Source organism: Folsomia candida, unplaced genomic scaffold (assembly GCF_002217175.1).
Source record: "Folsomia candida strain VU population unplaced genomic scaffold, ASM221717v1 Fcan01_Sc015, whole genome shotgun sequence".
In the NCBI taxonomy this organism is placed as follows: Eukaryota; Metazoa; Arthropoda; class Collembola; order Entomobryomorpha; family Isotomidae; genus Folsomia; species Folsomia candida.
The window spans coordinates 4218926-4291014 of NW_019091207.1; the positions used below are offsets into that span (position 1 = coordinate 4218926).

The 72089-nt window shown below is 32.7% G+C and overlaps 2 protein-coding genes and 2 long non-coding RNA genes across 9 annotated transcripts; 3 read left to right on the plus strand and 1 right to left on the minus strand.

Moving 5' to 3' along the window:
- The first annotated feature begins 1150 nt into the window (after positions 1–1150).
- On the plus strand, positions 1151–53000 carry LOC118437721. The gene is made up of 7 exons (XM_035857027.1): positions 1151–1558; positions 1636–2217; positions 46207–46715; positions 47222–47290; positions 47361–47751; positions 51371–51701; positions 52077–53000. The coding sequence occupies exons 2-7, from the start codon at positions 1814–1816 to the stop codon at positions 52488–52490; spliced, it is 2118 nt and encodes a 705-aa protein (XP_035712920.1). The 5' UTR covers positions 1151–1558; positions 1636–1813; the 3' UTR covers positions 52491–53000.
- A 3830-nt stretch (positions 53001–56830) lies between these two features.
- Positions 56831–59487, plus strand: LOC118437686. The gene is made up of 3 exons (XR_004836282.1): positions 56831–57266; positions 58147–58200; positions 58293–59487. It is a non-coding gene; the product is annotated as an uncharacterized LOC118437686 (long non-coding RNA).
- A 262-nt stretch (positions 59488–59749) lies between these two features.
- On the plus strand, positions 59750–62219 carry LOC118437729. Of its 3 annotated transcripts, none has more exons than XR_004836309.1 (3): positions 59750–60836; positions 60920–61154; positions 61380–62219. It is a non-coding gene; the product is annotated as an uncharacterized LOC118437729 (long non-coding RNA). The 3 variants fall into 3 exon arrangements; XR_004836311.1 differs by having other exon boundaries at positions 60175–61154; positions 61380–61629; positions 61724–62219; XR_004836308.1 differs by having other exon boundaries at positions 59811–61154.
- A 1891-nt stretch (positions 62220–64110) lies between these two features.
- LOC110856208 lies at positions 64111–69201 on the minus strand. 4 transcript variants are annotated; one of them, XR_004836270.1, is made up of 4 exons: positions 68495–68790; positions 65866–68418; positions 65156–65297; positions 64111–64984 (listed from the first exon to the last, which is right to left on the minus strand). XR_004836270.1 is itself a non-coding variant. In XM_022104674.2 (4 exons), exons 1-4 carry the CDS (start codon positions 68993–68995, stop codon positions 64669–64671), a joined length of 582 nt encoding a protein of 193 aa, XP_021960366.2. In that variant the 5' UTR covers positions 68996–69201; the 3' UTR covers positions 64111–64668. The 4 variants fall into 4 exon arrangements, 1 of the variants encoding a protein (XP_021960366.2); XM_022104674.2 differs by lacking the exons at positions 65866–68418; positions 68495–68790 and adding exons at positions 68803–68910; positions 68980–69201; XR_004836269.1 differs by having other exon boundaries at positions 65924–68790.
- Between the last annotated feature and the right edge of the window lie 2888 nt (positions 69202–72089).

Genomic DNA, 72089 nt, shown 5'->3' on the forward strand with positions numbered 1-72089 from the left:
CTAAACTTAACCATTTTACAAAGTTGCCAATGATTGTTTTTTTATGTGAGACTTAGACCCCACATTAAAAAATTTGCAAATTACAATAGTCGCAACAACTAATTAGGTAAAATGAAAATAGCATCCACATTTGAAGCTATTTAGCCTTAAACTTTCTACATTAAATTTCTGCGTCGCAATTCCACGCTATTTATACAACCGTATCGTACCCATTAACATCGAAATGCAATTAATAGTCACAGGTGGGCTGGTTGGGTCAACCCCGATCGCCTTCTTACCCCTGACCGAGAGCTTGACTGAAAGACCCCCCACACAGAAATGCGGGGGGTGATCCATCACTGTCAACTTATTTTTCGTTTCCAGCCGTATTTAATGCAGACAAAAATGCATGCAATCAACAGATCAATTTTGGCAATTACATACGTACGTACATCGTTTTTCGACTATATTTACTCAAAATAAGTTGGTAATAACATTGTCCCCGCGTGTAGTCAATGTGCGACTGGTGACTTGCGTTAACCAAACGGCGATAAAAATTTCAAAAAGACTTCTTGTCTCTTCTCAATCTTTGACATATTTCCGATTAAATAAAAATAGACTGTAAAACCTGGCGCAATTACGATATCGCTTTATTCGGCCACAAAGTTGAGCATAATTATCATAAAATTCGATCACTGTACTAATTAAATTTCTAATTGATTGACAGTAATGTTCTCAAAACCAGATAGCCCGGAGACCTTCCTTATTAACACTCAAAATAAGGTAGTAATGAATCATTACCATGCGGAAACACTATGTGTCTCTACCACGTCGGTTACGATTTGTCGTAGAAATAGTAATAATAAGTTCAGGGAAATTCAAATTCATTACCAAGTATTAAGGAAGTGAATACCATTATGTAATAAATTTGAATTCCCCTGAACTTATTATTACCATTTCTACGACAAATCGTAACCGACGTGGTAGAGACACATAGTGTTTCCGCATGGTAATGATTCATTACTACGTTATTTTGAGTGAAGTGAATTAAATTCGTGGAAAAAACAGTATCGAAAATTTTTACACGATACAAATTAGTTAGCGAAAGGTCCACACTGTTTCATTCGTGATAATAAAACACTCCAATATATGCAAATTGTACCAAGTTTACAAAAAAAATATTGTCTACACGTTTGTCACATTACAGATATTATGCACCCCAACAAACTAGACACACGCTCACCGAATTATTTATTTATGCCCCCTCGGTTTAACGAGAACCCACAAATATTTAAGGTACCATTCATTCCCCCGACATTCAGTCAATTACGGGCCACCACTTACTTAAACCTTACGATTATAATAAAAGATAAGCCACTAAACAAATTCCATTCTTATGAAAAACAGAACGTGCGCCGACACGCGATTTGGTTTTTACAGTTTTCACTTTAAGGCTTACATCGCACGAGAGACGTCATCTAAAAATAGCGGAATTTTGATCCTCAGTTTACTCTTTCTGTTCCGAGCCGCGACCCTTCAGTCCCCCGAGGAAAAAGTGTGCTGATCAAATTTTTAACAGGTTTGTACCCTTAAACACAAATCGAGAAACGATACGCGATTTTGTACTTTAAACTTTTACCAATTTTCTCTTCGAAGGTGGTCGTGGTCGTGGTCGTCTTTGGTCGTCCCTCCGCAACCCTTAAGTCCAACGAGGAAGAAGTGTTCCGATCAAATTTTTGATCGATTTTTACCCGTAAAAACTATCCGACAAGTGATTTACTTCTTCAACTTTCTCTATTTTACACTTCGAAACTTGTCATACGTTGTTACCGAGATGTCGTCTAAAAAGGGTGGAATTCTGGTGGTCGGATTACTCATGGTCGTCCTCGTCCCCTCCGCGACCCTTCAGTCCCCCGGGGAAAAAAGTGTGTTGACCAAGTTCTTAACCGATTTGTACTCTAGATCGTCAAAAACTCGGAATTGTGAGCTGTTTTTTGTGCGACAGGGTGAAAGTGATTTTGATCTTGGTAACGACGAACTGATCGGTGGCGTAGTCCGTGGCGTGGGGGTGGTCGCGTATTACAACGCGATCTTAGAGACACATACGATTGGAAATTCATCAGAAAAAGTGAAGTTTTCCGTACCAAATCCAATCTACAATTTGCGTGCCGCAGTGTGCAAAGCGGTCATCGTGACGGTCCAGGAGGTGCGGGAGGAGTGGCTAACGAAAGTTAAAGAGTAAGAAAAATTTGCAAATTTTGGCATGCAAAATTTAATATTTCATCCACATTTTCATTCACAATGAGGCAATGGAGGGCTTGGTAACTTGGTAAATTCTGTGAATTTCCTAAGTTTCACAAAATTTTCTAAATATTTCTAAGGGAAATTAGCTTACACATTTTTTTAGACTTTCTCAGATCAAGGGCGTCTTTTACTTTGTAAAAGTTTGGAAAATTATTTTACAAAATTTATCAGTTTCACAAAGTACATAGACGTCATTGGTAAAAAATCGTGGCGAAAATTGATTCAATCTAACTTACTTTTGCGATCGGAAATTCGCAAAGTTATAAATACGACGTGTAACTCTTCATTTACAAAAAATATTTTATTATCCAATGTATACGAAAGGAAGTATGTATAAATACGGGAAAAGGATAGAAAGATTTTTTTTACTAAAAAATATCAAATTTATGATAGTGAGGCAATTCACGTAGTCCTTAGTAACTTTGCAAATCACGTAGTTCACTTACTCCTTTGTAACTTCTTAAATTCCGTAAACTGACCTAGTTTTACAAAAATTTTGTAAAAATATGTGATATTTTTATTCAATGTGAACAAAAAGGAGTATAATCTGGAGGAAAAATAGAAAGAACTTTTATTAAATATCTTCAACTTTATGACCCAATCCTTAGTAACTTTGTAAAATCCGTAAATTCCTTAAACTTACAAATTTTTACAAAATGGTAAGTATTTCTGAGGAAAATTAGCTTCCAAATTTCTGTAAACTTGTTCAGACCAAGGGCGTCTTTTTATTTTGTAAAAATTTGTAACATCATTTTACAAAACTTAGGGAAGTTACCAATGCGTGAATTGTATGATTATTTTTTTATGCGAGAATTAGACGCCATATTTAAAAATTGACAAATTAAATTTGCTACTTAGATAATCATTTTTTATGTGAGAATTAGACGCCATATTTAAAAATGGAGAAATTAAATTTGCTAGTTGGATAATCATTTTTTATGCGAGAATTAGACGCCATATTTAAAAATTGACAAATTGACAAATTAAATTTGCTAATTAGATAACCATTTTTTGTGAGAGAATTAGACGCCATATTTAAAAATTGACAAATTGACAAATCAAATTTGCTAATTAGATAACCATTTTTTGTGAGAGAATTAGACGCCATATTTAAAAATTGACAAATTGACAAATCAAATTTGCTAATTAGATAACCATTTTTTGTGAGAGAATTAGACGCCATATTTATAAATTGACAAATTGACAAATCAAATTTGCTAATTAGATAACCATTTTTTGTGAGAGAATTAGACGCCATATTTATAAATTGACAAATTGACAAATCAAATTTGCTAATTAGATAACCATTTTTTATGCGAGAATTAAACGCCATATTTAAAAATTGACAAATTAAATTTGCTAGTTGGATAATCATTTTTTATGCGAGAATTAGACGCCATATTTAAAAATTGAGAAATTGACAAATCAAATTTGCTAATTAGATAACCATTTTTTATGAGAGGATTAGACGCCATATTTAAAAATTGACAAATTGACAAATTAAATTTGCTAATTAGGTAACCATTTTTTATGCGAGAATTAGACGCCATATTTAAAAATTGACAAATTGACAAATTAAATTTGCTAATTAGGTAACCATTTTTTATGCGAGAATTAGACGCCATATTTAAAAATTGACAAATCAAATTTGCTAGTTAGATAACCACGAACTGGTCTTAGATTTTACCAAGGACTTTGTGAACTGCCTCAATATTTTGCGAGGGATACGTGAGTCACGTCACGTTATACGTTACGTGACAATCAAATTGTATTAATTAGTAAATCTTTCCTTCTCTCTTGATTGGCGTGCTACACCCTTTTAAAAAATTGGTTTACATGCAAGCTCTTACAAAACGAGGGGACGATAACCAATCTGTGTAAATTTTGGATGGATTTTTTAAACTGAGTTTCCTTCAAGTAATTTTTGTAAATTTACGGTAAAGCTAAAAACTTTATAAATCTGCTGATTGATGCAAAAACTGTAGGTGCATAAAATTGTAAAAAGTATTTTTATTTAATTTGAGTGATTCATGTACTCTTCATTCGCACACAGTTGAACTTTTACAGAAATTGAGAAATCTGAGACACTACACCACTGCCAGTCTCAATTTGCCTAAAATTGTGATGACAGGGGACTTTGAGACTGACAGTGGCGTAGTTTCTCAGATTTCTGAATTTCTTTTTAAAAGAGAAATATTCACACATATTTAAACTTTTAAATTAAAAGTTTAAATATGTGTGAATATCTGTAGAGAGTATCATTTATGATTTATGTATGTCCATCTGTGTAAATTTTGGATGTATTTTTAAAACTCATTTTCCATTCAAGTAATTTTGGCAAATTTGCAAACTTTACAAACATCATAGATCGTTAATTTATGCAAAAAATATGAGTGTAACAAATTATACAGCAACATCTTTATCTACCTCGAAACTCGAATGGTTTACAACGATGGTTGGCAAAGGTGAAAAAAATAAGGAAAAAATTATGAAAACTTTTTATGTTTAAAATTCAATACAATTTTTAATTAAACATTTGAACTTTCAAATCTCTAGTTAATCTTTGGGATCTGTAAGTTGCTAATTTTTTTAGATCTGACGTCGAATTCTGGCATAAAAAATAATGAGGCAATGCACGCAGTCCTTGGTAATAAAATCTCTGCGGTTTGTAAAACAGTTTTACAAACTTGTACAAAATAATAATTATGGAGTAAGTTTAAAACAATTTTTTGTAAATTTTTCTTTGAAATATTACACGATTTTTAAACACGGATGCTTTTTCCATTTATCTAAATAGTCTTTGGGACATGAAATTTACCACTTTTTAAATGTGGCGTTTAATTCTCATAAATATCATATTGGATATTTTTTTTAATTTCAAAAAAAGATAAAGAGGAAACAATTTAGAGTTCTTATTTTGGTAATTTTTGCTATTTCTAGTGTGCGGAAGTGTTATTTTTTTTAGATTAACGAAATTTGTGTCTTGCGCACACACGTGCATAAAAAAATATAAACATATTAAACATAAACGTATTAACAATTTTTTGAATACAAACGTGCTCAGCTTTAGTAATATTTCGAAGTCTAAAGCAACATATAATGTAAAGCGAGATGCAAAATTTACAACGCAGGTTAGAAAACGATCACCCTACCCGCTTGTAATTTTTTATTCGTCTCTTTTTTATGCAATATCTTTCGGGTGAAAACTCAGAATTTCCAAACTATGGTTTTCATCCTGGAAACTAATGTTTTTTTTGGCGAAAATTCGAAGAAACTACACTAAATGCTCCAATTATACATTTGCATTCTTCCTAACGGGTTATCAATCCGACAAATATTTCATAAATGAAGACAAATTTAAACATTTTTTCCAAATTAATTGTACTTCGCGATTGGAATACTTTCAAGTCTAAAATGAAATGTATGTGTTCTAGAGTTATTTATTGATTAATAAGATGTATCTTTTTGCACCACAAAATGCAGAATTTGGCTGCATTTGACATAATAAATAGCTTACAAATTAGATTCAGACTATTTCAGACTTTCACACCATTTTATGAAACTATATAAATTTCTGGATGCTAAAAACTTTATACAAATAGGCGTCCTGTTCGAAGAACACGAAGTTTTGAAAATATGGAAATTTCACAACCTGAATTATTATAACTAATTGAGTTTGTTATAAATTAGAAATTTCATATTTTTTATTCATGTTGTAAACCAATTATAGTTTTTTTTAGAATGAGGAAATTCACGCAGGTCTTTGTCACTTTGTAAAATCCGAAAACTTCTAAACTTTAACAAATCTTTCTGAACGAAATTAACCTGCAAATTTTTGTAACTTGCTCAGATCAAGGGTGTGTTTTCATATGTAAAAGCTTTGAAAATTACATAATTCACAAAATTTACAGATTTCATAAGTTCTGGATGTAATTGACAATCTCGTATATTTCACCTAAATTGCTTTTTCCATCGGAAATTCACGAAGTTACAAATATGGCGTGTAACTCTCCCATTGAAAAAAATATATTTCTTTCCAATGTGTACAAAAAGAAGTATGGAGAAAAGAATCGAAAGATTTTTTTCTTAAATATCTTCAAATTTATGACAGTGAGGTAATTCGCGTAGTCCTTCGTAACTTTGTAAAATCCGTAAACTTAGAAATTTGTATAAAATTTAAAAAAATATATAAATAAAAAATATTTCTGACGTAAATTATCATACATTTTTTTTAAACTTGGTCAATCAAGGGCGTCTTTTTAATTGGTAAAACTACGTATTTCACGAAATTTACAGATTTTACGAGTTACCAAGGACTGCATGAACTGCCACAATATTTTGCGAGGGATACGTGAGTCAGGTAACGTGACAAACAAATTCGTATAAATTAGTTAATCCGTCCTTCCCCCTTAATTGGCGAGCTACACGCTTTTAAAAAATTGGTTTACATGCAAGCTCTTACAAAACGAGGAGACGATAATCAATCTGTGTAAATCTTGGATGGGTTTTTAAACTGATTTTCCTTCAAATAATTTTTGTAAATTTAAAAATTTTGCAAATGTCATGGATCATTAAGTTATACAACAAAATATGGATGTAACAAATTGTACAGCAACATCTTTATCTACCTCGAAACTCGAATGGTTTACAACGATGGTTGGCAAGGGTGAAAAAAAACAAGGAAAAAATTATGAAAACTTTTTAGGTAAAAAATTCAATAATTTTTTCAATTAATCTTTGGAACTTTCATATCTGTATTTAGTCTTTGTGATCAGCAACTTGCGAATTTGTAAATCTGGTGTCTAATTCTGGCATAAAAATAATGAGGCAATGCACACAGTCCTTGGTAACTTTGTAAAATTTTCGATTCGTGAAATAGATAATTTTACAAACTTGGACAAGATACACTCTAAATAAATTTGATTAAAATTTACTCAATTTTGAGTAAAATTGCCACCAAAGCAACTATTGAGTAAACTTTACCCTGGCAAAGGTAAAATTTACTCAAGGTTGAAAGATTTTTGCTCAACTTTGAGTAAATTTTACCTTTGTCAGGGTAAATTTTACTCAATAGTTGCTTTGGTGGCAATTTTACTCAACTTTATTTACAGTGTAAAAATGATGGAATAAGTTTAATCAATTTTTTGTAAATTTTTCTTTGAAATAGTAGACGATTTCTAAGAAAATACAGGGTTGTTTATTCCACTTATCTAAATAGCTTTTGGTCTTCCGACCTGGAATTTGCCACTTTTTAAATGTGGCGTTTAAATCTAAAACCATAATAGAAGATTTTAGTTTCATTGCAAGAGCAGATAAAGAAGGACAAATTTTCAGTTTTTACTTTGACAATTTAGTAATATTTCGAAGTCTGAAGCAACAAATAATTTATGCGAGATGCAAAATTTGCAACGAAGGTTGGAGAAAGATCACATTACCCGATTGTAATTTTTTATTCGTCTCTTTTTTATGCAATATATTTCGGATGAAAAATCAGAATTTGCGTACCATGGTTTCCATCCTGGAAACTACTGGTTTTTAGGTGAAAATTCGAAAACAAACACTAAATGCTCAAATTATACATTTGCATATCTTCCCAAATGGTTTTCAGTCGGACAAATATTTCACAAACAGAGAGAACTTGCCAAATAAACTACATATCTACAATGCTCTACATTTATGCCAAATTAATTTATATTTCACGATTGGAATACTTTGAAGTCTAAAATGAAATGTATGTGTGTAAGAGTTTATTATGAATTAACCAGATCTTTATTTTTCAACTAAAAAATTCAAATTTTGGATGCATTTTAAATAATTTTAGCTTTCACTTCGGCGAGACAAAACTTAAAACCTTTAAATAGATCGAGTACAAGATTTAGTAATTTAGATTGTTTTCTAAAAACAAAATCAACTAAAAAACCGGATTTTGTGGTGTGATTTTATCATATTTTGACTTTAATTGAACTTTGCATTTTGCAATATATTTTGTCACCGTTTTTTTTACAATTTTTGCAAATTTAAAAACGAAACTCGAATGGATAATATTGGGCGTACTCACGACAACGTCGTATTTCGCATCGCAAGTCATTTAGCAATTTTTCGAAGCTAAAAATTCATGTCATGAGTGCAGGGTTGTTAAAGATACAGTACTTTGATAAGTACTTATCAAATTACTGTATCTTTAACAACCCTGTCATGAGTGGATTCGCGAATTATGACTTGACAAGTCTCGCTAATTTACTAATAAAAACGCCGTTTTTGATGTTATTTCCATGGGTTTTCGTAATTTTTCTCCGGAATGACATGCCCATTTTTTGGCTAAATTTGAAAAAAACACTGGTTTTCCAGCAATTTTTTTGCGAAATTTAGTAAATTTCACAAACCTTCGCAGGTTATGTTGATATGCCCAATTTTCGACAAAGGTGAGATATGCGAGAATTGACGTGATTGAGGGATAAATACTACTTTTTTTAATTAAATTTATGACCGAGGCTATTCACGTAGTCCTTGGTAACTCTGTAAATCCCTTAGTTCACGTAGTCCATTGTAATTTCTTGAATTCCGCAAACTTGCAAATTTTTACAAAATTTTACAAACATTTCCAAAGAAAATTAGACTCCCAATTTTTGTAAACTTGATCAGATCAAGGGAGTCTTTTATTCTATAAAGGTCTGCAGAATTAAATATGTTACAAAACTTGCTGATTTTACGAGTTACCATTGCGTGAACTGCCTCAATATTAAAAAGAAATTATTGTTATAAATTACAAAATTTGGACCAAATTAAATTCAGACCTTTACGCCATTTTATGAAATTATATGAATTTCTGGATTCTAAAAACTATAAACTTTAGATTTCTTGTTCATTGTTCACAAAATACGAAGTTTTGAAAATAGGGGATTCTGGGTTCCTCTAACAAAAATGTTGATAAATTTGACTTCATAGTGTTTAGTCTGATGTGCCCTTAACCTTTGCACCGAATTTTGTCTTTCTGCTACCAATTTCAGAAAGCAGTGCGAGTCACCCTGTCGGGTCCCTTTGTAAAAAAAGATTAAAATCGTCTTCATATTTAATATCTTATCTGAAGCATGTACCCTTGGTTCATGCAAATTTCTGTCTTCTATAATCTAGTTAAAAAACTAGTGGGGGTGAACCAGGGCGCATAAACTTTTTGTTGTCCGTGCTTTCTCCTAACCTACTGGGTTATACTGAGTGTAAAACAAAGGAAAAACAGATTAAGAAATTTTCATACCAATAATTATAATACCTAACTACATATTACATCAATTCAATTTTTGATTGAAATATTTGAGTTGAGCGTGAATACGAAATAAAATTAACTCTTAGCGTGTAAATACCGTAAGTTGTACATGCACTGCGTGGGGTCAATATAGTATGGGGTCAATATGGTCAGGGGTCAATATGGTCTGGGGTCAACCTGTCGCGGGGTCAATATGACCGGGAAAATCTGTCGGGGGTCAATCTGACGGGGTCAATTTTCGATTTCGGGACCGATTTTCACAACCTGAAATGTTATAACTTCAGTTTGTTATAAATTGGAAATTTCATGTTTTTACTCAGGTTGTTAACAAATTATAATTCTTTTTTACAATGAGGAATTTCACGGAGGTCTTTGTCACTTTGTAAAATACGTAAACTTCTAAACTTTAACAAATATTTCTGAACGAAATTAGCTTACAAGTTTTGTAAACTTGCTCAGATCAAGGGCGTCTTTTCATTTGTAAAAAAGCTTGGAAAATTATTTTGCAAAGTTTGCGGATTTCGCAAGCTATAGATGTCATTCATTCGCAAAGAAGACATTATCTAAAGAAGATTTTACAATTGCGCCTGGAATTTCACAAAGCTATAAATACGGCGTGTAACTCACGCATTGCAAAAATATGTGATATTTACAAAGAGAAATTTAAAAATGTAGAAAAGGATATTAGGAACAATTTTTAAATCAAATATCAAATTTATGATAGTAAGGAAATTCACGTAGTCCTTAGTAACTTTGTAAAATCCGTAAATTCCGTAAACTTACAAACTTTTATAAAATTTTACAAATACACATTTCAAATAAAAACTAGGTTTACAAATTTTTGTAAACTTGCTCAGATCAATGGCGTCTTTTTAATTGGCAAAACTTGGCAAAACTTGCGGATTTCACGAGTTACAAAGGACTACGTGAACTGCCTCAATATTTTGCGAGGGATACGCGAGTCACGTAACGCCATACGAATTTCATTGTCACATAGCGTGACAATCAAATTCGTATTAATTAGTTATCTTTCCTCCCCTCTTGATTAGCGTGCTACATGTCTTTTAAAAAATTGCTTTACATGCAAACTCTTGCAAAACGAGGAGACGATAATCAATCTGTGTTAATTTTGAATGGGTTTTTTCCTAACTGATTTTCCTTCAAGTAATTTTTGTAAATTTAAAAAGTTTGCACCTTATCGCTAATTGATTCAAAAAATGTAGGTGGACAAAATTGTACGAAATATTTTTATTTAGTTTGAGTGGTTTATGTACGATAGGAGTGGTTGGAAAAGGTAAAAAAAGCACGAAAAAGTTAGGAAATATTTATTTAGAAAATTTAATAAACTTTTAAACATGATGGAACTTGTAAGTCATCTACACATTTAATCTGTACGAACTGTAATTTACTAATTGTTAACTCTGATGTCTAATTCTCACAAAAATTCTTACAAAAATTTACAATTTATGCAGGTCTTGCAAAATCCGTAAAATTCGTAACAACATTTTACAAACTTTTCCAAAATAAGTAGACGCCTTTGATCTGAGTAAGTTTATAAAAATGTGTATGAAAATTTTCCTTTGAAATTTTAGTTAGACCATATTTAAACCAAGATTATTATTAAACGTATACGTTTAATAAAGTTGAGTAAAATTGCCACCAAAGCAACTATTGAGTAAAATTTACCCTGACAAAGGTAAAATTTATTCAAGGTTGAGCAAAAATCTTTGAACCTTGAGTAAATTTAACCTTTCTCAGGGTAAATTTTACTCAATAGTTGCTTTGGTGGCAATTTTACTCAAAATTGAGTAAATTTTAATCAAATTTATTTAGAGTGTATCTAATTAGTTTTTGCAATCTGCAATTTATCAAGTTTTAAATATGGCGTCTAATTCTTGTAGAAATGATATTGGATACTCGTATTTTCATTTTGTTACTAGAAAAGATAAAGGAAGAACAATTTTGAGTTTTTAATTTGGGAAATTTGTAACTATTATATAGCTCTGCGAAATTCAAGATTTGGCAATCATTTGTACAAATAAATAAATATTTCTTTTATTAGTGTTGGCAAATATAAAAAAAATGAATACAAATATATATGCTAAACTTGAGTAATTTTTGAAATCTGAAGGAATATATGATTTTATGCGAAAAGTTTTTTTATATGTGTCAATAATTATTGAATTGTCTCTTTTTTTATGCAATATCTTTCGGATGAAAATTCGTAATTTCTAAACTATGTTCCCATCCTAAAAACTAACGGTTTTTTTGCCAAAATTCGAAAAAAACAAGCTAAATACTCCAATTATATATTTGCATATCTTCCCAAATTTGTTATTTCCAACTGGTTCTCAACCCGACAAATTTTTCACAAACTGACATTTGTAACTCCTACATTTTTGCCAAATTACTTGTATTTCACGTTTGGAATACTTTCATCTCTAGAATTAAATGTATGTGTTGTATAGTTAATTTTGAATGAAGAAGATGTTTCGTATTGCAGCAAAAAATTCAGAATTTGGGTGCATTTCACATAATAAATAGCTAATAGCCATAATAATACAATATATTTGTAAATAGCTTTTCAAATTAAATTCAGATTCAGACCTTCACGCCATTTTATGAACCAATATAAATTTCTGGATGATAAAAACTTATAGGTTAAAGGAATATTCAGTTTTAAAAATATGGCACTTTCAAAACCTGAATTATTATAACTAATTGAGTTTCTTATAAATTGTAAATTTCATATTTTTTTTTACTCAGGTTGTAAACAAATTATGGTTCATTTTTACAATGAGGAAATTCACTTTGGTGGTCTGTGTCACTTTGTAAAATCCGTAAATTTCTAAACTTTATCAAAGCCTTTAGCCTACAAATTCTTGTAAACTTGCTCAGATCAAGGGCGTCTTTTAAGTTTCAAAAGCTTGAAAAATTACCCAATTCACAAAATTTACAGATTTCACAAGTTATAGATGGCATTGGCAATCATCTATATCTATATTTCATCTAAATTGCTTTTGCAACCGGAAATTCATTAAGTTATAAGTATGGCGTGTAACTCTCCCATTGAAAAATATATTTCTTTCCATCGTGTACAAAAAGAAAAGACTAGAAAGATTTTTTATTAAATAAATATCTTATTTATGACAATATGGTAATTCGCGTAATCCTTCGTAACTTTGTAAAATCCATAAACTTACGAACTTTAAAAAATTTATTTCTGACGTAAATTAGTAAATTAAACTTGGTTAATCAAGGATGTCTTTTTAATTGGTAAAACTATTTCACAAAATTTACGGATTTTATGAGTTAACCAAGGATAGCGTGAACTGGCACAATATTTTGCGAGGGATACGTGAGTCTCTTAACGTGACAAACAAATTCGTATAAATTAGTGAATCTTTCCTTCCCTCTTGATTGGCGAGCTACACGCTTTTAAAAAATTGGTTTACGTGCAATCTCTTACAAAACGAAGAGACAATAAACCGTTACAACGCATGTAACCAAGGGGTGAAAGGAGTGTCATACGTCAATGTGAATATCAAATTGTTCGAAAATTTGTTAAGATTGACACTTCTGACGTGTTTTCGACTTTTGTGTCTTATTTGTGTTAAATTTAACAGTTGATAACCCTTATGTGACCTTTATATGACCTCTGAGGTCAAAATGGAGGTCACCATTGAATTCGGGGTTAAATTTCAGTTGAAATTGAAATAGATATGTCCTATGACCTTTACATGACCTCTGAGGTCAAAATGGAGGTCACCATTGAATTTGACATTGAAAAATAGTTAAAAATGACGTGTCACATGTCACAACTGACAAGTGACACTTTTTCGTCACTTTTCGTCACCGTTACGATGTCATCGTCACAGGTGACGTCCAAACACAAAATGACATAAATTTTCAAATTCCTCGTTGAAAAATAGTTAAAAATGATGTGTCGCATGCCAAAATTGACACGTGACACTTTTTCGTCACTTTTCGTCACTGTGACGACGTCATCGTCACAGGTGACGTCCAAACACAAAATGACATGAATTTTCAAATTCCTCGTTGAAAAATAGTTAAAAATGATGTGTCGCATGTCAAAACTGACACATGACACTTTTTCGTCACTTTTCGTCACTGTGACGACGTCATCGTCACAGGTGACGATGTCACAGTGTCCATCTTCGAACTCGTCCTGTCCCTTGACGTTAGGAGTTAAACGTTCAAAATTTCAAGTCTCTATGTCTTTTCGTTCAAAAGTTATCGGAGCTACGGACAGACAGACGGACGGACAGACGGACATAACGATCTTATAAAGGGCTTTCACCCCTTAATAATCGATCTGGATGGATTTTTCAAACGGATTTTCCTTTCCTTACTTAAAGTAATTTTTATAAATTTACGGTTAATTAAAAAGTTTACAAACCTGATAGATCGCAAAAAATGTAGGTGTATAAAAGTGTACAAAATATTTTTAGTTAATTTGAGGGGATTTATTTATTTTCCATTCGCACACAGTTGAAATTTTACAGAAATTGAGAAATCTGAGAAACTACGGAACTGCCAGTCTCAATTTCGCTTAAATTGTGATGACGGGGGACTTTGAGTCCGGCAGTGGCGTAGTTTATCAGATTTCTGAATTTCTGTAAAACTTCAACTGTGAGTGAATGCAGAGTATGTATCATCTATGATTTATGTGTGTCGATCTGTGTAAATTTTGGATGCATTTTTAAAACTCCTTCAAGTAATTTTTGCAAATTTGCAAAGTTTACAAATATCATAGATTGTTAATTTATGTAAAAATACGGGTTTAACAAGTTGAACAGCAGCATTTTTATCTAACTTACGACGAGAGGGGTGGTTTGCAAAGACGAACGAAAACAAGAGAAAAAAATAGAAAACCTTTTACGTAGAAAATTCGGCACAACTTTTAATTAAAGATCGAAAATTTCAAATCTGTAATTAGTTTTGCGATCTGTGATTTCTAATTTTTAAATCTGGCGTCTAATTCTGGCATAAAATATTAATCAGGAAATGAACGCAGTTCTTGGTAACTTTGTAAAATCCGTGCGATTTGTAGAACAATTTTACAAACTTGTACAAAATAAAAATGATAGAGTAAGTTTAAAACAATTTTTTTGTAAATTTTTCTTTGAAATATTCCACGATTTCTAAAAAAACGTTTCTTTCATCTATCTAAATAGTTTTTGATTTTGCGACCTATAATGTGCCACTTTTTAAATGTGGCGTTTAATTCTAGTAAATAATTTATATTGCATATTTTTTTCATTTCAAAAAACATAAAGATGGAACAAATTTTATTTTGGTAATTTTTCAATTTTTAGTTTGCGGAATTTGTGTTATTTTTTTAGTAACGAAATTTATGTCTTGCACATGAATAAAAAATGAATAAAAAAATATGAACACATGAATAAAAAAATATAAACTCACAATTCAGAAATTTTTATTAAAATAATTGAATGCAAATGCGCTCAACTTTAGTAATATTTCGAAGCCTGGAAGCAACATATAATTTAAAGCGAGGTGCAAAATTTGAAACGCAGGTTGCAAAAAGATTTCATTACCCACTTGTAATTTTTTATTCGTCTGTTTTAATGCAATTTTTTATTCGGATGAAAACTCAGAATTTACAAATTGTTTTCCATCCTGGAAACTAATGGTTTTTTGGCGAAAATTCGAAAAAACACGCTAAATGCTCCAATTATACATTTGCATAGCTTCCCAAATTTTGTTTCCAACTGGTTTCAGTCCGACAAATATTTCACAAGCAGACAAGTTGCCAAATGCAATATAATGCTCCACATTTTTGCCAAATTAATTGTATTTCACGATTGGAATAGTTTCAAGTCTAAAATGAAATATATGTTTTTAAGAGTTAATTAGAATTATGAAGATGTTTCTTTTTTGCACCACAAAATGCAAAATTTTGTTACATTTTAATCAAATGAAATTATAACGCTTTCTGATTGATCGAGTAATTAATTATATAAGATTTAGTAATTTAGACTGCTGTATAAAAAACTATACAATAACAGAACGGATTTTGTAGTGTGATTTTATCACATTTTTCAGATTACAAGATTTTGATTGAACTTTGAAAAAAAAAATTGTAACCGATTTTTTCCTATTGCATAACATCTTGAAAACTCGAATTTAGAAACTCGGATAATATTGAGCGTATTGTACAGAGACATCGTCTAATTTCGGATCGCAAATCATTCAGCAACTTTGCGAAGCTCAAAAACTGTGTGATGAGTTGTGATTGAATTCGCAAAATATGCATGACAAATCTTGCAAATTTATTGATAAAAACGTCTTTTGATGTTATTTCCACGAATTTTTGTAATTTCCCTACGAATTTCCCTACGAGTTTGCGAAATAGCATGCCCATTTTCTAGATATATTTGCAAAAAAAAGAATAGTTTTCCAGCAAATTTTTACGAAAACTCGTAAATTTCACAAACCTTTGCAGGTTATGTTACTATGTCCAATTTGCGAGATATGCGAAGATCGACTTGAATATGCTCACATTTAGAATTTGTCAAAACTAGATTTCTGTGTTGCACTTCCAAGTCGTTTCGTAACTTTTTGACAATAAGAAATAATAAGCACTGACTGCGTAGATACGGACATCGAAAAATATGGGTTCAAAAAACACTGTTTCGGGTGGAAGCAAGTAACCACTTACAAGAAATGACGGAAAGAAAGTGTTTTTCATCTATTTTCAAACTAGATAAAAAATAACTAATATTTTGAATTAGTTATTAAAAAAATAAGTTATTAAAATAACTAATATTTTACTAAACTTGTTGAGGGTATTCATTATTTCTTCGTATCCTTAGTATTCTTCGTATCGTAAAACAACTTACGACGCTTACGATATTTTGTAAGCGTCGTAAGATTTTGTCATCGAAAAACGCGTTACTACGCTTACGATTTTTACGAAAGCTGACCCCTTGTTTTATCTTCGTAAACTATTTTACGATACTACGGATACGAAGAAATAACGAATATAGAAGGTATTCGTTATTTCTTCGTATCCGTAGTATCGTAAAATAGTTTACGAAGATAAAACAAGGGGTCAGCTTTCGTAAAAATCGTAAGCGTAGTAACGCGTTTTTCGATGAGAAAATCTTACGACGCTTACAAAATCTCGTAAGCGTCGTAAGTTGTTTTACGATACGAAGAATACTAAGGATACGAAGAAATAATGAATACCCTCATAATTATTATTTTTCTGAGGTGAGGAAAGTAACCAAGGGCTACCCTCACGACAGAAAAGCGCATGGTTACGGCGAAGCCTTGGTATGCTTTCAAGACAGGGTCCTAAAACTTCTGTCAACGCTACAGGTCGAACGGTTGAATTTAGTGAAAAATTCTTTAAACAAAAAAATCAGACAATTACGAAATCTAGTGTCTTTTCATCTTTCTCGTTACAAAAGTCTAATGTTGCAAAAGTTTTAGGACCTTTGAAACTTTAAAATGAACCGGAAATTCAATTTTGCCATACAATGATCATGCCAGTAGCTGATTTTAGTGTCCGGGCACTGATTGCGCATCATTTAAGATACGTTCGAGAAAAATCGGTTGAAAAATGAGTATAGTTCCGAACAGATCAGATAATCCTGTATCTGATCTGATATCTGATCTGATCTGGAAAATTTCAGATATGCAAAATCCTTATCTGATCTGATCTGAAATTTTCAGATCAGATAAATGTCATATCTGATCTGAACATTCAGATATCTGATTTATCTGTTCAGATATCAGATATCTGAAATAAAATTGTCAATATTGCAAACACGACTAAAAACATTTCGGGTTAAATTATTAATTTGCTTCTTTTTATTTTCACACATTGATAAAGGAATAGTAAAGCGGTTACTTCTAAAGAATATTATTATTTGAGGTCGAAATATCATAAAATAATTTTACATTAAATTACCCAAACATCAAAATAATTATATCCTCTAGCAAATCACGACTGTTGCTAATCTGAAGTAAAACCATCCGAATTCTGTGGTTAATTGCCTCGAGGATTTTAAGATAACCCGATCACCTCAGTCTAACTCTAGAATTTTTGTGATTATTTCAGTTGTATTATTCGAAAATTTTATTCGAACTCGGGATATTTAAATCAACGGAAACACCAAGAATTTGGTCTATTTGCAAGTTTATTATAGCTGCACGGTATTAACAAACGTTATAAACGCAGTTTTTCTGTTAAAACTTGCGGTTTTGACTCGATTGAATCAGAAAATTTCCAGAAACCAGATATCCGAACAGATATCAGATATCTGAAAAAAATTCAGATCAGATATCTGATTTTACGACTGACTATCTGATCTGATCTGTCATCTGATTTTTTAATCAGATCAGATATTTTTGGTATCTGATCTGGCAATTATCTGATCTGATCTGATATCTGATCTGAATTATCTGATCTGTTCGGAACTATAAAAATGAGAAAGTTTTGATGGTGGTATCTTCAGCCATTTACGCTGCTTAAAAGAGTTTTCATAACTGCACCTATTGCACAGAATATAGATTCTACCAGAAGAATCGATCTTATGTATTCGAGTGACGCTTATGGAAGAACGGGGAGAGCCAACCAAATAACTCGGTGTACATTTGGCCCACCTGGGGGATGGCACCTCCGCATCATCATCATCACCACATCTCCTCGCATCAAAAAATGAGGATGAAAGCACATAGGTGGCGGTGGCACCCCCATTTGTGCACCAGAACACACCATTCTGAGCCGCGTCTCCACAAATTTGAAGCTCTACGAGGGTGCGTTCTGGTGCACAAATCGGGGTGCCACCGCCACCTATGTGCTTTCATCATCATTTTTTGATGCCAGGAGATGTGGTGATGATGATGATGCGGAGGTGCCATCCCCCAGGTGGGCCAAATGTACACCGAGTTATTTGGTTGGCTCTCCCCGTTCCTCCATAAGCGTCACTCGAATACATAAGATCGATTCTTCTGGTAGAATCTATATTCTGTGCACCTATTGGTGGCCAGAAAAAAATTCCCACCCAAAAACCAGTAAATAAAACTACATTTAAAAAACAGCAGAGGAAGGCCGAGTGTACTGTACAACCCCTTTTCGCCTCGATGTCACCGAATTTCGCATAAAAAATTGGAACCTTATATTTTGGTGAAAGGATCAATATAACGTAGCTATTATTAATTTATATGCAACCACACCCCCTTCAAAAATTGCGGAAGAAAATTGGGAAAAGTGAGAAAATAAATGTACACTCGGTACAAAAAGATTTAGACCCCAAGTTGCATTTGACATTTGACTTCCCCCTTGAATACGAACATTTTGATGCATCAAGAGTTTCAAAATTCGAAAATTGGCGGTTTTTTCACATACACATAAATCGTTAAAAAAATCATGGTAGCGGCCATTTTTAGTCTGACAACCTGATGCCAGATTTTTCTTCATGAGAAGAGCTACATTTTCAGCCTTGGTTGTCCGACTAAAAATGGCCGCTACCATGAGTTTTTTGGGGTCAAAGTTTCTGGGGGAGGCGCTTCATAAGGCAAGAGCCGTAGCAAGGCAGCTTATGCAATAATGACATGTATATAATAAATAGCCAAAAAATTTAAAACTTAAGCTTTTCTGAATATATAATGATAATGTGCACTCAAATTTTTACGCTACAGTGCTTATCAGTGCACTTATCAATTTCTAAGATAAGCAAATTTAGTCTGTCCAAACCGCCCCAAATTTAAAACTTAAGCGTTTCTGAATTTATAATGATACTATGCACTCGAGAATTAACGCTACAGTGCTTATCAGTGTACTTATCAATTTTTAAGATAAGCAAATTTAGTCTGTCCAAACCGCCCCAAATTTAAAACTTACGCGTTTCGGAATTTATAATTATACTATGCGCTCGAAAATTAACGCTACAGTGCTTATCAGTGTACTTATCAATTTTTCAGATAAGCACATTAAGCACATTAAGCACATGAATGCATTACATATTACATTAAATGAGATGCTCGTTGGTAAGAAAATGTTCACCATAAAATGTTTGTCAGAGAGAGACAAAGACTGGTGAGTTTCATACGCCCCTTCTGCGAGCGGGTAGTGACACCTGCGAGAATCAGCCTGAATCTCTGTCTCTCTCTGAAAAATGGAATCAGGGAAAGTTGTACACATCCAGTGGAATGCCTCAGCATTCTTCTGTGAGGGTGCGACTAAAAACTTTAAAACAAGAGTATTGAGCAAATTTTAAAATTCTATATTTACTAACTTTTGCCTCACCGTGGGCCCAAATTGATTTTGTATTTAAATAATGCTCACGGTGATGTAAAAGTTGGTAAATATAAAATTTTAAAATTTGCTCAATACTCTTGTTTTAAAGTTTTTAGTCGCACCCTCACCGAAGAATGCTGTTTTTTAAATGTAGTTTTATTTAAATAGTATTTTGACCTGAAAGAAATGCAAGGCGAAAGAAGCGACTACCCGCCGCTATACTTCATACGGCGCATGGCTAGATGGCGCATGTTGCTTGCCCTTTCTTGCACCCCGCATTTCTTGCGTTTCTTGTTTTGCAGTGCAAGAAATTTGGCCAACTCGCAAAAAAATTGAAAGCTGTGCGTTGGTTCAAAAATTGGACCAATATTTGAAAAAAAAATAAATTTCAAAATTTGGACCAAATTAAATTCAGACCTTTACGCCATTTTATGACGTAAAGGTCTGAATTTCTGGATGCTGAAAACTTCAAATTTTAGATGTCCTGTTCAAAGAACACGAAGTTTTGAAATTTCGGAACTTTCACAACCTGAATTGTTACAACTTCAGAGTTTGTCATAAATTGGAAATTTCATAATTTTACTCAGGTTGTAAACAAATTATAGTTCTTTTTTTACAATGAGGGAATTCACGCAGGTCTTTGTGACTTTGTAAAATCCATAAACTTATAAGCTTTAACAAATATTTCTGAACGAAATTAGTCAATAGATTTTTGCAAACTTGCTCAGATCAAGGGCGTCTTTTCATTTGTAAAAACGCATGGAACATTATTTTGCAAAGTTTGCGGATTTCACAAGTTAATTATAGATGTCATTAATATGGTAGGAAGATTTTATCTAAGTTACTATTATGCCTGGAATTTCGCAAAGTTACACATACAGCGTTGGACTCACGCATTGCAAAAATATTTGCTATTTACAAAAAGAAGTATTGGTATAAACATAGCGAAAAGGATGGCAAGATTATCTTCAAATTTATGATAGTGAGGCAATTCACGTAGTCATTAGTAACTTTGTAAAACATAAATTCCGTAAGCTTACTAACTTTTACAAAATTTTACAAATATGTAAAATTCAAAGGAAAATGAGGTGACAAATTTTTGTAAACGTTCTCAGATCAAGGATGTCTTTTTAATTAGTAAAAGTTAGCAAAACTATTTTGCTAAACTTGCGGATTTCACGAGTTACCAAGAACTGCGTGAACTGCCTCAACATTTTGCGAGGAATACGTTAGTCACGTCACGTTGTACGAATTTGATTTTCACGATAAGTGACAATCAAATTCGTGTAAATTAATTAGGCTTCCTTTCCATCTTGATAAGTGTGCTACACGCTTTTAAGAAATTGGTTTACATGCAAGCTCTTACAAAACGAGGAGACGATAATCAATCTGTATAAATTTTGGATGAATTTTTTAAACTGAGTTTCCTTCAACAAATTTTTGTAAATGTATGCTAAATTTAAAAACTCTACAAATATCACCGATCGTTAATTTATGCAAATGTATGGGTGTAACAAATTGTACAGGAACATTTTTATCTGTTTATTTTTATTTGAATTACGACGAGAGGGGTAGTTGACAAAGGTGAAAGAAAACAAGAAAAAGTTGTGAGACAACTTGTTATGTGGAAAATTCAACACAGCTTTTAATTAAACATTGCAAAATTCAAATCTGCAGTTAGTTTTGCAATCTGTCACTTGCAAATTTTTAAACCTGGCGTCTAACTCTGACATAAAAATAATAACGAGGCAGTGCACGCAGTCCTTAGTAACTTTGTAAAATGCGTGCGATTTGTAGAACAATTTTGTTAACTTGTACAAAATAAAAATGATGCAGTTTAAAACAATTTAGTTCAAAACAATTTTTTTTTAATTTTTCTTTGAAATATTATACGATTTCTAAGAAAAAACAGGGTTGTTTCTTCCACTTATCTGAATAAATAGATTTTGGTTTTGCGACCTGTAATTTGCCACTTTTTAAATGTGGCGTTTAAATCTTGAAAATAATGTAGAATATTCTAGTTTTCATTGCAAGAGCAGAAAAACAAGGAAAAATTTTCAGTTTTTACTTTGACAATTTAGTAATTTTTCGAAGTCTGAAGCAACATATAATTTAAAGAGAGATGCAAAATTTGCAACGAAGGTTGGAAAAAGATCACATTGCCCGCTTGTAACTTTTTATGCGTCTCCTTTTTATGCAAACCAAAACAATTTTACAAACTTGTACAAGGGAAAAATGACGAAATAAGTTTAAATTTTTCTTAGAAATATTACACGATTTCTACAAAAAAACACGTTTCTTTCATCTACCTAGGTTTTTTTTTGATTTGCGACCTGTAATTTGCTACTTTTTAAATGTGGCGTTTAAATTAAAAAAAAATAATATTGGATATTCTTGCTTTCATTGAAAGAACAGATAAAGAAGAAGACATTTTCAGTTTTTATTTTGACAATTTTGCAACTTTCAGCTCGCAAAATTCGAGACCGTCATGCTTACTCCTTTAACCGTGAAGTTTTGTAAAATAATTTTACAAACTTTTCCAAAATAATAAGGCGCCCGTAGTAAAAATAATTTTAAACAAATTTGTAGACTAATTTTATTTTGAAATATTAGACCATTTTTAAGCAAGGATGTTCTTCCCATTAATCTAGTTAATCTTTTCGATCTATAATTTATAAATTTTTAAGTGTGGCGTCTAATTTTCTAAAAAAATATACGGGATATTTCATATTCATGTTGCTACAAGGAAAAAGATGAGTAACAAAATTTTTTAGTTTTTTTGAAAATTTTGTAACTTTTAACCTGCGAAATTTACGAGATATGCAAATATTGATAAGAGTATATTAATAATAATTTTGAATTAGTTGAAAACGTGTTCGAGTGTCACAAGTGTCAAGTGTTCAAGTGTCACATTTCCAAGTCGTTTCGTATTTTTTCTGGCAGTAAGAAGTGGCAAACACTGTTTATTTTATTTTATTTTATTATTTTAATTTTTAATATTTAATTTTTAATATTTTAATTTTTAATATTTTTTTTTAATATTTATTTTTTTATTTTATTTATCTGAAATTTTTCCTTTAGAAAGTCACGTAGTTTTTTGGAATAATTTGACAAAATTAAAGAGCAAACCTTCAGGCCATTTTAAATTTTTGAATTGTTTTGAATTTGAATTTTTTTTGAATTTTTTTGAATTTTTTTGAATTTTTGAATTTTAATAAAATTCTCAGATTTCTTGTTCGTGTACAGGAATATGAAGTTTCGAAGTTGGGAACTTTCATAACTATTATAACTACAGTTTATTTCGGTTTGTTATACAATGGAAATTTCATTTTTTTATTGCTGATAAACCGAATATAGTGAATTTTATAATTTAAGTTTTAGTTCAAGTTTTAGTTTTAAGCTCAAGTTTTGGTGCAGATAATTGCATAAAAGTGGAGAAAACGCACCCCTAGGGCTGTCAAATTTTTCATTTTCCAAATTTGCTGGGGATTTGAATGCAAATATCCCCGCCAAATCTGCGAATTGGCAGATAGTTCCATTTGCAAATTTCATACTAGTTATATTTGTGATCGATTGATGCTAGTTTGGTCCAAATCTGTGAGCATACGTTGGGAGAACTCCATTGTAAGATTTAATAAAAAACGATTTAAAAATCCATCACTCCCGTAAACTTACTGTTTACTGTAGTTTATTCAAGTGTCGCGAATCATTAGATATTCACTGCTTTTCAGATCAAGACACAGTAATAAAAATTTGTACATAACACCCGTAAACTTACAAACTTTTACAAAAAATTTATAATGAAAATTTAATTTGGTTACAAATTTTAATTTTCTAAATTTACTCAGATCAAGAGCATCTTTTTATTTGCAAAATCTTGTAAACTTAGTTTACACCACTTTTACAAGTTACCAAGGACTGCGTGAATTGTCTCATTAACTTCATAAACTTTGTTTCAGTTTGGCAAATATTAAAATTAAACCTTGGAAAAGTTCCATCTAAATTAAATTTAACGTTCCCAAATATTCGGGAAAATCTTAAAGGGTGTCACATTGTAGCATACCAATCCGGCCAATAAATGAATTTTGTGATTGATTTCATCACATTTTTCGCATTATAAGCCTTTTTGATCGAACTTTTGGTAACAGTTTTGTGACTGATTTTTTTAAAAGCCAAAATTATGTTCCAAATTAGGAAAGAAGGTTAATATTGAGCGTACTCACGAACGACAACGTCTTATTTCGCATCGCAAGTCATTTTAGCAAATTTTCGGAGCTAAACAAATTCATGGCGTGACTGGATTCGCAAAGGCAAAACATAACAAATCTCACAAATTTGTTTAGAAAACCACGTTTTTGACGTTATTTCCAAATTTTTATCATTTCTCTTACGATAACGAATTTTTGCATGTTAAAAACTTTACATAGCTATCTTGATCGTAAAGAACGAAAAATATTGGAATTATGAAACATGAAATTTAAATATATTAATATATTGAAAATAGGAAACTTTCATCACCTGAATTCTTATGAGCTTGTCATAGATTGGAAATTTCATATTTTACCCCCCCCCCGTTTGTAAATGATAGCTTTTTTACAATGAGGCAATTCACGCAGGCCTTTGCAACCTTGTAAAATCCGTAAACTTGCAAACTTTAAAAAATATTCTAAACATAATTAGCCAACAAATTTTTGAAAACTTACTCGGATTAACGGCGTCTTTTTTTATTATTTTATTGCGTGAACTGCCTCAATATTTTGAGAGGGATACGTGACAATTAAATTCGTATAAATTAATTAGACTTCCCTTCCCTTTTGATTGGCTTGTTACACGTTTTTGAAAAATTGGTTTACATGCAAACCCTTGCAAAACGTGGAGACGATAACCAACCTATGTAAATTTTGGATGGATTTTGTAAACTGATTGTCCTTCAAGTAATTTTTATAAATTTATAGTAGCGTGAAAAAAGTTTACAAGCATCATAGATAACTAATTGATGCAAAAAATATGATTGTATCAAATTGTACAGCAACATTTTTATTTAATTACAATAATTTACGAGAGGGGTGTTGGCAAAGGTGAAAAAGTACGAAAAAAAGGAAACTTTTTTGTGTGTGGAAAATTCAACACACACGAATATGCAACATTTAAATCATCTAATTAGTCTTAGTTACCGGAAATTTGCAATTTTTTCAATATGGCGCTTAACTCTTACATTCGAGGAAATTCACGCGTTAGTAACTTACAATGGAGGCGCAAACCATGTTCAGCCCAGATTATTTTTTGACCATGTTAGTTTGGAAGAGCAAGTCTCTCGAAACAACATTTGGTTCACCACTTGCGCAGATGCGCAAAATTCAGCACGTTATGGGCGCCACGAGTTCGCAAAACGCATGATTTTTGATTCAAAGTCCAGAGCGAGCTCACTCTCGACCACTTTTTGCGAACTTGTGGCGCCCATAACTTTCTGAATTTTGCGCATCTGCGCAAGTGCCAAACCAAATGTTGTTTCTAAAGACTTGCTCTTCCAAACTAACATGGTCAAAAAATAATCTGGGCTGAACATGGTTTGCGCCTCCATTGTTAGTTCACGCGTTAGTAAAACGCGTAAATTTGGGAAACTATTGGGCAGTAAGGAATCACTGATCGCAGGTTTAAATTGAATTTCACCCCGCTCCCAATGTAATCAAGTGAGCACGTGATTTTCGCGCGAAAATATCCTGCGATCATTTATTCCATAATGACCAATAATCTTACCAAATTAAGAGACACCCTTGATCGAAACAAGTTTACACTCTTAGCAACTTGGTAACAAAACCAAGAATTTCGTTAACACCAACCGTCGGTGTCAACCTCAATTCCACTAAATAGTGTCAAACCGTTGTGTAAAAATGATACTGATGAAGAAAAACGCGTCGACACGCTACTGGTATCAGCGATATTCCTGCAATGGTTTCGAATTGACACGATGCGGAAAATTTACTCCTATTTTAGATCATCACCGTGTTAAAAACATATAAGCTTTTTCTGTAAAAGTGCATACGGTATGAAGCACAAATTAACTATTTAATTTGTGCGAGTGTAATAATTTGTTACTTGTGAATATGTTTGAAATTGATTAATTTTTGAAGTGCTAATATTATTGAATGTAAAATAAAATATTTGTTACTAAAAGTTGTACGTTAGTTGTCACAATCCGGGGACAATTTGTCACCAAGTGGTGACATGCATATATTAAAATGCACATATATTGTTACCTGGCAGTGTCGAATCAACATAACTGAGCACAACCTCTTTTCCATTTGCGGTGTTGGTATTGTCGCACCGGCATGTTGGATTGACACCGCGACGGTGTGCAACATAATTGACACCGCACCGTGTCAATTTGACACCAAACCGGTAGAGTCATATATAGACACCGGCATGGTGTCAATTCGGTGTCGATTTTTCTGTGAGTGTACAAAAATGTGTGCACAAATTTTTTCTTTGAAATATTAGACCATGTTTAAACGAGGATGCTTCTTCCGTTTGATCTAATTACTCTTTGCGACATGTAACTCGAGATATGCGAGATTTCGCCAAAATGTTACTGGAAAGTGGAAAACCATGGGATATTTGTTGGCAAATTTACCCAGAAATTTTGATTTTTTTTATTTCGCAACCTCATCCTCACCATCGCCAGCAAGAGAAATTAAAGAAATCCATAGACACAATACCAAAATAGGTGTTTTTCAGTAGATTTGCCAAGTTATATTTTGCGAATCCCCTCACGACACAAATTTTTTTATCTTAACAAGTTTGCTAAATGAGTACGTTCATACATATTTGGAATTAAAAAATCGTTTTATTAAAGTGAGTATCACATTTCAAAGCCGTTTCGTAAATTTTTTGGAAGTGAGAAATGACAAACACTACACTGTTTAGATATGATATCTAGATTGATGTTTAAATGTCGCTTTTACAAAATTCATGTAAGTAGTTCTTTGAAAAGGGTTCAAACTTTGATAAAATTAAATGGCAAACCTTCACGCAATTTTATAAAATGTTATGAATTTTTGAACGTTATAAAATTCTAAGGTTTCTTTTTCATTCAATATGAAATTCTGGAAATGGGAACTTCAGTTGATCATCAATTGGAAATTTCATATTTTTTTTGCTCAGGTTGTAAACTAATGATAGTGAGTGAGTACACAATTCACGCCGTGCTTGGTAAAGTCTATAGCTGCTGTAAACTTACAAACTTTTACAAAATTTTACAAATATTTGTGAGGAAAATTACCATATAAATTTTTGTTAACTTGGTCAGATCAAGGGCGTCTCTGTATTTTGAAAAAGTTTTCAAAATTACTTTGCAAATAATTACGAATTTTATTAAGTTACAGATGTCATTGGTAAGTGCTGCGGATATGTTTTATCTAACTTACTTTCGCGACAAGAGATTCGCTTCGCAACGTTATAAATGTGGCGTGGAACTCACGCATTGTAAAAGTATGAGATTTTTTATCCAATGTGTAGAAAATAGACAGATTTTTTATTAAATATCTTCAAATTTATGACAATGAGGCAATTCATGCCATGCAGGGGCTTAATAACATTGTCAAATCTGTAAATTCTGTAAACTTATAAACTTTCACAAAATTTTGCAAATATTTCTGAACAAAATTAGCTTACAAATTTTTATAAACTTGCTCAGATCAAGGGCATCTCTTTATTTTTAAAAGTGTGTGCAATTATCTATTTTACAAAAGTTGCAGATTTTACGAGTTACCAAGGATAAATTGGTTAATCTGTCCTTCCCTCTTGATTGGCGTGCTACACGCTTTTTCAATATTGGTTTACATGCAAGCACTTACAAACGTTGAGACGATAACCAATCTGTATAAATTTTGGATAAAGTTTTTAAACTGATTTTCCTTCAAGTAATTTTTGTAAATCTATGTTAAGTTTAAAAAGTTTACAGACATCATAGGCCGTTAATTTGTGCAAAACATATAGGCGTAACAAAGTGTACAGGAACGTGTTTAATTAACACGAATGATTTATGAGACTAGTTGGCAAAGGTGAAAGTAAATAAGAAAAAGATTGTGAAAACTTTTTTATGTACGAAATTCAATACAACCTCTAAATAGTAGATGGCACTTTCAAATCTCCAAATAGTTTTTGCCATCTGAAATTTGCTAAGTTTTAAGTCTGGCGTCTAATTCTCGCGTAAAAAAATAATGTGGCCGTTAACGTAATCATTGGTAACTTTGTAAAATTTTGTAGAATAATTTTACAAAATAAAAAGACTCCCCTGATCGTAGCAAGTTTACAAAAATTTGGGAGCTAATTGTCCTTTGAAATCTTACACAATTTTTAAACAAGGATGCTTCTTCCATCTATCTAATTAGTCTTTGCGACCGGTAATTGGCCACTTTTTAAATGTGGCGTGCAACTTCGCATAAAAAAATTTGGATATTCTTATTTTCATTTTGTCACAAGAAAAAAAGATAAAGGAAGAAAAATTAGTTTTTATTTTAGCAAATTTGCAACGTTAAAAGTCGTTTCGTAATTTTTTGGCCGTAGGGAATGACAGAGACTGGTTAGAAAGGTACTTATTTTAGAGTTTTTGTACCTAGTTCCTTGGAATCGGTTACAAATTTGAACCTTCACGGCAATTTATAAAATTTTATGAATTTTTAAATGTAACAAATTTTAAGGTTTTTTTTGTGTGATATCAAGTTTTGAAAATGGGAACTTTCAAAATATTATAACTTCAGTTTATTTGAGTTTGTCATAGAATAGAAATTCCATTTTTTTTGTTCCTCAGGTTTTAAATTAAAGATAACTTTTTTATAGTTAACTTTATAATTCACGCCGTGCTTGGTAACATTGTAAAATCCCTAGTTTCTGTAAAATTACAAACTTTTACAAAATTTTAGAAAAATTTCTAATGAAATTAGGTCACAAATTGTTCTAAGTTTACTCTGCAAGAGTGTGTTTTTTTATTTGAAACCTTGTAAACTTATTTTACAACACTTTTACAAGTTACCAAGGACTGCGTGAATTGTTTCATGAACTGCATAAACTTTGTTTCAGTTTGGAAAATATTATAATTATCCCTTCGAAAACTTTAATCTAAATTTAATTTAGATTCATTAAAATTTAATTAAAATCAAAATTCAATCTATTCATCAATCCATTCATCAATCTAAATTAAACTTAACGTCCCCAAATATTCCAAAAAATGTTAAAGGGTGTCGCATTGAACCATATTTAACCAATAAATGATTTTATCAGTAATAAAATCATAATTTACGGATTTCACAAGCTAAAGATGTCATCGGTATATACAAAAAGAAGATTTTATCTAAATTATTATTGCGCCTGGAATTTTGTAACGTTATAAATACGACGAAGCCTAACAATACATGTTCACCTTAATTCGTATCACGGATTATGATAAATAGAGAATGGTAGCGAATGAAAATGAATTTTCTGTGATTTGAATGAAAATGAGTGAAAAATTCAGTCATTTCAGATGAATGACTGTGAATGAAAGGATTTTTCACTCATTTCATTTTTCACCCTATGCTTAATACATGGGGCGAAGTAAGAAATGAAGTCAGATGAAGTGAAATGAAATGAGTTTGAAAGAAAATAACTGCATGTGAATGAGAATCTTCAGTCATTATTCGGAATGACTAAACTTTGAATGAAAAAAGTGTTTTTGAACGGGTATGCACGTAACGTTATACGAATTTGATAGTCACATAGCGTGACAATCAAATTCCTATTTATTAGTTAATCTTTACTTCCCTCTTGATTGGCCTGCTACACGCTTTTAAAAAATTGGTTTGCATGCATTCAAGCTCTTACAAAACGAGGATGGATTTTTTAACTGATTTTCCTTCCACTAATTGCTATAAATTTACCGTAAAGTTTTCAAACATCATGCATCATTAATAGATACAAAAATTTCGGTGTACTGAATTGTACAGAAACAGTTTATTTTATATCATCTTCCTTCACCTTCTTACATCACGGAAGTGATACAGTAGGTTCCATCTAGGAGCCGGGAGACAATGCCTTTTTTATAGCGTAGGGAAAAAATCGCCCTGCTTGCCACGCACACCACATGCACACTTCTCCTCACAGTTCTTTTAGGCAGCAAGGGAGACAGACATACTTTAACCAAGTGAAGAAATTCTGGAAAATTCTCCAACCTTTTAGCGTCCACACGGATAAGCCACCACAAGGTAAGTTTAGTATTTAACTGGGGGGTTGGAGGTTTATCAGAATGTCCAATTAGCGGTTCAATTAATGCAGAAAAAACTTTGATTGGTTATTTCAAATACTTAAATTCCTGTTTATTTTAAATTATAATTAAATATTGTACACCGCTCAAAGAGCTGAACAGGTGTTTGTTGCTCGCAGGCACCTCAACGAGGTGACGAGCTTCGTGGTGAACTTGTAAAGGCCCACAAAATTCTAAAATTTCTATTTCAAAATTTTGATTAGATGAGTGAAGATAAGAATGAAACTCCATCATTATCCAAGATTGCGGAGTCACTTGAAAAGCATGAATCGGCCCTGGAGGCACTGAAAAATATTCCTGAAATATTAAAAAAGCTAACAGAAACTGGAGGACTGCCGCAAGAGACTAATAAGGCATCATGGTCATTGGGTTTGTCAGATGAAGAAGATGACGGTGGTGAAAATGATGACCTGAATGTTCATAATTTAATTGGAACATCTCAAAATGATATTTCAGAAGGTACTTTTTTACAAAATGATTATATGATTTGATTCTTAAAATGAACGAAAAGGTAGATCAAAGTTTTCTTTGAATGTTTAGACATCAATGATCCCGAAATTGAAAGTATTCTTCAAGATGTAGAAAAGGAAATTGAATTTGGTCCGGAATTGAAACCTCATGTAGCTGAAAGCTTCCTAAGGACCGTGAATAGGCCTTTGACTAAAGAAACCAAATCGTCATTGAAAGAAAAAGTAAAAATTCCAGCAAATTGTAAACAATTCATGCCACCCAAAGTCAACCAAGAAATTTGGCGACTTCTTCCTCAACCAGCTAAAATGGCAGACTTAAAAAATCAACAGCATCAGCAAATATTGAGCCATGGCTTATCAATTTTGTCTTCAATCGCAAACATCGTTGCCGAAAACAAGGATAAGATTCCAAAGGAAGTCACGTCCACCGTCCTGCAACTGGCGATAGATGGATCCAATATTTTTGGTGATCAATTTCAGACCGTGAATGGAACGAGGCGGTTCGAAATGAAAAGATTCTTGAATCCTGAGTATGCAGGAATTTGCAATAATAAGGTGAGGTTGAAATTTTCAGGTTGAGTTTACTTAATATCAATACGAATTTTTTTTTTATATGTACATATACATAATTGGCACTAAAAATCCAAAATCAATGTAATGATTTAGATACCGTCAGGGGAGTTCTTGTTTGGTACTGATTTGGCCGACATTCTAAAATCATCTAAAACGACTTCCGCTTTGATGAGAAATACCGTCAACAGAAATAGTCGACATCAACCTTACATGAAAGCAGCCGTCCCAAGACAAGCAGGCTCAGCAAATTTAAACTGGAATCGCCCGTTCTCTTACCCAAAGCGGGGGAACGGGCTGAATCGATTTCGACAGACGTTCCAGGCAAACCAACCAAGATTCCAGTCTCAAAACTTCAGCCAGCCAAGATTCAAGAGGGGACAGTAATTAATTCGAAAGTATGTAAAACTGCTGGTAGGTTATCAAATTATGTTTCTGAGTGGGAAAAAATAACTAAAAATAGATATTTGTTGCAAAGCATAAAAGGTTACCAGTTACCATTTAAGCAGATTACAATTCAGACATTAATTCCAAAGCAGCCTTCTTTATCTGTACTTGAATGTGATTTAATTACTCAAACTATTGATAAATTGTTAGTGTCAGGTGCAGTTGTAAAATCTCATGAAGAGTCAGGTCAGTTTATCTCGAATGTATTTACAGTTCCGAAGCCAGATGGCTCGCGCAGGCCAATCATTAATCTAAAACACTTGAATGAATATTTGGATTGTCCTCATTTCAAAATGGAAAGCATTAAAACTGCTTCATCCTTAGTTTGCACAGGAGCATTTATGTGTGTAATTGATTTGAAAGACGCTTACCATTCTATTCCAGTAGCAATGGAGCATCAGAAATTTTTAAAATTTAATTGGAGAGGATCACTGTATAAATATACTTGTGTTCCTTTTGGCCTTTGCACAGCTTCATTATTATATACTAAATTACTAAAACCAGTGGTAGCATATTTTAGAATAAACGGCATTCTTTGCGTTTGTTACCTTGATGACTTATTAGTAATTGCTCCATCAGCAGAATTATGTAAGGAACAAGTGAAGAGAATTATAGAATTGCTATCGAAACTTGGATTTATTGTTAATCTAGAAAAATCCCAACTTGTCCCGTCCCAAAACATTAGATATTTGGGCTTCGTAATAGATTCAGTTAGTATGAAGTTGCTGCTGCCATCAGACAAGGTTGACAGATTGATAGGAAAATGCAAAGCAATTCTCAAGTCAGACAATAACACAATTCAAAAAGTATCTGAATTGGAAGGGACTTTGGTATCTGCATGCCCTGCGACGAGGTATGGTTTACTTTACACTAGAGATTTGGAAATAGAGAAGACGCAGGCCTTGCAGAAAAGTTTTGGTGATTATCGTACTAAAATGGTTCTTTCTTTAGAATCGAAATCAGACATTCAATGGTGGATAAATAATTTAGAAACTGAGTGGCAATTCTTACTAAAGACACACCCAACATATTATTTATCATCAGATGCGTCACCTTCAGGATGGGGCTCTTATTGTGAAGATCGAGTGGCAAAGGGCCATTGGGACAAAGACCGAATGGATTTGCATATAAATGTATTAGAAATATGGGCAGCTTTTTATGCAATTAAAACATTTGTCGATGAAAATAATGCACATGTCTTGATTAGGGTAGATAGTTCAACCGCCATGGCATATATAAATAGATTTGGGGGTTGTAGGTCTCGTCAGTGTCATTCAGTAGCAAAAATTTTGTGGCAATGGTGTGAATCTAAATCTTTAACAGTCACTGCGACTTGGATAAATACAAAAGAGAATTATATTGCTGATAGTTTGTCTCGGGCTGAGAAGGATTCGTCAGACTTTATGTTAGGCTCAAACTATTTTTTAACTTTGAGTAAAAAATTTGGCAGCCCAAATATTGATTTATTTGCTACATATCAAAGCAAGCAATGCGAAAAATTTTACTCGTGGAAGCCCGATCCATTCTCAGTAGGCGTTGATGCATTTACATATATATGGCAGGATAATTTCTATGCATTTCCTCCATTAAATATGGTTGGGAGAGTCATAAACAAAATTACACACGACAAATGTCAGAGAATTGTGGTAGCACCATACTGGCCAACCCAAGCCTGGTTTCCTCTGTTTACAAAGCTATTAATTTCTGAAATTGTAATATTCCGTCCCAATAAGAATCTTTTGTTTGATCCTTACTCTAGCCAACCTCATCAAGTCAACACGAAACTCAAACTAATGGCAGGAGTATTGTCTGGGAAGCACTAACACGATTAAATTTACCGGAGGATACACTTCGAATAATTCAAGCATCAAAATCCAAAGGAACTTGGGCTCAATATGATTCTGTGTTAAATAAATGGAAATTATTTTGTACTTCTAATTGTTATTCAATGTGGCAGCCAGATATTAATGCTGTTCTAAAATTTCTAACGTATTTATTTTCGTTAAACTTAAGTTATTCTGCTCTTAACACTGCCAGGTCAACTTTGTCAACTGTGTTAGGTAGATTTGAAGGTTGTCCTTTAGGGGAGCATAAACTTGTTGTTGATTTTATGAAAGGAGTCAGCAAACTCAGACCTCCGGCACCAAGATATCATGTAACTTGGGACCCAGATTCTGTATTGACCAGGTTGGCGTTGTGGAAAACAGCAGATTGTAATTTAAAAAGTCTTTCTTTAAAATTGGTAGCATTATTGGCTTTATGCACTGGTCAGAGAGTGCAAACTTTAGCATCAATTGATTTATGTAATATAATTTGGAATGAACCTGTTCAAATTAAGTTAACTGGTATTCTCAAAACCACTTCTGTATCGAAAAGTAACCCAATCCTTGTACTACCACCCTACCATGATAAAGAGTTATGTCCAGTGTACACTTTAAGAAAATACGTCGAAGTTACAGAACCAATCAGAATTGAGGAGAAAAAATTGTTAATTAGTTTTGTTAAACCTCATAAATCGGTTGGTTCACAATCTATTAGCAGGTGGTTAGTTGAGGTTTTAGCCATAGCTGATATTGATACAAAAATGTTTCACGCCCATAGTTATAGACACTCTTCAACGTCTAAGGCTGCTATGAGTGGCGTAAATATAGATACAATATTCAGTAGAGCTGGTTGGTCAAAAAATTCTAATACCTTTGCTAAATTTTATAATCGTCCAATTGTTAATGTAAATGACTTTGCCGAGAAAGTGCTTACCGTGCGTAGTAGTAAATAAACCTGTATATTTGTAATTTTATTAATTTGTTTTAAATAAATGTATTACGTAATACTTTAAACTGTTTATTTGAGCTCCCTTGCTATACCTCATCAACTCACTTTAAAATCTACTGTATCACTTCCGTGATGTAAGAAGGTGAAGGAAGATGATATAAAATTGGAGATTTTGCGAGGCCGAAGGCCGAAGCAAAATCGTAATTTTGTAGTATCTTCCGTAACCGGAAGACATCACGGCCCTCCAACCCACCCCCAGTTTTGATTAAGAGTTGATTCGGGCTTTGAATCTGTGAGGAGAAGTGTGCATGTGGTGTGCGTGGCAAGCAGGGCGATTTTTTCCCTACGCTATAAAAAAGGCATTGTCTCCCGGCTCCTAGATGGAACCTACTGTATCACTTCCGTGATGTCTTCCGGTTACGGAAGATACTACAAAATTACGATTTTGCTTCGGCCTTCGGCCTCGCAAAATCTCCAAATACATTAGAGTGATTTATGATGTGAGTGTTGGCAAAAAATGTCAACTTTTAGGGTAAAAAAATCAATGCAAGTTTTTGCTACTTGTAAACCTACTAATTTTTAAATGTGGCTTTTAATTCTCACATACAATTCGCGTACTTATTTGGTAACTAGTAAATCATCAAAATAGTAAAATAATTTTACAAACTTTTCCATAAAAAAGATCGGAATAAGTTTAAAAATTGTTATGATAATTTTCCTTTGATGTATTCCTCCATTTTTATATAAGGCTTAAAATTTCATCTAACTAGTCTGTGCGACCTATAATTTGCCAATTATTAAATCTGATGTCTACTCGCAAAAGAGAAATAATGCGGCAATTCGCTCATTAGTCTTGTAAAATCCGTGCGTCTTGTAAAATAATTTTACAAACTTGCACAAAATAAAGAGACCTGGGTAAGTTTTCAAAATTTATATTCAAATTTTCCTTTGAAATATTATACAATTTTTAAACGAGGATGTTTCTTCCACTTTATCTAATTTGTTCTTACGATACGACCTGTGATTTTCCACTTTTTGAATTTGGCGTTTAATCTCCCAAATCATAATATTGGATATTTTCATTTTGTTATAAGAAAGAAAAATTTGTGTTATTTAATTTAGCAAATTTGAAATTTTTAGCTTGCAAAATTGAAGACCGTCATGCCTACTCCTGCTTCAATGCACTAGTTTAGTAAAATAATTTTACAAACTATTACAAATAAAAAGACACTATTAAACGGAATGAGTTTAAACAAATTAGTAGACTAATTTGCCTTTGAAATGGTAGACCATTTTTTAAACAAGTTTTTTCAATCACATCTCATTAATTTTTTCGACGTTTAATTTTCCAGTTTTTAAATGTGGTGTCTAATTCTCGCAAAAAACTATTGAATATTTATGTTTTCATTTTGTTATAACAAAATTTTCGAGATATGCGAATACAGACGTATCTGTACGTTCATACACATATTGGAAATTAGTTGAAAAAATCGTATTATTAACATGACATTTCCAAGTAGTTTCGTAAATTTTGTGAACACCAGGAAAGGATATCAGTGAATTGTAAATCAGTGAAATCACAAAAAAGCGCTTAGATACATAGCTCTTTTAGAAATTCATGTAGTAGTTCTTTAGAACAGTTTGAAAATTTTATAAAATTATATGACAAAGCTTCACGCCATTTTATAAAATTTTTTGAATTTTTTAGCGTTTAAAAAATTATTAGGTCTATTTCTTTGTGCAACTTTCACAATTATTATAACTTCAGTTAATTTTGGTTGGTCATAAATTGGAAATTTCATGTTTTTTTTGCTCAGGCTGTAAACAAAAGATAGTTATTTTTAGTTCTTGGTAACATTGTAAAGTCCATAAAAACTTGCAAATGTTTACAAAATTTTACAAATATTTCTGAGGAAAGTTAGCTTAGAAATTTTTGTAAACTTGCTCAGATCAAGGGCGTCTCTTTATTAAGGGGTGAAAGCCCTTTATAAGATCGTTATGTCCGTCTGTCTGTCCGTCCGTCCGTCCGTCCGTCCGTCCGTCCGTCCGTCCGTCCGTCCGTCCGTCCGTCCGTCTGTCTGTCCGTAGCTCCGATAACTTTTGAACGAAAAGACATAGACACTTGAAATTTTGAACGTAAACTCCTAACGTCAATGGACAGGACGAGTTCGAAGATAGACACTGTGACATCGTCACCTGTGACGATGACGTCGTCCCAGTGGCGAAAAGTGACGAAAAAGTGTCACTTGTCACTTTTGACATGTGACACATCATTTTTAACTATTTTTCAATGAGGAATTCGAAAATTCATGTCATTTTGCGGTTGGACGTCACCTGTGACGATGACATCGTAACGGTGACGAAAAGTGACGAAAAAGTGTCACTTGTCAGTTGTGACATGTGACACGTCATTTTTAACTATTTTTCAATGTCAAATTCAATGGTGACCTCCATTTTGACCTCAGAGGTCATGTAAAGGTCATAGGACATATCTATTTCAATTTCAACTGAAATTTAACCCCGAATTCAATGGTGACCTCCATTTTGACCTCAGAGGTCATATAAAGGTCACATAAGGGTTATCAACTGTTAAATTTAACACAAATAAGACACAAAAGTCGAAAACACGTCAGAAGTGTCAATCTTAACAAATTTTCGAACAATTTGATATTCACATTGACGTATGACACTCCTTTCACCCCTTGGTTACATGCGTTGTAACGGTTTATTTAGTAAAAGTTTGTAAAATTATTTTACAAATTTGTCAAGTTATCTGGGAATGCGTGAATTACCGCATAAACTTCGTAAACTTTTTTCAATTCGGCAACCATAATTATCGCTTCGAAAACTCCCATATAAAGTAAGCTTAACGATTCCAAATATTTGAAAAAATGTTAAAGAGTGTCGCACTGTAGCATATTTGACCAATAAGTGATTTCTTATATACGCAATTTTTACCATGGCTGTGTGAATTGTCTCAGTAATTTGTAAAATTTTGTACAAATATCTAGTTAATTAAGAATTAATTAATTGACAGTTTATATGTAGTGTGCCCAAAACTGAGCTGATCGCAAATGCAAAACATTACACTCTAAATAAAGTTTATAAAAATCATATATTGCTAATTGATACAAAAAATATATGTGCTAAAATCTATTAAAAAAATTAATTCGAGTGAATTGTGAGAGGAGTGGTTGGCAAAGGTGAAACTTGGGAGTCACTTTCAAACCATCTACATACTTGTTACTGGCAAATTATAATTTGGGAATTTTCAAACCTAATCTAATTCTCGCATAAAAAATAATAAAAGCAATTCACGCGTTGGTAATTTGTAAATTCCGTAAGTTTTGTGAAATAATTTTCACAGAATAAAGACGCCCTTGATAGAAAAATAATATTGGATATTTTTGTTTTCATTACAATAAAAGAAAAAAATGACAAATTTTCAACTTTTATGTTGGCAAATTTGCAACTTTTAAGTTGCAAAATTCAAGACCGTTATGCTTACTCCTGCTTTAATCCGCAAGCTTTGTAAAGTAATTTTACAAACTTCTCCAAAATAACGGAATAAGTTTAAACTAATTTGTAAACTAATTTTCCTTTGAAATATTCGACAATTTTTTAAACTTAAGTCTAATTAATCTTTTCGACCTGCAATTTCTCAACTTTTAAATGTGGCGTCTAATCCTCGCACAGAAAAAAATAATACTCGACATTTTTGTTTTCATTTTGTAACAAAAAGAGATAAAGAAAAATGTTTAGTTTTTATTTTAGGAAATTTTGCGACTTATAGCTTTTGACATTTGCAAGATATGTGAAGGTTGATGTATACGTTAATGTGCATATTTGGAATTAGTCGAAAACATTGTTTTATTAAAGTGTCACATTCGTAAGCCGTTTCGTAATTTTTTTGGATGTACGAAATAACAGACACTGTTTAGATGCCTCCCTCGGTTAGAAACTATGCAGTTTTTTAATGGGTTTTTAATGGGTAAATATAGATGACTTGACAAATTTAGCAAATTTATTTATAAAACCACGTCTTTTGATGTTATTTCCATGAATTTTTGTGATTTCTTATATGAGGATGAGTTTGCGAAATAACATGACCATTTTGTGGGTATTCATATTTTTATGAGTTTCATTTGCAAAATGCAAATGTCAAAACCATTGTTTTTTAATAATAGTTTTCCATCAAATTTTTGCGAAATCTCAAATCTTTACAGGTTATGTTACTATGCCCAATTTTAGAAATACGTGAGATTTGCGAAAATTGACGTGAATATGCTCATATTTCGAATTTGTAAAAAAAAGAACTGTTTCAATTAGTGTTTCTCAGCGGGTACGAAATCCTTCATCCGACCCCGAACCCGAACCCGATATCTTCTACCCGAATCCGATAAGTACCCGAACCCGATAATCCGATTTATTTGGGGAACGATCCGAATCCGAACCCGAACCCGATACGCTTCATCCGAACCCGAACCCGATACCCGTTAAGTACCCGATAAGTATAAAATAATTGCATACACTCATTTGTATATTAATTAATTTGTTTCCGAATTATTGTTGAAACAGTTAATAACTAATGACAACTTTGAGCTTCAATTTTATAATTTCGATTTGTTTGTCAAAAATGAAACCAGCTTTAAATTGCATAACTTTTTATTTCTTCCACTAATATCAATCACTCATGAGTACTATTGTTCATACTATTTGTGGAACTGTCATATAATATGTAACTCAAGATAGAAAGGCAGAAAGAATAAGATTAGGTCCTCAATCTCGCCCATGTTAAAATTTCAATCGAGTAATGTGTACATGGAATGGTGAGGGAGGACCTAGAAATGGTTAAAATTTGGTTATTTATTTTATGAACGTTCTATTAATTGAAGGACATATTGATTTTAAACAACTGCCAATGTTTAAAAAACTTATTGTGGGACTTAAATCTTATATTTCAATTTTTAATCGGGTTTTCGGATGATCCGAAGGTAAATCCGAATCCGAACCCGATAAGAATCGGATACTGAAAGCGTGATCCGTATCTGAACCCGATAACGTTCGGATACAGAAAGCCCTATCCGAATCCGAACCCGAACCCGATAAAAACCCGATAACGACCCGAACCCGTTGAGAAACTCTAGTTTCAATGTTGCACTTCCAAGTCGTTTTGTAACTTTTTAACAGAAAGAAATAATAAGCATTCACTAACGAGATCGAAGTACAACGATACATATGGGTTCAAAACACTGTTTGGGGTACTCGTAAGTAACCACTTGCAAGAAATGACGGAAATAAAGTGCGTTTTTATCTATTTTCAAACTATATAGGGAAAAAAATCACTAGTATTCTGAAAAATTATTATTAAAAAAAAGTAGTATTTTGACCTGGAAGAAATGCAAGCCACAAGAAACGACTTCTCGCCGCTATACTTCATTAAGCACGTGGTTGGATGACGCATATTGCTTGCCCTTTCTTGCACCCCGCATTTCTTGCGTTTCATATTTTGCAGTGCAAGAAATTTGGCCAACCCGCAAGAAATGAAATACTGTGCGCTGGTTAAAAAATTGGACCAAAATTTGATAAACAAAATTAAATTTCAAACTTTGGACCAAATTAAATTCAGACCTTCACGCCATGTTATGAAATTCTGTGAATTTCTGTGAAATACTAAGAACTTTAAATTTTAGATGTCTTGCTCAAAAAATATGAAGTTTTGAAAATATGCAACTGTTATAACTTCTCAGTTTGTTATAAATTTTAAATTTCATATTTTTACTCAGGTTGTAAACAAATTATAGTTCTTTTTTACAATGAGGGAATTCACGCAGGTCTTTGTCACTTTGTAAAATCCGTAAACTTATAAATTTTAACAAATATTTCTGAACGAAATTAGTCCACAAATTTTTGTAAACCTGCTCAGATCAAGGGCGTCTTTTCATTTGTAAAACCATGGAAAATTTTCTTGACAACTCTAAATGACAAAAAAGATGACTTTATCTATCTACTAAATTAAATTAAATTACTATCACGCCTGCGATTTTGCAAAGTTATGAATACGGCGTGTAACTTAGGCGTTGCAAAAATATGCGATATTTACAAAAAGAAGTATAAACATGGAGAAAAGGATAGGAAGCTTTTTTTAATTAGATATCTTCAAATTTATGATAGTCAGGCAATTCACGCAGTCCTTCGTAACTTTGTAAAATCCGTAAATTCCGCAAGCTCACTAACTTTAACAAGATCTTACAAATACTGATTGCAAAGGAAAATTAGGTTACCAATTTGTCTAAATTAGCTCAGATCAAGGGCGTTCTTTTTTAATTGGTAAAAGTTAGCAAAATAACTTGCGGATTTCACGAGTTACCAAAGGACTGCGTGAATTGTCTCAATATTTTGCGAGGGATACGTGAGTCACGTAACGTAACAATCAAGTTCGTATTAATTAGTTAATCTGTCCGTCCCTCTTGATTGACGAGCTACACGCTTTTACAAAATCGGTTTAAATGCAAGCTCTTACAAAACAAGGGGACGATTTTTAACTGATTTTCTTTCAAGTAATTTTTCTAAATGTGTGCAAAATTTAAAAAGTTTACAAATATCACAGATCGTTAATTAATGCAAAAATATGGGTATGCCAAATTTTTATCTAACTCGAATGTATTACGACTAGAGGGGTTGGTGGCAAAGGTGAAAGAACATAAGAAAAAAATTGTGAAAACTTTTATGTAAAAAATTCAACACAACTTTTAATTAAAGACTGGAAATTTCAAATCTTTAGTTAGTCTTTGCAATCTGTAACTTGCTAATTTTTAAATCTGGCGTCTAATTTTGGCATAAAAATAATAACACGGAGTCCTTGGTAACTTGTAAAATAGGTAATTTTACAAACTTGTACTTGCAGGCTAAAAATGATGAAATTAGTTTGCAGAATAAAACAAATTGTTGTAAATTTTTCTTTGAAATATTACACAATTTCGAAAAAAGGAAGGATGTTTTTTCCACCTATCTAAGCAGTTTCTGCGACCTGTAATTTGCCCCTTATTAAATGTGGCGTTTAATTTCCTCAAAAAGAAATTGTACAGAAGGACAAACAAATTTTCAGTTTTTAGTTAGTTTTGCATCTTTCAGCTTGCAAAATTCCAGACCGTCATGCTTACTCTGCCTTGAACCCGCAAGTTTTGTAAAATAATTTTACAAACTTTTCCAAAATAAAAAGACATCTTTAGTAGAAATAAGGTTAAAAAAATTTGTAGACTAATTTTAGTCTGTAATATTAGACCATTTTTGAAACAAGGATATTCTTCTCATTAATCTAATTAATCTTTTCGACCTATAATTTGCAAATTTTTAAATGAGACGTTCAATTTTCACATAACACAAATAATGCGAGATATTTTTTTCATTATGCTTGCAAATTTTGCAACTTTTAGCTTGTGAAATTTACGAGATATGGGAATATTGATATGAGTATATTAATAAACATTTGGAATTAGTGAAAGAAATTGTTTTATTAAAAAGTCACATTTCTAAGTCGTTTCATAATTTTTTGGCAGTACGAAAAAGCTAACACTGTTAAGAAATTTGCATCTTTAGAAATTCACGTAGTTCGTTGGAATGGGTTCAAAATTTGACAAAATTAAATGGCAAACCTTCACGCCATTTTTAAAAAGTTTATGAATTTTTGAATGTTACATATAAAATTGTCAGATTTCTTGTTCGGGTATAAATAGTAATATGAAGTTTCGAAATTGGGAACTTTCATAACTATGGATTAGAACTAGTTTATTTGGGTTTGTTATACAAATAATTTTTTTGATCAATTTATTTTATTAATTTTCTTTTTGCCACATTTCGCAAAAATTTTGCTGGACAACCATGGGCTGTTGTTGCAAATTTACCCAGCAATTGGGCATATTCTTATTTCGCAAAATTATTTCTCAAATTCATCCTTACCTGTGCAAATTTAAAATTCGTTGCAAATTTAGTAAGTTTGCAACTTTTAGCGTGTGTAATTTGCAAGAAAGGCGAAGGTTGATGTGAGTATGTAAGAAATTAGTTGAACAAATTTTTTTTATGAAAGTGTCGCATTTAAAAGTCGTTTCGTAAATTTTTTGGCCATAGGAAATGCCAGAGACTACATCATAGATACGTAATCTTTATTTTATGTAGTTCTCAACTTATAAAATTTCATGAATTTTTAAATGTAACAAATTTTAAGGTTTCCTTTTTGTGTGATATGAAGTTTTGAAAATGGGAACTTTCAAATTATTATAACTTCAGTTTACTTGAATTTATCATAGATTGGAAATTTCGTATTTTTTTTGCTCAGGCTGTAAATAGAAGATAGCATTTTTATAATCAGGTACATAATTCTTGGTACTAAACATTGTAAAGTAACATTGTAAAGTCCGTAACTTCTGCAAAAACTTGCAAATTTTTACAAAATTTTACAAATATTTCTGAAAGTTAAGCCTGTTAACTTGCTCATATCAAGGGGTCAGATCAAAGTACTTTATTTTGTAAAAGTTTGTAAAATTATTTTACAAAACTAACAAGTTACCTAGAACTGCGTGAATTACCGTACTCCTTTAAACTTCGTAAACTTCATTTCAATTTGGCAATTATCGCTTCGAAATCTTCCATCTAATTAAAGTTAACGACTCCAAGTATTCTGAAAAAGTTTACAGGGTGTCGCATTGTCGCATATTTGACTAGTACATTTTATGATTTTTTTACGCAGCCTTAACCATGGCTGCTTGAATTGCCTCAGTAATTTGCAAAATTTTGTATAAATAGTTAATTAATAATTAATTAATTGACTTTTAATATGTATTTGTGCGCACAAAACTGAGCTGGTCGTAAATGCAAAAGATTAAATTAAAATAAATATGCTATGCCATGCTTTTAACACGGTTTTACACTCTTAGAGAACCCGTATTAAATTATTATACGCCAGAGTACACATATGTATAACTCAACCGGCACGGTAATAACGGGTACCGTTTTGTAATTTTGTGTTATTGACAAATTTACAACTCAGAAACAAACTACTACCAACCCGGTAGGAAATTTTTACCGAAATTTTTACCGAAATTTTTACCGAAATTATTACCGAATCATTACCAGTACGGAGTATATATGTGAATCAACCGGATTTTTAACAGTATATGCAGTTATTTGAGACTTTTTTAGAATTTGTAATTTACGTGAAATATATATAATTAGATGAAAAATTCAAATTTGTAAGAATTAAACACCAAATTTAATTTTGAGATATTGTTAATTTTGTGTATTTATATCTCTTAGGTCCACATGAGTCTTGTGAATGCAGAAATTGTAAATTTTGTAACTTTGTATTTTGAAATTAATGTTAAAAAAATTAACAATCTTTTTAGAATTATTCTTATCCCAATGAATGAGTTGATTATAATTATATACCTCACCCCATAAAAAAGTAGAATTTACAATTTTTGCAGAACTGATAGCAACCTTTTTTACAATTAAATATATATTTTTTTACGCATTGACAAATATAAAAAATGAATACAAATGTGCTCAACTTGAGTAATTCTTGAAGTCAGGAACTATATATGATTCCAGGCAATATTTGTAATGCTGAGGAAGATAAATTGTTAATTCGTCGCCATTTAAGAAATATTTATCTGGTAATAACCCAGTTAGAATTACCAAACTATGTTCCCATCTGGAAACTAATGATTTTGTGTGAAAATCGAAAAATACAATAAATACTCCAATTATTCATCTACATATCTCTCCTTAACAGAATTAAATTGTGTTTCCACTTGAGTTTCAATCTTGCAAATATTTCATAAGCAGAGACAAATTTCGACATTTTGCTAAATCAAATTGTATTACATGCTTGCAATTATTATTTCCAACTTTTGTAAGTCTAGCATGAAATATATGTGGGGAAGAGGTAGTTCTGAATTTTCAAGATGTTTTACCTCAACAAAATGCAATAGTTGCATCAATTTTAATAATAATAAGAAGCTCTCACTTTCTTCAGTCAAAACTTAATCAAGTGAGATTATCAAGTGTTGTACGAGTATTAGACTTACCGAATATTTAACTTGATTTAGATGGCTCTATAAACACTATAAAATCCAATAAAAGCACGATTTTGTGGGGTGATTGAACAACATTTTTCATGTAAATGACTTCGATTCAACTTTGTCACAAATTTGTTGCCCAGTTTTCTAAGTCACCGGAATTTTACAAGTTTGTAAACAAGAAACTTCGATAATGTTAACAAATTTGATGAAACGTATCAAAAAATTGATACGTTTTTTTGCATTTATAAGTCGATTCGTAACTTTTTGGAAGTTCGGAATCACAAACACGGTTTACATGTAGTCTAATTTTTTATTTTTGGTTCAACATTTGACCAAATGAATGGCAAATTTTATGAAATTTTATGAATTTGATGAACCTTAAAGATTTAAAGGTTCTCGTGGTACTGCAGGTTTATTGAGGCCGTTTTTTTGCTTAGATTGTAAACAAAACTTACAAGGGAACATACCGAGGTGTCCAACGAGTTAAGGGTCGACACCTATACCAAAATGACCACAATACATGACTTATTAAACAAACTGAAGGAATTTCCGTGTAAAATTCACTTTTCGTCAAGTTGTGACGATATTTGTGACGAGCGCATGACCATCGGGTTGCCAGCGGGAGATGTCGGCCGCTGAACGATCAGGTCGAAGAGAAGCGTCGTCGTCTTCAGAGATTTCAAATTCTTTCAAATTTTGAAAACATCTTGAAATTTTGAAAAAAAATTTGAGACAATTTTGAAAAAATTTTGAGAAAATTTTGAAAATTTGAGAAAATTTTGAAATTTTGAGAAAATTTTGAAATTTTGAAGAAATTTCAATTTTTTTCAAAATTTCAAGTGGTTTTCAAAATTTCAAATGGTTTTCAAAATTTGATACAAATTTGAAATCTCTAAAGACGACGTGAAGACGACGACGCTTCTGTGTGTTCGACCTGATCGTTCAGCGGCCGAGCTCTCCCGCTGGCAACCCGATGGTCATGCGCTCGTCACAAATATCGTCACAACTTGACGAAAAGTGAATTTTACACGGAAATTCCTTCAGTTTGTTTAATAAGTCATGTATTGTGGTCATTTTAGTATAGGTGTCGACCCTTAACTCGTTGGACACCTCGGTATGTTTCCTTGTTAGTTTTTTTATATAAAGAGGTAATTCACGCATGCCTTGGCAACTCTGTAAATTCCGTAAACTTTTACAAAATTGTATTTCTCAACACAATTAATTTACACAATTCTGTAAACTTACTCATATCAAGGCCGTCCTTTATTTTGCCAAATTAATATACTAACTTTTACATTCATTAATAAATTCGAGTCAAAAATAGCATTTGTAAAAAAAATAGTTTAGTATTTTTCAAAAAACGTTCACAGTGACCATCATGATTTAGTAGATTGAAGAATGCACGTATTACACCATTATAAACATAATTAGATCAGAAATGATGAAACTTATTAGCCGAGGAGTTTTCAAATTATGAAAAAAATGAAAAGTGATAAATCAAGATTTAAAGATTACTGACAAATCTGTAATCTATCTAATCGTGAACCGGACCGATCATCGATTTTCAACTCATGGATAGAGAAATTCATAACTACAATATTCGTCACCAAATTATTGATCACCACTCACATACACATATTCATATAGAAACTTTACTAATCCTAAGTCGGTAATAAATTATTGCAAAGATTTGTAAAGTAACATTCGTTTTAAGGATTTATTAACTCATTTTTCAGAACAATTTCCCCCGTTTATCTCCCCCTCGTCGCGAAAGATGTGGATCCCTTCGTGTACGTAACGCTAAATCCCGCCCTGCTCGAACCGCTCCTACTTTCACGCGCACTTCCGGCCAGGACGAAATACAAGTTGGGACTTTCCCTCGACAAAACTCGGGGCGAATTGGTGATCAGATCTGTCTGCTTTTTTTGTGACGCGGGTGGCCCCGTCGTGCTCACCTTGCCCGCCCAATCACCCGCTACTTTCGACTACTTTCCCGACTACGTCCTTAACCTGGAAGGCCACTTGTTACGCATAGCCTGTCCCGCGATCAAGTCGCGGATTGAGGCGCTCCCGCCGTACGAAGAGGTCAACAATGCTCAGCGGGGAATGTGGAAAACCATGTTTGAACAGTTTCTCATGGTCAAATTCAACTTTACGTATAACGTTTTCCTCTCCGTGGGAAAAAGTGGGAGTTACATTGGCGGAGGGGGAACCGGACTCGAGCTGGAGAATGGAACTTGGATCGGTGGGTGTTAGTTACTGTTTGAATTTGGCGCTTGGTCTTCATTACCAAAGATACTTAACTTAGCGATAACTGAAAAAGTTGGGGAAGTTTTACCGAAAAAAAAGTTGTCAAATTTGAATTTTGTAAAATTGTTGGCACAATTTCACGGTGATGCCAAATAAACCATAATGACAAATAGTATCAAACCCTAGTCTTAAGTAGTATAAAAAAAATCAGGTTCATGTCACCTTTGAAATCTAACACCTGTAATATTTAAGTGAAATTTTTAAGAAAAAAATTATTGACTTTTACGTCTTACAAATCGTACGATGTTGGTAAATATATTTATATTTCATAAATAATGTAATTTTTTTAAGTATCTCGAAAGTTCTATACCCCTGGGAATGATTTATTACCCTAATTTTCCACGATATTCAAATTTGTCACCACTCTAAAATTAAGTGCTTATTACGAAAGCGGGATTAATTTTAATGTTTTTGACAATCCCATTTTTTATTTATATTTAGGCACTGTAGGCGATATTGTCGCGGGTCGCGCCGATATCGGAATTATTACGGCGAACACGCCAAAAAGAGGTAACAAAACATTATTTACGCGGGAAATTTAAATTCCTAGGTGCGTAAACAAAAAATTAAATCTTTTCAGTGAAAGTTGTTGCCTTCACGAACTCCTTTTTCGACATCAGCTATCTCAACTTTATCACGACGGAAGGGACGCGCGTCTTTTCTCCGGCCGCGCTCCTCTGGTCGTTCGACATCTTGATGTGGGCCTGCATCGGGCTCTCGACCGTCGTGGCGTTCCTCATCTTCAAAATTATTACGCGCACCATGACCGCACTCGGACTGGATAAAGGTGACGCCATGAGTTTCGCGCGGCGCGGAATTGTGAGCCATGAAAATTGGGGGATTCAGCACCAAATATTTTTCGTGGCGACGAGCTACCTCGATCAAGACTGCGTCCTCCCGAGGTTCACCCCGCTGCGGTGTTTCGTCGCGTTGTGGCTCTTTTTTACCTTGATTATTACCACCATTTATAGGTGAGCGACTGTATTTCTTTTAGATAAATTCAAATTTAGCGCTATAATTTAAGGTATAGATTGATACATAGAATCGCCGCATTAGTAATTAATTAATTTAGCTCTACGCGATTTCGATTAACTGAGAAATATTAATAAGCAATTTTGGAAAATTCATAAGTTCCATTTCATGACAAAAATTCATAACTTAAACGACACCGTTATTTCATATTTCGCAAAGTACAGTTTTAAAATTTCTCAGCGAATTTCAGATTCTACGTAAAAATAACACTCCAAAGCGTTGATAAAAAAAATTGATAAAATTTTCACATTAGTGAAAAATGGTAGATTTAAATGTCATTATAGATTTTTTAGGGTATAAATTATAGTTTGTGATTTATGTAGATTTTTTTAGAGCCCTGCACTGTTTCACAAATTGACCACATGTGTCAAATCCGTTCCTAATTTTCAAATCCGGATTAAGGATTATCAATTTTCCTTGGGACCCAAATCCGGATTTGAATTAATTATTCTTGTTAATTAATTAATTTCCTTGAAGTTTTTCAAAATGTACTTACTGAAAAAAATGTTAAAATATTTTAATAAGATTGTGTCATTTGCTTTTTGTTTCTAAAATTAGCACGTTTTAATTGTTTTTCTTATCTTGGAAACCAAAAGGATCACGATTAATTTTTAATTTATCCTGATGGAAAGATTCGAAAAAAATAATTACACACGTGGAGTTAACCAATATTGTAAAATGTATGATTTAAACGACTTTGTCAAGTTTTTTGCATAATCAAATCACTCATAAACCTATCAGATTCATTTTCTTTGGTTCCACAAATCTAATAACAAATAGCAACATAATTTGCAGCGCTTTTACAAAATTCGAAATATTATTAATCAAAACTCTTTTCTGAAAAAGGGTGGAATTTTTGTTACCAAATGTACAAAGAAAATCAACATGTTTTAATTTGCTAAGCATGATTTCCAATAGGCTTTTAAACAAGTTGCCAGGTTTTTCTCTTCCAAAATTTCCTGATGTTTCACAAACTAGAACAATCAAAATTTATATTTGTGGAAAGATTCTAAAAAAACTAATTGCACATGCGGCGGTAACAAATTTTATAAAATGCAGGATTTGTCATTTTTTTGCATAATCAAATTTCCTTAATGTAACTGAGGTGCTTACCCCTCCTCTTGGAAAACCTGGGGAACTTTAACATGGTTCGAATTTTTTTTGGAAATTCAAAACATTGCGCAAACCATTTGAAATGATTTTTTCAATTTTACCTATAAAACTGGCATGTTTTTTTGTCTCAAAAATATATTCGAAAACCATTAATTTGTGAAATGACACATGTTCAGCAGCAATTGCTTATAAACGGGAAAAAATTGAAAAACGGGTTTCTGTCAAACGTGACAATTATTTAAAAGTCTAAACGAGAAGTTTTTTTAAATGTAGCACAAAATAATGTTAAAAATCCCAGCGTCCTTTTTTGTTCGCGGTTCTGATCAAGTCGTCACATTTTAATTTCTCCTTGCAACCCGGAAACTATAATAATAACGATTAAGTAATTTAAAGTTGTGGAAAAATTGTAAATAATAATTATAAACGCGGAGTTATCTAATTCTGCTTGAATGTCAGAGTTAAAAGACTTTGTCGATTTTTGTACATAATCAAATTCCTTAAGAGATATTTCAGATCCAGTTGGGCCAATCGGTAAATCTGGCAAGCGCCAATAAAACTTAATAATAATATTTTAACACTACTTCTATCCTTGTGGAAACCAAATTTATTTAGAAATCAAATACGTAAATCCCGAATAATGCCAAAAATTGTTACCCAGCCGGGAATCGAACCACGGCTCCCTTGAATTCATGTCAAGTGCTCTGACCTCTGAGCTACTAGGGCAATTAGTAACATTATAGGGACTTTTACTGATATTTGTCTGTGGCCTTTTTCTGTGAATTTCTACTTTCTTTTACGGTGGTAACGAACTGTTGCCTACCAAAGAAAGTTCACTTTTGGCCTACGATGGAAAGTTCTTTTTTATTCCGAACTAGGAATTTGTTTTGATTTTAACACTACTTCTATCCTTGTGGAAACCAAATTTATTTAGAAATCAAATAATATAATTAGAAATCAAATCAAATAATATAATTAGAAATCAAATCAAGGGAGCCCTGGTTCGATTCCCGGCTGGGTAACAATTTTTGGCATTATTCGGGATTTACGTATTTGATTTCTAAATAAATTTGGTTTCCACAAGGATAGAAGTAGTGTTAAAATCAAAACAAATTCCTAGTTCGGAATAAAACAGAACTTTCCATCGTAGGCCAAAAGTGAACTTTCTTTGGTAGGCAACAGTTCGTTACCACCGTAAAAGAAAGTAGAAATTCACAGAAAAAGGCCACAGACAAATATCAGTAAAAGTCCCTATAATGTTACTAATTGCCCTAGTAGCTCAGAGGTCAGAGCACTTGACATGAATTCAAGGGAGCCGTGGTTCGATTCCCGGCTGGGTAACAATTTTTGGCATTATTCGGGATTTACGTATTTGATTTCTAAATTAATAATAATAATATAGTAATATTTTAGGAAATACGAAACATTGCGAAAAACTCTTTTGAAGAAAAGGATGAAATAATTTTTCCAAACTAACATCGAAAAATTGGCACGTTTTTATTTCTCAAGAATATTTCGAGACCCATTTATTTGTTAAATAAGCTGTGATGCGAAATGACACGTGTACTATTTAACTTGCTTGAAAACTAAGGAGCTATTTTTCAAACTTGAAAAATGTGCTGGTTTCTGTCAAATTTGAGCAGTTTTTAATGTAACATAGTTAAGATGATCACCACTCTTCTTGGAAGAACTGATTGGAAACACAAACATGACTTTCAAATGTCTTCGGAAATATGAAACTTTACGCAAAACTCTTTTCTAAACAGGATGAAATTATGTTTCCGAATTACGTTGAAAATCAGGATGTTTTTATTTCTCAAAATTATTTCGAAAACCAATTACAAATATTTGTCACATAAGGTGTGACACGAAATGCCTCGAGCACTATGTAATTCGAGTGCTGTAACTTAAAATCTGAGTTAACTAAAAAAAATGGGGAAATAACAAGTTCTTTCAAATTTGAGCAGTTTAAAATTGCATGATTTTAACGTCTGAAATAAAAGTTTTTTAAAAAATTAAGTGGAAAATAATATAAAAAGATCTCTGTATCCCTTTGTCTGGATTTGGTTCCCACGTAGTCGCATTTCACATTTTAATTTTTCTTGGAATCGCGGAAACTTAAATAATAACGATCAATTAATTCAAAGTCGTTGGAAGATTGTAAAATTTAACTTATTGGTTCAAATTATAGGTTTTCTTTGTACTTATCTTTTAAGAAACATTTCTATAACATAACGACGACTTTCTTTTTTGAAGTTTTTTGATAATCTAATTACTGAAAATTCAGTCAGATTCTTAGTTGTTGAATTTATTATAGCTATCAGAAATATTTTGTTAATTATAACTTCAAAAATTTACATAATTTGCAATTCAAAAGCTATCAATGACATCTTTGAACTTTGGAATAACAATAATTTCAAAAGTTTTCTTAAATTATATTATTTTCAGGTCAAAAATGGTCAGCCTTCTCGCGTTCCCCGTTTTGGAAAAGCTTCCCCTAACTTTTGAACAATTGGTGGCCTCTGATTACCAAGTCGGCTTCATTAAACATGGCGATTCTGCGTACAACACGTTGAAAGCTTCGACGGATAAGGTGTACGTAACGCTTGTCGATGAAATGGAAATCATCACGGGAAACGGATTGGAATGTTTGGAACGTGCCGTGGCGAAAAAATATGCCTGCATTGCATACGCCTTCTCCACGATTTACTTAAAGGCGAGAAATTTGTCGGATTCGGACATTAGGAAACTTGTCTTTGCGCCGGAGTCAACGTATAATGTATAATATAACAATTTACAAAATAATTAATTTAAATTACGACGATTATAGTCTGCGCATAAAAATTAAACCACGGACCATACGGATTATTTTTCGATCAGATTTTTTTTACTCATAATGGAGGTTTTCCATCGTATGGTTTCAAATTTTTATTAAATTAGTGTCAATCTATCACAAATTTAACATGAAATTTGCAAAGACACGATGATTTCTGAATGCTCAGGTTTGACATAGACGTTTGTATCCAAAGAGGAATAATATTTGCATCCTATTCGCATGCAAATATTAATATTAAACCTGATCATTGGTAAATATGTAGGTCGCAAAATTTTTATCTGCTATTTCTGTGATTTTAATGACCTCTAATTTTCCTAGATATTTATGGGCCTCGCCCTCGAAGGTGGCTCCATCTACAAGGAAGGTTTCGAACGTTGGCTCGGCTGGACGCGTCCTTTCCATCTCGCCGATTTATGGGAGGAGCAGGACATGTACTACAACGTCCGCCTCCCAAAACGCGCCTGGTGGCTGGAAACCAATCAAACGGACAAATTGGAACATTCCGACTTCGTGGAGAGCGACGACCTCACTCTGAAACACATTTCCGGCGCGTTTTACGCCCTCGCGGGTTGTCTTCTCATCTGCGCGGGAGTTTTTGTCCAGGAGTTGGTCAGCTATTATTGGGAGCGCGAAATGGAAAAAGGTTTAATCTGGGTGAGACTGAAGGTCAGATTGAGGACGATGGTGAAATTGAAGAATCGCAGAGTTGTACGGTTTAATAATTATTATTAGGTAATTAAATAGTGATTGTAAATAAATTAAAATAATGGCATGTATTTAACAAGCATTTCCCTCTTAATTAGTTAGTATTGTGTCATTTTAATTATTGCAATTAATTGTAATTAATTTCCTGTAATTTGTTGGTACATAAATAGTGGAAATAAATCTTGATTTTGAATGAAAATTTATTTGGCGTGGATGTGGTCGCGTATTACAACGCGATCTTACGGGCGAACCCGGTTGGAAATTAGTCGCAAAAAGTGAAGTTTACTCTTAGAAATGGGGTTACGATTATAACCAAAAAGTAAACGAATGTGACTCTACCCCCGTGGTTATGAATTTGTCACCAACTTGTTATAAATTTATTAGCTCTGGTGACAATTTAATACCAAGTCGGTGAAACCTTATAATTAGTCAGTAACAATTGTAAACATTGGATGACAAATTTATAACCACGGCAGTAGATTCATATACGTTTACTTTTTACCTTTTGGTTATAATCGTAAATTCCGTAAACTTAATAACTGTTAAAAAATTTTATATACAAATATTTCTGACGAAAAATAGGTTACAAATTTCTGTAAACTTGCTCAGATCATGGGCGTCTTGTCGTTAATAAAAACTTGGAAACTTACATAATATAGAAAAGTTACGGAATTAACAAGTTATTGATGTCATTGACTAAAAACGAAGAGTTTATCTTAATTACTATTGTGACCGGAAATTCGCAAAGTTCTAAATACGGCGTGTAGCATTGCAAAAATATGTGATATTTTTATCCAATGTGTAGAAAAAGAAGAATAAACATGGAGAAAAGGACAGGAATATCGAACGGATATCGAATTTCAAATTGCTAAGCTTTAATTTCAAAATATTACAACATTTAGAATACTTCTTCCATCTATCGAATTAGTCTGTGCGACCGGTAATTTTCCACTTTATAAATGTGGCGTGCAATTCTTGCATAAAAAAATAATTTTGGATATTCTTACTTTCATTTTGTCTCAAGAAAAAAATATAAAAGAAGAAAAATTAGTTTTTATTTTAGCAAATTTGTAACTTTTAGCGTGTAAAAAATGCAAGAAATGCGAAATTTGATATAAGTACATTCACATATATTTGGAATTAGTTGAAAAAATAGTTTTATTAAAGTGTCACATTTCAAACCCGTTTCTTAATTTTTTAGCAGGAGGAAATTACAAACACTATTTAGATGCATACTTCTTGTAGCTTTTTACGTAGTTCTTTGGAATGGGTTCAATCATTTGAACGTTCAATTTATAAAATTTTATGAATTTGTGAATCTTAACAAACGTTTAGGTTTCTTTTTCGTGTAATATGTAGTTTTGAAAATGGGAACTCTTATAACTTTAGTTTTTCATAGATTAGAAATTTCATATTTTTGGTTGTTCAGGTTGTAATACAAAATATAGCTTTCTTATATTGAGTACATAATTCACGCCTTCAAGTGTAACATTGTAAAATCCAAAATATTTACAAAATTTTGGAAAAATTACTAATGAAATAGGTCAGAAATTATTCTAAGTTTACTCAGCAAGAGAGTCTTATTCACTTGTAAAAGCTTGTAAACTTATTTTAGAACACTTTTACAAGTTACGAAGGACTGCGTGAATTGTTTCATGAACTGCATAATCTTTGTTTCAATTTGGCAAAAATTATAATAATCCCTTCGAAAACTTCCATCTAAATTTAACGTCCCCAAATATTCGAAAAATTGTTAAAGGGTGTCGCCTTGTAGCATATTTGATTGAACAATAAATTTCATATCTTTTGTTGTTCAGGTTATAAACAAAAGATTTGAACAATAAATGATTATTTGCATTTTGTTACAAGAAAAGATCAACGAAGACAAGTTTTTATTTTGACAAATTTTGGAACATTTAACTTGTAAAATTTACGAGATATGCAAAAGTCGATGGAAATACGTTCACACAAATTTGGATTTAGTCGATAAAGAAAATTGTTCTATTAAATCGTCACATTTCCAAGTCGTTTCGTAAATTTTTTGGCAGTACGAAACGACAAACGCTGTTTAGATACGAATTCTTTTACAAAATCCAGGTAATTCTTACCATTCTTTGGAATGGGTTCAAAATTTGACAAAATTAACTGGCAAACCATCACGCCATTTTGTAAAATTTTATATATTTAGGAATTTAAAAAATTTAGTAAATTTAAAAAATTAAGTTTCTTTTTGTTGTAATGCGACGTTTTGGGAATAGGAACTTTCACAACTATTATAATTTCAGTTTGTTTGGGTTTATCATAAATTGGAAATTTCATATATTTTTTAATTCAAGTTGTTAACCAAGGATAGCTTTTTTATACTGAGGTACATAATTCACCCCGTACTTCGTAACATTATAAAATTCATAACTTCTGTAAAATTACAAACTTTTTAGAAAAATTTTAAAATAAAATGAAAATTAGGCTACACATTTTTGAAAACTTACTCAGATCAAGAGCGTGTATTTATTTGATGCTCTTGATCTGAGTAATTTTTTGAAAAACTTGTAGCCTGATTTTCATTTCATTTTGAAATTTTTCTAAAATATTTGTAAACTTATTTTACACAACACTTTTGGATTTTACAAGTTACGAAGGACTATGTGAATTTTCTCATGAACTTCAAAATCTTTGTTTCAATTTGATAAATATTATAATTAGCAATACGAAAGCTACTTACATCTAAACTAAATTTAACATCGCTAAATATTCGGGAAAATGTTAAAGGGTGTCGCATTGTAGCATATTTGAACTTGCAAGAAATGAATTTTGTTATTGATTATATCACATTTTTCGCATTACAAGAGTTTGATTAAACTTTTAGTAATAAATTTTGTCACTGATTTTTTTCTAAGCCAGCAGAATTAGGAAAATTTAGAATTTAGGATAATATTGAGCCTACTCACGACAATATTTCGCATCGCAAGTCATTTAGAAAATTAGCGAAGGTAAAAAAATTTATAGCGGGACTGGATTCGCAAAATTTGACTTCACAAATCGCGCACATTTGAATAGAAAACCACCTTTTTTACGTTATTTCCATGAATTTTTATATAATTGCACTTACGAGGATGAGTTAACGAGATAACATGCCCATTAACTGCCAAATTTATAAATTTGCAAAAGTTCTGCGAAATCTCGCAAATTTCACAAAATTTCGCAGGTTAAGTTGTTATGCCCAATTTTTTATTGTGGCGTTTCATTCTCGGTGAATGAAACGCCTTTTTCTTTTTATTGAAAGATAAAGGACAAAATTATAGTTTTTATTTTGGCAAATTGGCAACTTTTGGCTTGCAAAATTCAAAACCGACATGCTTACTCCTGCTTTAATCCGCAAGCTGAGTAAAAAAAAATTTACAAACTTCTTCAAAATAATAAAACGCTCTTAATCGGAATAAGTTTAAACAAATGTGTGTTCTTTGAAATATTAGACCATTTTTTAAACAAGGATGTCTCTTTCACTAATCTAATTTATCTTTTCGACCTGTAATTTTCTAGATTTTAAACGTGGCGTCTAATTCTCGCATATCAAAAAATATCAAGAAATTTTTGATATTTTTATTTTCATTTTGTTATAAGAACAGATAAGTGAAGGAAATTTTGAGTTATTATTTTATCAAAATTTGCAACTTTCAGCTTGTGAAATTTTTAGTTTTTATTTTTGAAAATTTTCCAACTTTTAAATTGCGAGATATGCGAGGCTCGATGTTTGTTAGTACGTTCATACATAATTGGATTTAAACAAAAATCGTTCCATTAAAATGTCACATTTGAAAGCCGTTTGTAAATTTTTTGGAAATGGGAAACGACAAACACTACATTCGTCAGGTATGTATCGCTTTTAGAGAGTCATGTAAAGAGTAGTTCTTTGGAATGGGTCCAAACTTTGATAAAATTAAATGGCAAATCTTCGCGCAATTTTATAAAATTTTATGAATTTTTGAATATTAAAAAATTTTAAGGTTTCTTTATCGTTCAATATAAAATTCTGAAAATGGGAACTCCAGTTTATCATAACTTAAAAATTTCAGATATCTGAAAAAAATTCAAAACATATTTCTGATTTTTATAAATCTGAGTGATTCACGCTTAGCAAGAGTTTGCAAAAGTGACAGAAAACAGGAAATAGATTATGAAAATTTTTAATATTGAAAACTCCATACAACTTTTAATGATGAGATGTGATTTTTCATTTTCGCTCACTTTGACTCGCCTCTTCTTTTCCTACCTCGCTCGCACAAGCCTCTCCGCAACTCGGCCCTATTATGAGAATCAAACCTACCAACCAACATATTTTACTGCTTTCCTCTTCTTCTTCCCTGATTTATTTCTCTAAATCCTTCCCCAGCCGCAAAACTGCCAAAAATGCAGAGTCATCTTCATGCAATTGCACACACACTTTTACTTGTTCCGTTACAATGTGAAGGCCTCATAAGAATTTCACATCTGTTATCTATTTACCTTTAATTTCTTAAGTTTTAAATCTGGCGTCTAACTATCAAAAAATCATATGGCAAACGCAATTATCAGTCCTAAAAAAATTGGTACTAGTAACTTTGTAAAATCCGTGTTTTGTAGAACGATTTTACAAACTTGTACAAATTATACTGATTTTGATTCAAGTGTTTTTTAATTTACGTACTGTTGAAGGTAAATTAAAAAAGTGTCCAAACATGATGAATTCTTACTTGATACAAAAATATGTGTACCAAATTGTAATTTATAAATTCGAGTGATTTGTGAGAGGAGTAGTTGGCAAAGGTAAAAAAATGGTAAATTTTGATATATAAAAGAAAATACAACCTTCAAACCGGGCTCTCATTTTCTAACCATCTACATACTTCGTACTTGCAACTTATAATTTGCAAATTTTCAAGTCTGGTGTGTAATTCTCGCATAAAAAATAATAAGGCAATTCACGCATTGGTAATTTGTACAATCGGGAAGTTTTGTTAAATAATTTTAAAAATTTTGACAGCACAAATGGACGCCCTTGATAAAAAAGAATATTGGATATTTTTGTTTGCATTGTAAGAAAAGAAAATGGGTCAAATTTAATAAGCCCTGAGATTAACTTAAATCGTCCAGTAAAAATGTCTTATCTTAATTTGTTAGGACGAGTTTAAAACTTTAAAATGCAGTTTTCTCTTAATAACGGTACACGGTAACAAAATATTATAATTATTTTTCAAAATTATCTGTTTTTACTTTGGGAAATTTGCACCTTTCAGCTTGCAAAATTCAAGACCGGCAGGCGTCATGGTTACACCTGCTTTAATCCGCAAACTTTGTAAAATAATTTCGCAAACTTTTCCAAAATAAAAAGATGCGGAATAAGTTTAAATGAAATGTAGACGCCCTTGATCTGACGATGAGTTAGTTTACAAAAATTTGCGAGCTAATTTTCCTCGAAAAGGTTCGCAAAATTTTATAAAAGTTTGTCGTTTTACAGAATTTACAAAGTTTAAAATGTTACTGCGTGAATTGCACTATTTGTAATGTTTACCCATGATTGCACGCCACTTGCATAGATAAATTAATGCAAGTGAGTACTTAGGAATCAAAGAAACCAGACATTAACTATTTAACAATTCTGGTTTCCAACTAAATAATCTTGAAATTAATAATGTTTTTTGAACAGGTTTGACGTTTTTTTTTGCATTTCGATATTTTATTGGTCGCAAGCAATAAAAAGGTAAATAATTGAAAAAGCTTGTGATAGAAGATTCATTTTCATGTAAATACATAAATGGCACATATTTAAATAATATCCATTTTTGCCTACAGGTGAAAACGCTAATTACTATGATCATTAAGTACTGATCAGCAGTTTTTATCATGTTTTGCATTATGTTTTAAATCGTTGCATTTATTTTGTTACTTGATTTTTCGCTAATGTGCAGATTTTACTATTTTTTAAGGGTGGATTTTTTTATCCTGAATATTTTTTTTAAATCAATTTTTATCCGAAATTTTATACTAAATCTATGAAAATTTATGGCTATTAAGATATTTACCTCGTGTGTATATATGAATAGATAATAATTTATACTTCTAATCGCATTTAGTTAAAACAATTTGGCAAGAATTTCCTGTACAAAATCATTTCGAGATTTTTGTTACAAGAATATACTTGCATATTTAATTTAGAAATCTGAATTATAATTGGAGGTTGATATATTCTGAAGAAAATAAAGTCCAGTGTGAATAATAGGCAAGCCTCATGTTTACTCTAATTTACTATTTTTGACATTACTTTCTTCCAGTAAAAGTTCCGTATTTTGCTAAATGGACATAATGAAAATTGTATAAATAGTGAGGGTATTTATTACACTCTTAAAAAAATCAATAACCGTTGGTATTGATACGTGACTCTACCGCGTGGTATTCATCCGGTATTGAATTAATACTACGTGGTAAAAAATTTAATACCAATTAGTATTAAAATTATTACCGTGAGGTATAATTTCAATACCGGTTCTATACCAATACGGTATAACCGTTTAATACCAAGGCAGTAGAGTCACGTATCAATACCGTTACGTTTTTTTTCAATACCAAGTTTCTAAGAGTGTACGAGTTCGCAACGTTAGCAAAAAAAGTCACAAGTTAGTAAATTTGCAGACCTACACACCTCCAAGGATAGTACACAAGTGTGAAATATTTGTAGTTCTCAAAAATTTTCCCAAAATTATGCGAATTTTCGATCCAAAAATGCAAACTCGTAATGAATACCCCCATTATATTTCAATTTAGTTCACACTTTGTATCCTGTAAGAGAAATAAATTAAACATCCTTTGTTTATAAAGTTGAATAAGTATCGTCGTTGTGAATGGACTCATTATGAGCTAAATTAAAAAGGTACATCATTGTGCTATCTTAAACTCACTACATAGCTGAGCAAATTATTGCACCAATTTCAGCTAGCATAACACACAATGTACCTTCAATGGTGTAAAAAGTTCGAATGAAAAAAAAACATGAAAGACAAACATTTAAGTTAGATTTAATTTAGGCATGCATTTTTTTTTAACTTGATCGAATTTAACGTTGTTTTTGAATGTTTTGAGATTTGATAATAATAATTGGTCATAAGAATGGGTCCATTCTGTTCCAGATATAATTGTGTATACTATGCACAATTATATGTTGTATGTGGAACAAAATGGACCCATTTCTCTGATTAATTATTATTATTGATATTGTAGGTTCATACATAATTACAAATCTTAAAATTAAGACCAATCTTTGAAGAAATTCTTTCCACGAATGAATACGTGAATTTGAAAAGCTACCCAGGTCGTAATTTTAAGAAATTTTAAGTCAATTACAAGTTCGGTGAAAGACTTAGATCACAACCTTCAGACGCCAAATACGAATTTCACGAAAAACTGTAGAGGGAAGTACGGCGGCTTTAAGTCCGACACAAATCTGAGTCTTTACGCGAATCACAATAAAAGCACCAATGCGTCATGTAAACGAGTAGGAAAAACATGACCGGATTTAATGTCACGATGCCTCCAAATGAGCCAGATGTTGTAAAACAATGAAACCAGGACAATCTTGAGCTGCATCTCATGGAGAAAGTTGAACATCTCGATTTACATGTCTATCACGAAAAAGGAGAGTGAAATGTGGCAAGTTGGACTAGATGCAACATGCTACTTTGTAAGTTAACAAGTCAAATCACACCTTACTTCCGGTGTCGATCACACCAGGAACGAGCAGCAGGAGGCGGAATGAACCTCATCGTCGCAATGTTGACTTTCCTACTTGACGTTTCTCTCTCACAGACGGACGGAGGATTAAAAACGTTGGCTGAATCCAACTCTGGACAAAATTTGGTATCTTCGTCCCTCGAGAGAATTGTGCTGAACTGACCGATCTGCTCTCTTTTGAAGTTCTGTTACTTTGCTGTATTTTCTCAGAATTTACTTTCGCTTTCCTCTTAACCGGGTATTTCCTTTCCGTGCAAATAAATCCAAGTCGTCTCCAGTAACATTTTGAAACTTAATATTTTTAAGAAATTGTCACCAAGGTTGAAATTTGGCTAAAATTCGCACTCCCAACAAGGCAGTTTTAACTTCCGGTTGAGTGCACCTTCATGATTCATTAGTTTTTTAAATCATTTCTTCAAGTAAATCTAAAACATTTAAATACTTAAATCGCCCATTATTCATGTCTTTGAACTCATAATTTGTGCAGAATTTGAGAGATTTTTTGCAAAAACAGATAATTTTTTGCAGAATTTCATACAATTTGTTTATATCTATATAAACATACAATTTTGACACGTTGTAACTTTACATTTGTAAACTTCACATTACACGGTAAAAAATCCAAATCAATAATAGAATTCAAAATATCCACTTTATTAAAACACATTAAAACCAAACCTATTTATAACTCGAAGGATGGGCGGAAGTGGCAGCGGTGTGAGCATCCGGTTGTTGCGGAGAAGATAAAAATTATACAATTGGAAAAAATTCTCTTATTTATTGTCTCTTTTCTCCCTATTTGCACAATAACCAAGCAACCACTGCACAATTGCTCCTCTCTCATCTCGCTGGATTTTAGGAACCATGCCAGGGTTCCCTATCCATGTGGTAATTACATCGGCTGTGAATACCTGGAAAAATGTTATTCGGGTAAGAAAATACAACGGGATTTATATGTTTAAGAACCAATCACGCAATCCTTCATAACTCTGTGAAATCCGTGCGTTTTGTAAAATAATTTTATAAACTTTTACAAAATAAAAAGACGCCCTTGATCTGAGCAAGTTTACAACAATTTGTAGGCTAATTTTCCTGAGAAATATTTCTAAAATTGCGTAGAAGTTTGTAAGTTTATAAAATTCATGAATTTTACAGTGCGCCATGAATTGCCTAAATTCTATTAATCGACCCAAGTAGGAATTTCCGGAACCCTGAGTGCTGGTTTATTTGTGTTGCATCGTCCACCCAGGAAGATTTATCTCGCTGCCCACTTTCACCCGAATCTCACCCTTGCTTTCTCCACGCTATTCTTGGACCTTTACGACTTCCAACGTTCCCCAGAACACGGAAGAGTTACAATAATTCGGATAATATTTATGGCACAATAACCGTCGCATAACTTTATGTAAGCAGTGAAAGAGATGCGGATGTAATGTAGCAATTAATTGAAAGTTGTTACGAATCCTATAATTTCGAATGTGGTTTATACATTTCAAAAGGATAATTTAGATTCGCCGTAAGTAACTTACGGTAAGTTAATAGGTAAGTATTAGTTAAAAAAGTTGTATATATATTTTTAAATTTTGCACTAAAATACTTTGGTTTTTCCGAGTCGACAAATTTCAACAAATAATTATGAAACTGCTGAAGGAACTCTCGTCAACGTTTGTAACCATCGTAACTGCGTAAGGTTTGTGTAAGATTATAAGTTTTTGAATGTTTAAATTGCGCTAAAACGGCTACCAAAAAAATATCACATTTAGTATAAGTTTTGCTAAATCGCGACGAGTTTTTATATTTATGCAGGAATCTCCTTCCATCTCAGTAGTTACTAGAATTATAAAACATTTCGTTTTTACTAAAATGAAGTGCAAGTTTGGCAGACAGTGGTGGTGTAAAGTGGTTTTGGTTTGGTTGAAATCTTAGAATTATGCAGTCCATACAACTATACATAGTTCTCAGTCAATAAAACCTGATCAATTGAGAATCCAACAACCTCAAGTTAAGTCAAGTAATCCTTTATTAACATGTCAACAAATATCAGTTAATATAAACTGGTCTCCAACCTGAAAAATTCTCCTCCATTTTCTTACTTAATAATAGAATCGTATCATTTGATGCTCCCCTCTCCAAGTTGACAAGTAACTACTGTTTATCCGAAAAAAATGTGGCCTTCGCCCAGCCAATTTTCTCTAAAAGGTTAAAAGGCTCTAAAAGGCTGGCAGCTATCGTAATTTTAAGGAACATCGTAACAACTTTTGAATTTTGACACTTAAATAAATTTCTGTAAAGGATAAAATAATTAAAATAGACAATTTCCGCCAGGTAACCTTTTAGAATTCCTAGGGCCACATTTTTCTCGGATGAACTGTAGTGGGAAACAGGAGCTCGGAGAAAGTAAAATGTGCTAGTCTGACTGGACATCCCCGTGAATTTATTGCTGATGATATAAATCTCCTCCCAATCTCCACCTATTATCCACTGGGTCGGTGGGCAAGCTTAAAACTTCTCACGTCAGATCACACATGGCTTTTTGCTTGTCCATCTTTCCTAAGAATTCGCAGTTGACACTCTCATTTGTCATGATTACACAACTTTATCCATGCTACGTAAAAGTGTGGACAGCTTAAAATTTCAGAAGCACATTTGTTCCTCTGGTGATTTCAATCTAGTTTTTTATAAATCTAAAATATATCACACTTATTTACACCACCATACTCATAACACGCATAATATGGAAAATAATGCGGTAACAAAATTTTAATGAGTGTGTAGGTAACGTAAAAATTCCGGTGTATTGGAAAGTTACATGGATACAAAATTTGTCCGGTTTATGTATTTTTTACCAAGTTCTCTCAGTCTATGTTTTCAGTGGAAATAATTCCGCTAAAAGTTAATGTCTACGTAAATCTCTAGAATCTTAAAAGTTCTAGGGTGCTTATTTTCTTGGGGAAAGTCACCAACTTTATTTTTCAATGCAAATCTTATCTCAGTGAAAGTAGGTTTCATTCACCTTTCGCCTTGACCAGATTATACGAGACCTGCTATCGTCTCGTGCATAGGTCCAAGTAGTAAATCGGATACTGTCCAAGTATAAAAGGTTCGGCCACATAAAATATTTGGGTTCTAAAGAGAATGAGGTATTGTACTCGCTTAAAAAGATTTAGTTTTCTTCTTTTCGACCACTTTTTCTACTTCACTGTTTCATCTTTTTCAAGGGAATCGTCCACTGTGGATTGTAATCCAGTCCTGATTCTCTTATTTCTCATTCCTTTGATTACCTGAACCTCTTCCAGGACACGTGAGAACAATACTTGCTGACACATGTCAGCGGGGTCCACGTCAACTCCAGCTCGTGCTTCGTACACTATTAATATTTAGAACAAGTATTGCAATTTCTCCCCTAAAATAGGGTAGAATTGAAGAATTATTAACTACTATGATTTGAAAAAATGTAGAAACATAATTTAAAACATGGCAAAAAATCTGGAGAATTGAGAACTGACGTTACCAGCTTTTTAACGAATTGAAAAATGTAGTGATAAGCTTTACTAGGTCCTATCAAATCTCATCTCCATCATCTCATCATCTGGTTTAATCATATTACATAGCCGATACACCATAAATGTATTTCCGACGTTGAAAACCAACATATTTTTTGCATAATTATGACATTCGTGTCGTAAAACTGGATCAGGGCAAATTGTCAGGTAATGTCCCTACCAGTTTCATTTGTCTCAGTGGCTGACAAAAGAGCTCGCCCGACGGGTAGAAATGGATGTATGTCTTTTCGGCCGAAGTCGTGCCATGGTGGCACAGGGGACAAAACATCCGATCCCAGTTGAATGGGATCTGACCGGCACAGGTTCAAATCTCTGCCCAGACATTATTTTTGCACTATAAATTTTTATTTACTTGCATTATTATATTACCAATTTACAATTACTATACAAATTAACCAATTTTTCTTTATAACTAGAGCATTTTAACCTTTGCTGTGCGTCCGTGCGTTCAATCAATTAACTTTTATTAATGATAACTTCGAAAAATGTTTACAAAATAACAAAAAAATTGATATTAGCATGTGTCAGAGCTCGTTAAATTACTTGGTACGCAAATTTCAAATTATAATTTCGTTCCCAATATTGCTTAAATTACAAAATTACAATGCTGGTTACAAAGTTAGATTTAATTACAAGCTATTGAATAATTGAATTCCAACACAAATTTTAAAATAACACTAGAGATTATTAATGAACATCCAAAATTTTTGGCTTAAAAATTCATCTACAAACTTGTGCATCTGCACGGCTGGTAATTATTTTCCATTTTTGTTTCAAAATGCTACGATACGAACGTGCTAACTCGTAATGAATACACTCAACATAAAATTGTTACCGTAAAATCTAGCAAATAAATATTTATGATTTTTGTTATTGTGCATCTAAAGTGGGCACTGACGGCATCTGCCTCTTCTACCTCTTCCTCTGCCACGAGTAGCTGTTGTGTCTACCATATAATTTCCTATCTCAAGTTCCCTTTCAAATATGTCGTACGCCCAGTCGCAATCCCAGAGGGACAAGTCTCCTCCATGATCAACCTGGTCGCCATTCTCCATTACAACAGTTGTAGCTCGCGCTATGCAGTCTTCTTGATCGCTATCTTCATCACCACTATCTTCATCTTCTTCTGTTATTATAATTGGAGAAGTATGTGTTTCTTCTAGTATTCCATCCTCCTCCCAATACTTATTTTCTAACCTTAAAGTGACAAAAAATACAAATTTAACACATTATAATATATAGGCGATAACTACATGTCAAAATTCAAGTCCGTTCTAAAATTATCGTGGATACGGACGGACGGACAGACAGGACATTTCCATAAAGGGATTTCGCTTCAGCCCTTAATAATGTACATCTGAAACCAACCTCTTAGTATGTTTAAAGTGATTTTTAGCTAGGGTTTTGTCATAATTCTTTAATTCTTCTTGCATTATCAACTTGATGTCATCTAAGTTTTTGTTGTGATTCCTTCGTTTGGTATTGTGTTTTGTGTCTTTCCAGCACCTCTCTGTAATACGTCACCAAATTTAAATATGGATACTAACAATGCGATGGTGTGAGGTGGTTATCGCAGATATCCACCGGACTAATTGTAAATTGTTCACGCTCAAAAATAAGTGGACCCGTATTTTTGCGTTTTCCTGAATGGGCATGTTTACACCCGTGGGGGAATTTTAAGAAAAACTTAGGCGAAAATTCGGATTTTTGAAAACGCTGTAACTTTCGAATTTTAACCCGATTTAAAAAAATAAACCCAATTTTTGTTAAGAATTACATCCCTTAAAATATAAAATTCATTTTTAAAAGTTTAAAAAAATTGATATTTTCATGCTATTTCTGAATTTCTAGACACCAAAAAACCGATTTTTTGAAAATTAAAAGTTTTTTGAAAATGATTTTTATTGGCTGAATTTTTTTTTTGAAAATTCCGCCACGGGCGTGGACATGCCCATAAACGCAAAAATACGGGTCCACTTATTTTTGAGCGTGAACAATTTAAAATTAGTCCGGTGGATATCGGCGATAACCACCTCACACCTCCTCATTGTAAGATATGTCAAAATTATATATATTACAGGTCATGCAAAAGATATCTTAATGATTGGATTAAGATCACAGTTGTAAGGTGGCAACCTTAAAACCCTGTGACCCCGCTGTTTCGTCAATTTGTCGATTGTATATAATTCATCCCGCATTTCCGGCAACCGAGCTACTTTTCCAGCATATCTTCCAGCTCAAATTTTCTTATTGCTTTCATATCAGAGGGCAATTTAATATTTAGACCAGGCATTGTTGTATATTTCTGCAAGAAATTGTAAAGAACTTCTTTCCTTTCTGATTTCCTTGGTAAAATTTTGGTGGAATGATATGAAGCATTGTCCATTATTATGATCCATTTTTCATTTGTCCTGTCGAGATAATCCAACAACTTTATATACCACGATTGAAACGTTTGGGTATTTACATTGTCATGATAATCGCTTGCAGTCTGGGATTTTGACACTTTGTATACGAGAACAAGTTCGGGGATTATACCATCTTCGGTGAGGGCTGACATAACAATCAGACGAGGACCTATAGATAGTAATTTTGTACTTAAATTATTGGTTTATGGTAAGGTGACGGCTGCCGGGCTTCTGTTACTCCTGCAAGTCGAGCCGCCACTTCCCTGGGAGTACCTTCTAGAATAGATGGGTTCGTTTTTCCTTGCCGCAAAGAAACCCAAACATTGAGTATTGCCTTCTGTGCGGTCGACTATAAAGACTTTCCAATAAGATCGAATTCATATATGATTTCGGAATTAGGAGAGCACTTATTTGTTTCCCCTGGTGTTTCGTCAGTGTCTGCAAACGATGATATTTGAAATGGGTGAATGCTATCGGTGCATCTACTGTATGTCTGCAAAATATCTTGTTCGTGAAAAGGTATAACGGTTCTAGTTGCAAATATGTTGTCAACACGATCCTCTGGATACCCCTCGTACATCTTTTGAATTATTTTTCCATGGGTGGGCCCGCATCCTTGCCCGTAAACAAACAAATCAATCGCATGTTCCTTTATTAAGGCCAAGAGATCTGGAGTTAGTTGCATTGGCACGAATTCTGTGTCGACACCTAAAGTTCTCTTACTCAATGCAAATCTCTTCATCTTCCGACGATCCTTAAATTTAAAGTATAGGAGCAGTATAGCAGTAGGGTGATAATTTTCATAAGGAATTGCGTTGCTATAGCCTGCTACTGAGCTGTATATATGTTCCACAAATGGTTCGGTTATTTCTTGATTCACATTCTCCGTGTCTGCGGTTCCAATAACTATATACCACTCGAGTGCTTCATCGGGTAAAACTCGACGAGTTGGTACAACCTTGCTTAAATCGCTGGAAAAAACTAAGGCTGGTTGTATTATGAAATCCGTTTTATAAGTTCCTATGTCAACAATCAAAGTCATGTAACCATCCATCTTGTCCAAGTTGCTTTTTTTTGTTTTTTTACCGCATCGGTGTACTATTTCTATATACTGTTTTTTTGAAAGGGTGTTCAACCATCGCTTCGTTGGAAGGATTTCGTTAATTATGGTGTAGCATTTACGTTGGTCTTGACTAGTTGGAACTTTACGAGCATCATCCTCCACTTGTATACTAGTATTATCATCAACAGCATCGTCCGGTGATGTATCCATGGCGGTACCTGACTCCTCCTCCTCTTCTGCATTTTGAGAAGTTGATGGGATTATTTGTGGCGTTGTGTTTATATCTTTGGGGAGGAGAATCGGAGGTAGTTGAATTGATGTTGAAGAACTTGTAAAGGAGTCAAATGGTTTCATGTGAAAAAGTTTATTTAAGCAAGGGGAGAAAGTCACAGATAAATTTGTGAAAATATTTATCTCCAAATTTTCAAAGTCTTGAGAAATAGTTAAAGCAATTTTGTGCGAGCCAAAGGATTGTAGAGCGTTGTTTATGGTCTTCACTGTTGAGGGATACGACATGTATTGAGGTGGTGGGATATGGATACGCTGTATAGCTTTCTGAGTAAGCGTAATAATAAATTCCTGATCCGGATCAAGCCCATTGAATATTTCGTCGTCAGCTGAAGTACTCCCAGTATATTCTCCACTTGCATGAAACTGGGTTTGGTTAATACCCAAAACTTGACTTAATTCTTCTGAGAAAGTTATTATATATTTATCGAATTGATCCAAAAACGTTATTATTGAAGTTGGTTGATTTTTGGAACTTGAGATTGTAATATTCATAAAAAATGGCGATTTAATAAAACGGCGGTTTATACTTTGAATTAAACCGAGGAGAGAAATTGCGTCTCCTTTCATAAATGTTTCAGATGAACTAGTCAAGGAAACAATGGTAAGATTTTTGCTGCATTTATTCCATTCGTCTTTGAGAGTAAAGGGGTGTGCCGATGTGGAATTTTTGTCAAGAATTGTCAATGTGGAGCCAATTAATACCGGATCCAAACCAAATTGGAGATTGAAGTCTTCAGTGAATTGTAAATACAAACTTGAGTTGGACTTATGGATTGCAAATTTAGTTCCGTCACATGACAGAAGCACTTTTACTGCACCATCAGTCTGATTTGAGAGACATTCAATTGACTTCTCCAGAGTTGAATTTACTGTAGTGACAATTTTCTTTGTAGTCCATTTATGAAAAAATAACGTCCATAATTCATTATGTGGTGGTCGACCTACATCAATTTGGGACATTTCTGACGGGTAATTCCCACTACCAGGGAAGATACAACGTGTGTACCCTAAAGTTTTGCACAAGTTCTGCGATAAAGAGAAAGTATATTCCTTGGTAGGGTCAATAAATGAAATCCAAGTTCTGTTGTTCTCCCATGAATGGATGGAGAACTTTATGCCACCGAAGTTTTTTTCGTTCGCGGCAGAAATAAAAGATGCAATGTTGTATTCCCCCGAAGTGAATGAAGTCGTTTTCCGGTAAAGTAGGTTTGCAATGCTATTGAGAACATCAACATGATTATTGGTGGTCTTAACTTTGTTAAATAAAATTGTGCCATCAGTAGGACATCCTTCTTCACCATGATGATGAAAAGAGGCCGACATTATGCGGGATTGGATGAGTATGATCAATACGAGTTTATCTGTACACACAACAATGTTTTAAAATAATTTTTATGACAATTTTTTTATTTAAAACACGAGCAACTTACGTAGCATTATTTCCATCCTGGTAGTGGGTAAAATCAGTTATGCCTTATTAAGAGCGTAGCTTAGCTCTCTTGGAAATATTAATCAACAAAACTTGAAACACAATTAAATATCAAAGTTCTTGCCAAATTTACGGACAGAAGTTAAAAGTGCAGTAATGAGCAAAAAAATAATTAAAGGCTTGCAAAACTGAGGATGAGTTGCAATTGCAGATCACATCGCTTACTACGCAGTAGAAATGAAACGAGTGCGATGCAAAACTTTCCATTCGCAGTTTTTGTGTCAAGGGGAGGTGCATAAAGTACATCACCGATTTTACGCCAACGCTTTGCTTCAAATGTGAAAATGTACATATTCAATATCCAGATATGTATGGCCCCACCCGACCCTAATGCCACATATTTACGAGGTTGTTGTGTCTGAATTTTAGTGTTGCAAGTATTAGCGAAACTGAGGATGAGGGCATGACTGCAAGTGCAGGTTAAAATCGTAGAGATAAGGAGGAAGCTAATTAACGGATTGGTAATATTGGAACAAAGTAATTTCCATTCATTTTTGTAAATGTTGAGACTGCAATGTATGTAAAATGGTGAGAAAAAATGGTAACAGTTTGCTGCCAATTTGCCATTTTTGCAAAAAAAATGATGACGAAATTGCTAAATTTGACCCGAAACTAATTTCTTAAGCTTCTTTTATAACTTTGCTCGGTTTTCAAACAAGTCAGATAGTGTTGTTATTTGATATCACATTTTGTAGACAAATAAATACTCTTGAGATATATAAAAACATGCCAATTTTTTGGGTAAATTTAAAAAATTAAATTTCATCCTTTTCTAGAAATACGTTTTGCTTAATGCTTGCAAAACCTATTCAAGTTATGTTGATAATTAGCAAATGTTTCAAGTCAATTCCATCTAATTACTTTTTAGAACCTTATAGCAAGACTTAAATTATTGTTATTTTAGTTTCTGAAATATGATAAATAAAGATATTTCTATTTGCTGGGTTAAATTTGTGAGCGAAAATTAACCACGCAAGAGATTAGGATCTTGTGAGATTTTATATATCACAGTTCTTAAACATTTTTCGTTCCAACATTAAAATGTTGCAATTCCAAATTTCTTAAAATTTGACAAATGTTTTTTGCTTCAATGTATCAAATTTGTGAAAACTACAAGCCATGTTTATTTTTTCCAGACGACAAACGCTTATCTGGGTTATCACGAATTAGTGAATTTTATTATGCAACAAAGTCGATAAAGTCGTTTAAATCTTCATATTATGAAATACTTCATTATAATTCGTTATCTTCCTTTTCAGAGATTAATAATATAAGTTGAATAAAAATATGCCAATTTGGAAATCAAAACAGTCATCAAGGAAATACATTGGAATTTTGTAACATTACTTTCCTTCCACTGCATTTTTAAGAACTTGTCGTTCGGACGTTTAATAAATAATGCAATTTTAAACTGCTCAAATTAGGTAGAAAACGGTCGTTCGCATATTTTTTTTATATCTACCCTTGTTTTATAGCCATTAGCTTTTAAGTCAAGTTATCAAATAAAAGATGTAAAGTAAATGCGTCATTTTGCGTCACAACTTGTTTGACAAATAAATGATTTTCGCATAATTTTAGGAAATTAAGATTTGAGGATTTGGTAAGTTGTTGATGTGGTCAATTTGCGAAATTCGGGTTTCGTCATCATACAGTCTGGTTCCAGTGCCGGGGGATTGGAACTTAGTACCTGGGAAACGTCACCCAAAAGTTCCGATTCCCTGGACTTTTTAGTTATGCAAGTTACAGGGAAATGGAACCCACTTGTCGCAGGATTTAGCGGGTGCCGATTCCCCGGTACCCTATTACGCAAAAGTTACGATTCCCCGGAACCCAACATTTTTCTTTCCTTTTTCCTAAAGTGGATAAATTTCCGCAGAAAATTTGTCGGATTTAAGGATTAACCAAATTAACCTCCAACCAATGAAGAACATTGGATAAAAAAATTAGAATTTTTTAAAGTGGCGTTTTTCCTAAAATCACAAATATCTGACAAATTTGAGGAGCGGCAAGCTCAAAAAGGTCCGGGGAATCGTCACCAAAAAATTATTTGTATATGAAAATCATTGTTGGGTGACGATTCCCCGGACCTTTTTGAGCTTGACGCTCCTCAAAATTTTCAGATATTTGTGATTTTAGGAAAAACGCCACTTTAAAAAATTCTAATTTTTTTATCCAATGTTCTTCATTGGTTGGAGGTTAATTTGAGATAATACAAATTGTCTGCGGAAATTTATCCACTTTAGGAAAAATGAAAGAAAAATGTTGGGTTCCAGGGAATCGTAACTTTTGCGTAATAGGGTACCGGGGAATCGGCACCCGCTAAATCCTGCGACAAGTGGGTTCCATTTCCCTGTAACTTGCATAACTAAAAAGTCCAGGGAATCGGAACTTTTGGGTGACGTTTCCCAGGTACTAAGTTCCAATCCCCCCGGCACTTGAACCAGACTGTCATAGTTGTTACACTTTGATATTATCTAAATTACACTTTTAGTATTAAAACAAGGCTTAAAAACCTCGCTGAAATTCGTGGAAAAAACTTTCCAAGTAAGAAATCTGGTTTAATTTGACTAAATACCACGCAAGTTTGGAAGGAAACATGAATTAATTAGCAAACAAAATCGTAAGAAACACAAATTTAAATCAATGGTCCAATGCATTCCAATGTTTGCAAACTGCGTAAAAACTCCTAACATAACTTTTCAACCCTATAGGTACTTTTATTTTACACAGTTTGCAAAAATTCGAGTTTCGAAAAATTTGTTTCAAAATAATCTTGGGAAATAAAAAAACACACATGGATTTAGTGTGTAAAATTGGAAACAAATTCCATCCTTTTTCTAGAAAAGAGTTTTGCACAATGTTTCAAATTTGCGAAAACTTAGGAAATAAATAGTTTTATTTATAAAACTATAGTTTTATATATTGTCATATTTGCTATGACATCTATATCATTGAGAAAATTACATCTGTAGTATATTTAAGTAATTTTATTATAGAAAAATCTTGACAAAGTCGTTTAAATCGGACAACGAAACCTTTTTTCAAGCTATA

Excerpts from the sequence above, each read along its gene's own strand:
- LOC110856208 (XM_022104674.2), bottom strand. Across the intron at positions 65,298-68,802 it reads CACAATTTTATTTAACAAAG|AGAGGTGCTGGAAAGACACA; the intron begins TTAAGACCACCA and ends GACGTATTACAG. Across the intron at positions 64,985-65,155 it reads CACTTTAAACATACTAAGAG|GTTAGAAAATAAGTATTGGG; the intron begins GTTGGTTTCAGA and ends TGTCACTTTAAG.
- LOC118437721 (XM_035857027.1), top strand. The coding sequence starts at position 1,814 with ATGTCGTCTAAAAAGGGTGGAATTCTGGTGGTCGGATTACTCATGGTC. Across the intron at positions 47,291-47,360 it reads GGCGAACACGCCAAAAAGAG|TGAAAGTTGTTGCCTTCACG; the intron begins GTAACAAAACAT and ends AAATCTTTTCAG. Across the intron at positions 47,752-51,370 it reads ATTATTACCACCATTTATAG|GTCAAAAATGGTCAGCCTTC; the intron begins GTGAGCGACTGT and ends TATTATTTTCAG.